General features: G+C 41.2%; 1 long non-coding RNA gene across 1 annotated transcript; it reads left to right on the top strand.

The window, feature by feature from the left end:
* Positions 1-38,168: 38,168 nt before the first annotated feature.
* LOC127576039 (uncharacterized) lies at positions 38,169-54,201 on the top strand. Its single transcript, XR_007957161.1, has 3 exons — positions 38,169-38,259; positions 40,197-40,390; positions 52,560-54,201. It is a non-coding gene; the product is annotated as an uncharacterized LOC127576039 (long non-coding RNA).
* Positions 54,202-72,089: the final 17,888 nt, after the last annotated feature.

Genomic DNA, 72,089 nt, shown 5'->3' with positions numbered 1-72,089 from the left:
GTAACCTCACACCACATTATTGACAAAAATGGAATATTGTGGTAGTAAGAATTACAAACCCTGAAGTAGGAATTAGTTCTAATTTCACAGCTGGAAGATTCTAGTTTAGTAAAACTCCAATAGTCGGGCACATTCAGGACTTTGGTGGTGATGGACGAGCAAATTTTCCAAACAATTACATGTTTTTTACATTTATACTCAACACCTTTTTAATTCACTTTTTTGACGTTACAAAGTATAATACATTTCCCAGTGAACAAGGTAACTTTAAAGAGAGTGTGGGAAACGGGACTCTGGTCAGTTGAAAGAGAGCACAGGAAATGAGGTCCTAGCCAGTTATAAGGGAGCACAGGAACTAAGGCTCCGATGAGTTGGGTGGACGTATGGGAAACTGGCTCCCAGCAAGTCGGAAGGTAATGCGAGAACCAGGGCACTTATTAGTCAGAAGGAAGTATGGGAACCCAGGCACAAGTGAGTAGCAAAGGGGTGGGGAACCAGAGCCTGGTCAATGGAAGGGAGTGTTGGAACTGGGGATCTCATTGAGTGGAAGGGAGTGAGCCAGATAATGAACCATCAGGATTTCTAAATTGCCTGTTTTGTTGTAGATGGATATAATTCAGTTTGCAACTCATTACTAGTAGTTGCTCCCTGGTAATGAGTACTTGGGACTGATATTGTTCATTGTCATTATTAATGATCTGAACAGCAAAATTGGAATTGAGGTCAATAAATCTCCAGATTACACCAAAATATGTGCAAAATTTAGAAGAGTTGTGAAGTTCAATCAAATATAAAAAACTTTCAGATGTGTTGAGGGAGTGAACCACGTGATGGTAAATGGATATTAATGGAATCACAGAATCAAATGGAGAACAGAGAGAAGCCATTCAGTCCATCATGTCCACACCAGCTCTTGACTAAAGCAACTCTCTAGTTCCACCCACTAGTTCTTTCTTCGTGGCCTTATATATTTTTCTCCACCATAGATTTAACTAATTCCCTCTTGAAAGCCACACTGGGACCTACTTTGACCTGAACTGCAGACAGTGCACTTCAGATTCCAAACACATTAACAACTTTTTCCTCCCTTCCCCTTAATTTTCTCCCCTTTTATACCTGTGACCTCTAGTCCTTGACCCCTCCATCAATGGGAACAGCGTCCCCCTCTCCACTCTGTCCATGCCCTTCATCTTTTCATGTACTTTATCAAAATCCCCTCAGTCTTCTCTTCTCGAAAGAAATCAGTCCCAGAATCTCTGATCCATTCCAGTAACTGTTGCCTGTCTTCCCAGGAACAAGTCTCTTAAATCTTTCCTGGACCTTCTTTATGCTTTTATATACTTCTTGTAATGTGGTGACTAAACTAGGACAAAATACTCCATTTAAGGCTGGGCCATTATTTTATAAAGGTTCAGCATTATGTCCATGCTTTCATACTCTTCACCACTCCTTCCTGAGACACTCTGGTTATCATTACTCCTGTCACTGCCCTGAGCTAATGCCTTTTCCTCTTTTTTTGCCTTCCTAAATAGCCCCTCTGCTGAATGCCTATCCTCAATTTACAGCTTTTCTCCATTGTGATTCTAACTTTGGGTTCCCACTCCCCTGCCAAATTACTTTAAAACTCCTCCTAACAACACCAGCGAGCTCCTCTGCAAAGATTGCTCCTGTTCCTGTTGAGGTGCAAACCCTCTGGCTTGCAAAGGTCCCATCTCCGCCAGAAACTGTCCCAATTCCTGAGGAATGTAAGGCTTTCCCTCCTACACTAGTAAATAAATATCTTATCTTTATCTTCTTATTTCTGTATTAACTTACAATAGCGTCATGCACATTGATCATGTCAACAGACAATGGACTTCTTGGAAGGATATTTCACCGCCCGGTGAGTTTAGCTGCTGCCTGCTCTACCTCGCAACAATCCCAGGCGCAGTCTTCTGCTGAGAATCCATCCACTGGATCACCTTGCTAACCAGTGAGGCTGCATCACCAGTTCGAACCATTACTTCAACGGAATGTTTCTGAATGGCAAAACAACCTAAAATACTCGAGCATCTATTAAAATATTTTTAAAATGATTAAAATATTAAATTATTTTAATTAAAATTCTAAGTATCAATTACATACAATTAAAATAATTAACTGAATTTAAATTAACTTAATTAAATCAAATGGGAAAGAAATTAACTTGTGCTTATAGTTCTTTCCACAGCTGTTTCTTCCTTGTGAGACCAATGGGCCTACTGGACCTGCTGGATTAGGCTGGCTCCGAAGGCTAATTTCCCAGCCTGAGAGGGAATTCTGTGGAAAACAGTCCTCCCTCTGCCAGTAGTGCAGTGCAGGTATCGAGGTGACCCTTGGCAGAAGGCTGGGCCAGCCTGTGATTGGAAGTCCTAAGCTTCTGTCCAGTTAATTGGTTAAATGCTGGAAAATCCAAGTGGATATATTGGCTTTAAGCGGAAGATCAGAGGTGATTTGCAGTGAACAATTCTGAAAGAATTTAAGAGGGGAAAAGACCTTTGCCAAGAGGTTCAATGTCACCTGTCAAGTTAATAGGGCAGTGAACGGATATCAAAAGACACCACTGCAAAATTCAGCACAAAGGGGCATTTTTCTAAATTTAACTCTAGAACCTTTATTAGATTGATTCCAGTTTTGGATTGACTGATGAGATTAAACCTAATTATACTATGATTCAAGTGAGCCAAATCTTCACATGAAAGACTGATACAGCACCATGGTCATTAATAAAAAAAAAATCAAAAAAAAGACAAGGTGGGCTAAAGGGCCACCTTGTCTGTGCCAACCACAATGCCAAATTCAAACAATCCTATCTGCCTGTACATGGCCCATATCCCTCTATTTCCCTCCCTGTTCATTTGATAACTAGGTTTATATCTAGGTAATGTTGTGCAGGTGAGCAATCATTTGTAGCCTTCAGAAAAGATTACCATCAGACTATTTAAAATCTCACAAACAATGCAAATTACTCTCATACTAAAGCATCAGCAATTTGTCAATTACGTTCCTCACTAGTGATGGATATATGTACAGATGAGTGATTACAGTGGCAGTCTTACATTAGGGTCTGTGAGCTTGGACAATGTGAACTAAAGAGCGGCATTTGCAAGAAGGTAGATTGCAAGATCACCTGCAATGTTATTGATAATTGTAAGTTCATTAATGTGTTACTCCACTATGTTTCAAAACAAATGGGTTAATTGCTTTCCTATAAAAGACCGTCAAAAAATATCTTACAAGTATACATTCGACTGAATTCGTCCTAAAATAACTCCAAAGCTGGGTAAATAATTCTATGAATATTCTAAACCTCTCTTTGCCATGTTAAAACAGCTTGTATCGAAATTCAGAATTATTTTCAGATGTTGTAAATGTTTTGTTGCTGCTGTCTGTGCAGTACACAATTGGCAGAAGTGTTGTTTGACTCATTTGGACTGAAGTGAGATTTATAATCCAGGAAGAAGAGGTGCCAGGGATAAACATGAGGAGTTATTTTTCTTTAAACAATAAATTATACATTTGGTGAACATACCATTTCTTGTCTTTGGTTTCTGTGCTCCAGATAATATTGAAAACTTCAAACACTTGGAAGCATCAGTGAAATAAATTAACATTCCACTGCATTCAGCTTATATCATATAGTCTGCAAAGTTTGTATGTGTCTAAATCAGAAGGTAATAAATGAAACAATTTATCAGTGACACACAGCTCAATCTGACCCTGTAGCATTGTGCAGAGCAGAAATTTCCTGTAACTCCATCACATTTCTCCTAATACAATAGCACAGAGTAATGTACATACAATTTTTTCATATTATCTTGATGAAGATTTTTGCTTCAAAAACAAACAAGTTGTTCGGAACATTATTGTCATTCAGGCTTTCTTCCAGCACATTTCCTGTTCTTGCAAGGATGTAACTTTCATAAATAGACTGATTCTCCAGTTAACAAAAATCTGCATCTTTTTATGAGCTGAGTGAGATGGTGTCCTGCAGAACTGATATTTATCCCCTAATTACAGTGTAACATGCAATTATGTTCAGGCTAATAATATCACTTGATAATTCAAAACAAAAGCAAAAATGACTCAGCAGATCAGGCAGCACCTGTGGAGAGAAAAATAGGTCACTCCATGTTTCAAATCAAGATCTTTTCCAAAGTCTGCTGTGGAATCCTTAGCAAAGGTTTGAAGATCTGAAATGTAGACTGACTGACTAACTAATTGACTCTTCCTTCTCCACATATACTCCCAGGCTTGCTGAACATTTTCAGTGTTAGTTTTCCAGTTTCAAAACATATGTCAGACTGCTGTTTATCGATTACAGCTCAGTGTTCAAAACCACCATCCCCTCAGTACTGATCACCAAGCTCCAAAACCTGGGCCTCTGTACCTCCCTCTGCAAGTGGATTCTCAACTTCCTTATCAGGAGACCACAGTCAGTGCAGATCGGTGATAACATCTCCTCCTCACTGACAATCAACACAGGTGCACCTCAAGGATGAGTGTTTAGCCCACTGCTCTATTCTCTCTACATTCATGACTGTGTGGCTAAGCACAGCTCAAATGCCTTCTATAAGTTTGCCGATGACACCACTGTTGTTGGCAGAATCTCAGATGGTAACTAGGAGGCATACAGGAGTGAGATAGATCAGCTGGTTGAGTGGTGTTGCAACAACCACCTCACACTCAACGTCAGCAACACCAAGGAATTGTTTGTGGACTTCAGGAAAGGAAAATCTGGAGAACACGCACCAGTCCTCATTGAGGGGTCAGCAGTGGAAAGAGTGAGCAGCTTCAAGTTCCTGAGTGTCAACATCTCAGATGATCTACCCTGGGCCCTGTACATTGATGCGATCACAAAGAAGGCATGCCAGCAGCTCTACTTCATTAGGACTTTGAGGGGATTCAGTATGTCACCAAAGACTCTTACAAATTTCTATAGATGAACAGTAGAGAGCATTCTGACTGGTTGCATCACAGCCTGGTATGGAGGCTCCAATGTGCAGGATCACAAGAGGCTGAGAGGGTTGCAGACTCAGCCAGCTCCATCACAGGCACAATCCTCCCCACCATCAAGGATTTTCAAGAGGTGGTGCCTCAAGAAGGTAGCATCCATCACTAAGGACCCTCACCATCTGGGACATGTCCTCTTCTCATTACTACAGTGGAGAGCATTCTCACTGGTTGCATCACTGCCTGGTATAGAACCTCCAATGCACAGGATTGTAAGAGGCTGCAGGGGGTTGTAGACTCAGCCAGCTCTATCATGGACACAACCCTCCTCACCATCAAGGGCATCTTCAAGAGGCGGTGCCTCAAGAAGGTGGCATCCATCATTAAGGACCCTCACCATCCGGGACATGCCCTCTTCTCATTACCACCATCAGGGAAGAGGTACAGGAGCATGAAGACCCAAACTCAACAATTCAGGAGCAACTTCTTCCCCTCTGCCATCAGATTTCTGAATAATCGATAAACACTACCTCATTATTTCTTCTTTTTTGCACTATTTATTTATTTTTGTAATTTATAGATTTTTATGTCTTTGCATTGTACTGCTGCCACAAAACAACAAATTTCATGTCATTTAAGTCAGTGATAATAAATCTGATGCTGAGTTCCATTTCTGAGTTCAAACATCTGCAGAACATTGCTACTAAATTGATAATCTAGAGCTCTTTTATGTGTTAGTAAATATTCAAATAGTACATAATGAATTAAACAATATAAATAACACAGAAAGATTGAAGTTTAGAGCTAACAAATAAGATTATTTAAATATTTGAATTGCCATTTGGAAAATTAATTTTAGGCCATATTTCTTAACAAGTGGAATGCTCCTGTGATGTAGAGAGATATTAAGCAAAACCAAAATAGAATTGGCCAATGTAAATTCAATTTTGTTTCCTAGAATACATTTCTAATACAGTCCAGTAGTCTGCAGATCTCTTAATAAAACTGGCTTTCAATCCATGCCAATTAATAGGTTTCAGTGGATGGGACTTCTGTTTTTCTTCCCTCGCTGATATGGTTTGATGGTTTCATGTTTGGAGTGGATAATGTTATGAGGGTCTATTTACACTCAACTGTTACCAGACTCCTGAAATAGTCATTTTGTTTTAAGATCCAATACAGCCCAAAGTCACCAGGAGGATGGAGAAGATGCTTCAAGGCTGTTCACAAAGCTTCCTTAAAAGAAAATAACATACTCAGTAATTTGTGATGTTCCAAGGCTGTGACTGCTCAAAATAGAGAAGGAGTATCTGGCATGACACTGAAAACTTCAAGTCTATGTGTCGGGAGCACCCAGAAACCCAGCAAAAATGATGGATGGATCATGCACCTCCCATACTAACCATCCTGCTTCCCCATCAAGCACTTCATCCCTCAACTGTGGATTTCACATCGGCCTCACTGGCCACCTCAGAACCCACAGAACTGACGTGAAGTCAAGCTTGACCCTGAAGGACTGCTTAGGGGAAGAAGAATTAGGTTATTTATTTCACAAAGCAAGCTACAATAAACCTAATAGAATATCTACTGTAAAGCTGTGGACTTAAATCATGGAACTGTTCATCTTGCTTTGAAAATGTAACTGGCCGATAACAATCACATGTACTGACTTCTCACCTGCCATATACTAAAGAAAACTCCATTATTATTATTGATGCCCTATCTCCATCATTTTCCCCAGTATCCAAAAAAAACTATTTGTGCATTTCAGTCATCTCTGTCTATGTTATCCTATTTCATTGAAGGAATGCTAATACTGATTCATCCTTTTACATTCTGAATACATTAAATTGTTAAATCACTCAAGGATATGCACAGAATAAATAATCACAACCAACTCAAGTACATTCAAATTAAACATTCATTTCCAGAGCATTCAGTAAAGAAGATTTACTCCAAGGAAAACTACATACGAGCAATGTTATGAGTTTACAATGAACATTAAACTTAAACCAGATCAGAGCCATCTCACTCAGATCTATCAATAAAACCAATATCTTTTCAATGGCTTTGCCCACAAAGAGGTCCTAGTTTTTTTTTGCTTTTTGCTGCCTATTACAATATTCCTTGAAAAATCTTTATGTCCCTGGCTAAGTAATGGAACAGATATGAGGAAATGAATAATTGGATAATAGAGAGCAGAGGAGCATACAAAAGATAACACCCAAAGGATATTTTATTGTATCTCCAGATTTCAGTAATGGACTTTACTCAGGGATTGCTAAATTTCTTGGTAATACAGATTGTGTGATGGGGAAGGAAACTATACAAAGGTTTTTACAAAGGCAAGTAGGTGGGAACATATATGACAAAATAAGGAGGTATAGTTCTTTCAAGTAAAGAATTCAAATAATCTGGAGTCCTTCAATTCCTTTAAATATCAAAATTGGGACAAAGTAAACCAAAAAGGGTAGCAATAAAAATATAACTAACACCCAGGTGTCAAACATGGATCACATGTCATGGTATGCATGCAGACCCAGAGGCTAAAATACTACTGATGCTTGGAATCCAAAAATGAAAGCAAACACACCGAAAACTTGTTAAATACCATCTATTAAAAGCATCTATTAAATTGATCTCCTGTCTTCCTCAAGATTAGCAGATGCATACCACTTAAAGTTGAAAACAAGGGGGGAGAGAAATAAAAACAAAAGAACTTTTGAAAATAAACAGAATGATCCAGTAATTTCTTTCTCAGAGCCCTCGGGGGCAGAGAATTCCAGAAGCTCGATGCAAACCAAGCAAAGAAATTACTGAATAAAGAAACCCACTGACAGCTTTTTTGTTTCACTTTCAGTTTCCGCACCTCAACATCAATCAGCTTATTTCTTTCCCTAATCAACTTAGATGTTTTGAACACATGGATGAATGCTGAGAAAATGAATACATTCAGTGGCTAAGCCTTCAGAGTCCACTGATTCCTCTCATAATAGTCTTCACAGTCCTGGTGTCCTGATTTCCTCATATTTCCCATCTCAATTATAAATTGCTAACTCTTTATCCTGGGTCAAACTTGATAGTTCTAAGCTCTGTAACCAGAGCAAACAACCTCCCAGCATCAGTCCTGTCAGTTCAGATCTAAACCTCATGTGTTTCTGGAGTTTGAGTTCAGGAGTACAGGTATGTAAGGGTATAGATGGGGTAAAAAATAGGGCACTGAGTTTTTGTGTCACACATGCAATAGCAATGCTGAGAGAACTAGAGACTCTCATTGTGTCAGCTTTATTATGACTTCTAAAATAGCAGCACATCATGAGTGTTGGCCAGATAATTGGGCAATTCTCCCATAAAGCAGGAGATGAACTGCTGTAAGTAACTGGGACTATTTTTCCACACTTAATTTACACTATGTAACTATCTTCCAATCACTGCATTTTGCCAGAGGAATTATTCTGTTTATATCAGGAGATATTGCTGTAGTTACATTCATAAGTTTTACTTGGCGTGATTCATTGTAATTGTTTTAAATAGACAACTGAGTAAATAGATGGCTTTAGTTTACTGTTTAAGTTGACTCTGTTTGTTGTTTGATGAGCAAATTGACTTTATTTTTCTTGAAGTAGCCAAATGCAAGTCATTTTAAATTGCACTCCACTACCATATCATTGACAGAGTGGTGTTAATAATTATTTGCTGCAAAAATGATTGTTACCAGGCAGGACCAATCAGCTCAGCATTTTGAACTGTGTACCTTTGAAAGTGGAAAACAAAGAGCAGTTGTTTGAGAAATTGCAGAGACATGCATAATGATTGGCACTGTGAGGTAGACATTTATGAACTTCATCTGGGGCCACAAGTAATGACTTTTGTTTGCACACAATATGCAAGGCATCATGAATGTAACCAGTATAGCTCCCAGGCTTTTTGAGCAGTTACACTCAGTAACTGAACGTAATTTTGGGATTCAAACACAAAGTAAAACTTGTCTATGCAAAGTCTTTACCATGAAAGAAGTTCTTAGAGCTGCAGTTCTCAGCAGAACCAGTACTAGTAGTGGTCAGGAAGCTTTGACCCAATGTTAAGAATGCCCTGGGATCTGGCACCCTGCTTCTCCAGTGTTCAATTGAATACTCTGATGGTGGAGATGCATTGGAGAAATAGGGCCACCCTCCTCCCCTCCACTACTTACTATGCAACAATAGTCTTGGCAGATCAAAGCCCAGTACCCACAAGGGACAGTGAGCAAATATCTGGAAATGTGCTATGAACACACAGATTTTTTGATTGGATTTTTAATAAAAATTCTTTTGTGCATAATAGGATTTCTAGGCCCCCAACTGCTTCAGAAAAGCACTGTTGTGTCAAAAGTTAGTATTTATTTCTCCAGACTGGGTTTTAACTCCACAATCTTTGCAATCAACCCCAAAAGCTAGAAGAGTAATGTCAATAAATCTGGAACAGGATGGGAATGAGCCAGTGTTGAATCTTACATTAAAGAGCACTTGTTTGGTCCAGCAGCACAGATCATTTGAGTTCCCAAATTAGTCCAGCAGCCTCTTCAAGACCACAGCCACACAAAAGCTGTAGCAGAAAAAGTAATCTTTTGTCTTGCTTTAGCGTTCTCCAGCTTATGTGCCTCACAGTCAAATAAATAGATTAATGAAATATTCAGGTCCCTAGATGAGTTTTTTTTAAATGGAAGTTTGTTTTAACTTCCAAAATGTTGTTACAAAAGAAATAAAAACATTTCAATAAGTATTTTGTCATGAATTCTTCAAAGCATCAACTCTAGGTATTCCTGGCCAATAGTGGTAATAACTGTATTCAGGCAACAAAATATTTCAACTGTAAAATCAAAATTCTTCTCAGACGATTACAGCAAGTTTCATTCTCATAGACATGGTCCTGGACCTCAAAGGAAATACAGATGTGGAAGACTGTTTGCTATATAGACTCATAAATGATCTTCTTCATCTGTGAAATACTAAAGCTTATTTTTAGGTGACTATCATACAAATGAGTTAAAGTGATTATAATATATATTCGAGCAAATCTGCCAAGAGGTTGCTCAGAGAGAGAGGAAAGATTTGCTCTGGTTTTCTGTGCTATTGCTGCAGGAAAGAAATTAAAAATAACCAAAGATCTTATTCTCCCCTTTCAACCATGCCTCATCCTTCTCATTCTAAATCTTCCATTGTTACTCTCTTTTATTGTTTCTTTCTGACTGCTTCTCAGTGACTTAATTTGGGATTTATCGATGAATTGTCTTTGAACGTAAATATTTCTCAATTTGCCCTTTGTTATTTCTTTCATGTTTTCATCCTTATATAGTTATTTATCTCTTACCTTTTTAAAGTCTGGTACATGTAGTCAGATGGTAGGAAACATGGTTGTGGTCACTGGAATTAGGCAAAGAGAAAATGAGATGGTAGAGAAGTAGAAAATGGAATAAAGTGGGATAAATAGGGGGAAAGGTGGGTAAGATAGTAGGGTTCAGGACCTAGCAGAGAGTTCAAAGTAAAGACTACTGGAAGCATAATGTCATAGAGAAATATAGCATAGAGACAGGCTCTTCAGCCCGCCACCTGTTTGAGAATAGAATTGGAACTGAGAGCGTACAGCTCAATAGGTTCAGGAGCTCTGGAAGTCATCAATGATGGCTATAGCACCACTCATGGCCAGGCTTGAAGAAGCCTGGGCTGTGGGGCCTTGTTAGTACTCAAGTCAAAGAATCTTGGGAAACTTGAAAGAATACTGGGCGAAAAGAGGATACTTCATTTCAGAGTTCATGCTACAAACTTTATAGTGCAACCTACTGACAAAGAGTAAACCTTTCTATGGCCAGTATCTAATAATATCCAAGGAACTTCCAAAAGGGAGTTCTGAGGGAATCATGGTTTCCCCACATAATTCACAGAGAAAACAATTTAGATGTTCTGTGATGAATTGCCCACCGAAAACCTGGCAGGCATGATCCCAGTGCAACTCTCAGACACTTCTGCAAATATCATTGCACTCAAGAATCCCACAAAACCTGAAAGTGTTAATCTATGTGGGCAGTTTCATTGTCCAGACTATTGTTTCCTTTAGTCGATAGAAAGTGAAGTGGTTTTGCAATTGGTCAAAAGATTTGCTGGAGTAGATGGAGAGAAATTATTTTCTCTTATGGGAGAATACTGAACAAACAGTTATAACTTTATAATTAGAGCTGGGCCACTCAGAGATGATATTAAGGAATAGATGTTCTTTCAAAGAGTACCCAAAATCTGTAGTTCTTGCCCACAAAATGTTTTTGTGTCTGGATTAATTGATAACTTCGAAACTGGGGTTGACAGACTTCCTTTGAACAAAACTATTAAAGAATGTTTCCAATACACTGTTGTTCTTTCTCATATGTTGTTCCTCATTTTCAACTGTCAGTGAATGTTATATGTAGGGGAGAGACAAATTATCAGTACTATGTTACTTCTGAAAAGCTAGAATGTTTCTGTATTCTCTGTTAAGTTCACATGAGAAGGAACGTGGTTAGTTTCTTCCTTGTTTAAACTGATTAAAATGATTCCATGATTTGGAATTTTGTCAACAGTGAAATATGAATTACTAAAAATGTTGTTTTATTACCAACTGCTGAAAAGAGTATAATGAAATGGACATCTCTGGAACACATTACAGTAAATTCAGTTATATCACACATTAATGACACAAAATCTAATTCTATAGAATGCTACAGAAATCTTTGGAGAACAGGGAATAATTAAATTGCTGTTTGCAATGACCTTCATAAAGATTAAACATTTTCACTTGAATCTTCAAATAATCTTCCTGTTAAAGCTTTGCCCTGTATTTCCCTTTATTCCATAAGTCATTTTATGACTTGCAAGCATACAAATGTGCAGTCTAGACCCTGTAGCAGGGCTTAGCAGAAAATGCACAAGAACAAGAAATACATCCATCATCAAAGGGTCACAGAATGCTCCAAATGTGGATATTTCCAACAACTTTCATAAAATATATGCAGGTGGAAGAACATCACAGAGCCCACACAGTTAGATACATCTCTTTTCCAAAATTAAAACCTAATAGGTGATCCTTTCTTCATTATTATACTTGTTGTTGTTTGTCACTTGTTCCCGAGTAAGACCATGACATCTAATCTAGAGTGTTGCAATGTGTAGAGAGGTGGAACTTCATGTACTTCTCCAACATATTAGACAAGGTTGCACAGGGTGGTATTTTAGGAAGAATAACTACATTACATTGCACTGACCACAATTCTTTCCCAATTAACTCCACTAATTCTCACCACATATAGTAACAATAGTTTGAATGTTTCTTCCTATGCTACTCTGAAATTAATGTGTTAACCCTGCTGAAAATGTAGATTTATTGACATCTAATTCATTACACTATGGTTACTATTCACAGCAACCGCATTCATATTGTGTTACTATAAGGCTGTGTAATACGTGCACACAATGTCATTATTCTGGGTAGAGCTATGGAGACTGTAGTGCTTTTAACATGGAAAGCATTCCAAAATGCCTTGCACAGATAAACAGATATAAAGCCAAAGAAGGAAAGGTTAGGAGAAGAGACTAAAGGTTTATTTACAGAAGGCACTCTTAAGGAGGTCTAAAGGAAGAAGAAAAGATTCAGGAAGCTAAGGGGTTCAAAACAGTGAATAAGAACAAGTTTGCAGATACAGTACCATGAAAATGGTTACTTAGTTGTTATGGTAACATGGTGTATTGAAGCTCTATGCTTCACTACAACATGCGTTTTACGGTGAAGCACAGCAATTCTCTAAAAAAGACATTTTTTTTGTAAAAAGCATTCTTAAAAAAGGATTAATACAAAGTAGCAATATTGCACCATAGAATATGACTACAGAAGGACAGTGGCTTTGTTAATGTATTAGTATTTCTAATGATCCAGAGACATGAGTTCAAATTCCATGCAGCAGGTGGGGAATTAGATTCAGTTCAATAAATAAATCTGAAATAAGAAGCTGCTACCAGCAGTGGTGACTATGTGTACGAGCACTAGAACAGGAAACCACACAGAGAACAGTAATAAGATTACTGATGCTCTTTGATTTATAAATGTTATTTTCAATTGTTTTTCTTATTTAGGCATCTTGTCCAATAGCAATGCACTGATGGCCAGCTGAATGTAGTAACTACATCACTGGACAAGCAGCCAAAGTTCCAAACCATTGATCCAAGGATGTGAATATGAATCCTGCCATGTCATCAGGGAAGTTAAATACAAGTAATGAAGTAAGACAGAGTGATACGGCATGGAAACAGGCCCTTCATCCAATAGAAACCACGCCAACTATCAAGCACCAATTTACACTAATCCTACACTAATCCCATTTTATTCTCCCCACAGTCGAATTAATCCCTTTAGGTTCTACCAGTCACCTAGACTGGGGACAATTTACAGTGACCATTCAACCTACCAACGTGCACATCTTTGGGATTTGGAAGGAAACCAGAAAAGCCAAAGGAAACCTACATGTTCACAGGGAGAACGTGCAAATTCTATGCATACAGTGCAGGAGGTCAGGTTCAAACCTGCTGCCAAATCTGCTCTGTTCTTTAGCTCTGCTAAATCTGGAATTAAAGCTGGATTCACGAACAGTTACCATTAAACTTCTGAACTGACATAAAAACCTATCTGGTTCACCAATGTATTTCAGAGAAAGACATCTCCCATCTTTACCCTGTCTGGCCAATCTGTGACTCCAGATCACCAACGTCTTAACTACCTCCTCAGTTAATGGGCAATTAAGGATGAAATGAACAATAAATGTGGCACTGCTAATGATGCACACATCATGTAAATAAAAAATGGAGGAGAGGCAAGAGGGAATGACTATGATATTCTATTCATTAGTAGCAGAATCAGATGAATTGATCACAGGAAACCCAACCAGTAAAGGGCTATCCTCCTCGCCATCTCCCTCTCCTCCTCTTCCTCCTGCCCCTTTTCTTATTTTCTCCCTCCAATATCCCTCCTCTAGCTGCACTAATGTAAGCAGTCTTTCTTTCTCAGACAATCCCTCAGGGTTGAGGAAGACCAGCTTCAACCTAGTTCAATGGGCTCTGATGTGACTGATGAGGCCAACATAAGATCCACAGACTCTGTCACAGATAGAGCAGATGTTTGATAGGAAGTGGGTAGTTTGGGAGGTGGTTTTGAAGGTCGTTCACTCCTTTCATTATTTTCACTGGGCTTCCAAATAATTCCCGTGAAGAGACTGATTAGTGCCATTCCGGATGTTCCTTCTCCATTTTGACTGGTTTTGGGAAAGGGGATTCCCACAAATTAAGGAAGATGTTAGCTTCAGGACACCCTTTAAGACTTTCCTCTGTTCTAGTAGTCTCTTGCTGCGACGGAGTTCACAGCAGCTCTTTGGCACTGCAAGGAGGCAGTTGAGAAGGTGATGACTTTCTAGTGGCAGACAAGGAGTGAGACCTCTCTGTAGTTACAGCAGACCCCTTCTGGGATAATTCCAGTAGAATTGTCTTCTTTTTTTGGAGATGGTTACAAACATGGTGATTCTGAGGTCTCCTTAAAATTTTTCTCTTCCTCTGTGAGGGAGATGAGGCAGTGAATTTGTGTCAGAAATAGCCCTCTGTCAATCTTTATAACTTCAATAGGGATACCAAATGCCCCAGAGGCCTTGTTGCTTTTCATTCCAGATGTGGCCTTTTCAACCCACTGTCATTCAGGGCTACCAGTGAGACTAGATCAGGCAGTCTGTTGCGGAATGGAGTCAATGACTTACACATCAATGACAGAGTCCTGGTTGGGGGACTTCATTGAAGCGTTCCTTCCAGCAAATGCACAGATGTGAGCAGAAAAGTTGATAATAAGGGCATGATTATGCAACGTTGGGAAGGCTGTTGTGAATCTTGAGACCCACTCTACCAATTACTGCAGAGCTGCTCCATTGTTGGTGTAGAGTCTCCACCATGGCTTTCTGGTGGAATATTGACAAGATCACTAGGCCCAACTTTCTTCAGGCCTGGGCATGTGGTATCGTAACCAGATCTACTGGTCCTGAGTAACGGAATGATCTTGAGCTTCAGTTTCAAGGTCTCCCTGATAGCACCTTCACAGATACTTAGAGGAAGAATTACCGTGACAATATCTCATACTCAACATTCTTCACTGTTGCTTTCTCTTTAAAAGTATTATAACTTAACAATATATACAAAATGTGGCTTTAAACTTGAAAATCTCATCTCCATTATTGAACTTGTCTGCCAGCAAGCTGTCATTGTGATCCTCCTCACTGAATTATTTGTCAGTCACATTAAGCCCTGGAACTTGTGATGCAATTGAACAAGTTCAGGGGAAAGACAATTGAAAAGAATTCAAAAACATTGCAAAAAGAGGCACACACCACCAACATATCACTCTGTAGTTTTCAAAGCGTCTATTAAACATCTACCATGTGAGATCACCCACACCACACATCAGTGCACAATGCCCTGAGATAGTAGTCAGTGAAGCTGAACAATATAAACTATAGAACTGGTGTCTGAATAGGTTTCTGCAGCATGATAGCAAATTTGTGGTTAAATGAATATTTCCTTAGGGAATTTATTGTGTATAGAACTGTTAAAATATAGGCTACTGTAGCGGTTGCTACTGCGGAATGAACACAAGACGCGAGTCATAGAGTTTCAGAACAGAACTGGTTTATTTTCCCACCTTGAGCGGGCCTTTAAAGGGAGACTGTTCTCGCCCAATGGAACCGGCAATGACGTATATGCTACGTCATCAAGTCTTTCCCATGCGCAGGTTCTCCCCGTCGCTCAGGGAAGACGAAGGCCCGCCGCCATCTTGGGCCTCGCCACTCCGACACCGTGTGACCCGACTGCCGAGCCGGTTCATTTATCCAGATGGTGAGTTGCTACACAACCCCACCCCCAGAACCAGCGATACAGTCCCCAAGGTCCGCGGGCTGTGCCAGCCGCCGCTTAGGGGGTCGGCCTCTGCGTCGCAGTGTTGAAACCTCAACCGGTTGTTGCAGATCTAAATAGGCCGGTTTGAGGCAGTCCGTCGTGAAAACCTGTTCCCTGCCCCCAACGTCCAAAATAAAGGTGGAGCCGTTATTCCTGATGACTCGGAACGGTCCCTCATATGGTCGTTCCAACGGCGCCCGAGGTGTGCCCCTGTGAACGAAAACAAGCTTACAGTCTCGTAGTTCTTTGGGCTGACAAGATGGGGCTTGACTGTGCCGCGAGGTGGAGATCGGGGCCAAGTTGCCGAGCTTCTCGCGCAGTCTTTGTAGGACTGCTGGGGGTTGTTCCCCTTGGTCTCGAAGGGCAGGTATGAAATCCCCAGGACAACTAGGGGCGCCCTGTACACAAGCTCAGCTGACGAAGCGTGGAGGTCTTCTCTGGGGGCAGTGCATATGCCGAGCAGGACCCAAGGCAGTTCGTCAACCCAGTTAGGACCCCTCAGGCGGGCCATCAAGGCTGATTTCAGATGGCGGTGAAAACGTTCCACTAACCCGTTTGATTGAGGGTGGTAGGCTGTGGTGGTGTGTAGCTGTGTCCCCAGCATGTTCGCTAATGCAGACCAGAGGCTGGAGGTAAATTGTGTGCCTCTGTCTGAAGTGATGTGAGCTGGAACACCAAAACGTGAGATCCAAGTTGTGAGCAGCACCCGGGCACAGGAATCAGTCATGATGTCAGATAGAGGGGTTGCCTCTGGCCACCTCGTGAACCGGTCCACAATGGTAAGGAGGTACCGAGCCCCTCTTGAAACAGGCAGAGGGCCTACGAGGTCGACGTGGATGTGGTCGAACCTTCTACGGGTAGGCTCGAATTGCTGTGGCTGCACCTTGGTGTATCGTTGGATTTTCGATGTCTGGCAGTGCTGACGATTCCTGGCCCACTCTCTGACCTGTTTGCGCAGGCCATGCCAGATGAACTTGCTGGTGACCAGCCGGACAGTGGATCTGATGGACAGGTGCGCCAACCCATGTATCGAATCGAAAACGCGTTTCCGCCAGGCTGCAGGAATTATAGGGCGGGGTTGACCTGCTAGGATGTCGCAAAGGAGGGTCTGCTGACCAGGACCAACCAAGAAATCTTGGAGCTGCAGGCCCGAGATTGCGGTTTTGTAGCTGGGCAGTTCATCGTCGGCTTGCAGTGCGGCAGCCAGGGCCTTGTAGTCGATACCCAGGGACAAGCTGTGGATGGTCGGTCTGGAAAGTGCGTCAGCAACGACATTGTCCTTCCCAGAGACATGTTGCACATCCGTTGTGAATTCGGAAATATAGGACAAATGTCTCTGCTGACGAGCTGACCAGGGATCAGAGGCTTTGGAGCAGCCGAAGGACAAAGGCTTATGGTCGGTGAAGGTGGTGAAAGGCCTGCCTTCCAAAACGTACCGGAAATGCCGGACCGCCAGGTACAGCACTAAAAGTTCCCAATCAAAAGCGCTGTATTTCAGCTCGGGTGGTCTAAGGTGCCTGCTGAAAAATGCTAAGGGTTGCCAACTGCCTTCGATTAGTTGTTCCAGTACCCCACCAACCGCGGCGTTGGATGCGTCCACCGTGAGGGCGGTTGGGACGTCTGTCCTAGGGTGTACAAGCATTGTGGCATTTGCTAGGGTGTCCTTGGCCTTAACGAAGGCAGCCGCAGCCTCGTTGTTCCAGGCGATGTCCTTGCCCTTACCAGCCATCAGCGCGAACAAAGGGCGCAGGATACGGGCTGCTGCAAGGATGAACCGATGGTAAAAGTTGACCATCCCAAGGAATTCCTGTAGGCCTTTGACCGTGCTGGGGCGGGCAAAATGGTGGATAGCGTCCACCTTGGCAGGTAGGGGTGTTGTTCCGTCGCTGGTGATTCTGTGGCCGAGGAAATCGATAGAGTCAAGCCCGAATTGGCACTTGGCCGGGTTGATTGTGAGGCTGAAATCACGGAGACGGGAATACAGCTGGCGGAGGTGGGAAAGGTGTTCTTGGCGGTCACGGCTGGTGATTAGTATGTCATCTAAGTAAATGAACACGAAGTCCAGGTCTCGGCCTACTGCGTCCATCAGCCGCTGGAAGGTCTGCGTGGCGTTCTTAATGCCGAACGGCATTCGAAGGAATTCGAAAAGGCCGAATGGGGTGATAATTGCAGTTTTGGGGACGTCATCCGGATGGACCGGGATTTGGTGGTATCCCCGAACGAGGTCCACTTTGGAAAAGATGCTGGCCCCATGTAGGTTCACTGTGAAGTCCTGGATGTGAGGGATGGGATAGCGGTCCGGGGCGGTGGCGTCATTCAGCCTGCGGTAGTCGCCGCAGGGCCTCCACCCGCCGGTGGCTTTGGGGACCATGTGCAGGGGGGAGGCCCAGGGGCTGTCTGACCTGCAAACAATCCCCAGCTCCTCCATGTGACGGAACTCTTCCTTTGCCATGCGGAGCTTGTCTGGAGGTAGGCGTCGAGCTCGGGCATGAAGTGGTGGCCCTATGGTAATGATGTGGTGTTGGACCCCGTGTTGGGGCATAGAATTCATAAACTGAGGTGTCAAAACTGATGGGAATTCGGCTAGGAGCTTGGTGAACTCGTTGCCGGACAGGAAAATGGAGTCCAAGCGCGGGGCTGGTAGGCTGGTTTCTCCCGGGGGTAGGTCTGGAAGGTTGTGGAGTGGACTAGCCATTTCCCTCATAGGTCGACTAACAGGTTGTGGGCCCGAAGGAAATCGGCTCCTAGGAGTGGTCGGGCGACGGTGGCAAGGGTGAAGGTCCAGGTGAAATGGCTGCCGCCGAATTGTAACTGAAGTGTACAGGTACCGAAAGTCCGTATCGTTGTGCCATTTGCAGCATTGAGTACCGGACCTTGTTGCCTGTTACGAGTGTCGTGGCTGGTCGGGGGCAAAATACTGACCTCTGCTCCAGTATCGACGAGGAAACGCCGCCCGGACTGCTTGTCCCAAACAAATAGGAGGCTTTGTCGGTGGCCAGCCACCGTAGCTGTTAGCGGTGGCTGGCGCTGGCGTTTTCCTGACTTGCAGGGTGGGCGGCATCGACGGTCCTCCGCGCCCCACCTCTGATGGTAGAAACACAGTTGGTTGGCAGTGTCGTCGTCTGTGTTTCTGGGGTGTGGTCGCCCGGTTGCTGAGACTGGTTCAGGCGGGCGTTGGGCTCGCGGCCTGGCGATTTGGCCGACGGACAAACCGCACTCGCGTTTGACCTTCCACAGGACGTCTGCCCGGGCAGCCACCTCACGCGGGTTGCTGAAATCAGCGTCGGCCAACAGCAGGTGAATGTCATCGGGTAGTTGTTCGAGGAAGGCCTGTTCGAAAATTAGGCAGGGCTTGTGCCCCTCGGCCAATGCCAGCATCTCATTCATTAGCGCGGATGGGGATCTGTCCCCCAGGCCATCGAGATGAAGCAGGCGGGTGGCGCGCTCACGACGGGAGAGGCCGAAGGTCTGAATCAGAAGGTCTTTGAAAGCCGGGTACTTACGTTCCTCCGGAGGGGACTGGATGAAATCACTGACCTGGGTGGCTGTCTCCTGGTCCAGAGAGCTGACCACATGGTAGTACTTTGTGGAGTTGGAGGTGATCCGCTGAAGGTGGAATTGCGCTTCGGCCTGGTGAAACCAGGCGCTGGGACAAAGCGTCCAAAAGGTGGGCAGCTTGAGTGCCACTGCATTGGATGCTGCATTGCCGTCCATTGTGCAGGTCCAAAATCCGTTTGGACCGTCGGGGTCACCAATGTAGCGGTCGCTACCGCAGAATGAACACAAGACGTGAGTCGTAGAGTTTCAGAACAGAACTGGTTTATTTTCCCGCCTTACGCGGGCCTTTTAGGGGAGACTGTTCCCACCCAATGCAACCGGCAATGACATATATGCTACGTCATCAAGTCTTTCCCGCGCATGGGTTCTCCCCGTCGCTCGGGGAAGACGAAGGCCCACCGCCATCTTGGGCCTCGTCGCTCCAACGCCGTGCGACCCGACTGCTGAGCTGGTTTGCTTACCCAGACGGTCAGTCGCTACACTACTAATAATTTTAGCTGTACTATGTTGAATATCCTATATATTCTGCCCTGGCTACTTTACAGTACACCCCCAACAACTCCCCATGTGCGTACAGACACACACACACACACACACACACACACACACACACACACACACACACACACACACACACACACACACACAAACACACACACTGTACCTTTGCCTCATATTTGAAAGTATGGTTACTTTAAGCCTAAACAAAATTTCACCAACCAGCTACTCTGATTCCGTGCAGGACTTTACCATTCATTTGCATGTAATGGCAAAATACCACATAGTTTTGACACTCATTTAACCATTTTCCAGTTGCAGACTGAGTTGACCTTGCACCTTTTTTTTATACATTCATTAAGTGTTTATTATTATGAAATAGTCAAGTAGCAAAGGTTTTAGTGTGTGTTAGTAGAGCATGTAGTGAGGGCTCATTGTTAAAAAGAACGGGCACATCAGTTTATATTTACTTCTTCTTAAGTTCCTACCAAAGCATTATCAGAATGACCATATTTTGGATCAAAGCATGTGTGCTTGGTTTTGCAATTGATCTTTAGATGATGCACCAATACTCTGCGTTTCAATGCTTTCTTCATATTTCTCCATAGCTCAGTAAATCTGAATATACTCCTGAGTAGAGAAACTCGTGAGGCCAGATATAGTCAGTGTGTGTCCATAGTTCCCAGATCTAATTCCAGGATATCCTCTGAACATCTCCATTTTCCTATGTAAGAAGAATTACTAAGCTGAACTTTTTTACTAATATTTCCACACTGAAAATTGTGTGGTAATGCAAATTATAATAAACATATTTTCAGATTTCCCCTGTTGCAATTGTTGCAATGATCTCATTCCTACTTTCAAGTTAAAATTGCATTCATGTCTGAATCTTATCATCAGAACAAACTTATGTTAAAGAAAGGAGTCCATTATCTTTGTTGTAAATTATGTAAATCCATTTGATAAATTTGTAAAATCCATTGCTGTTAATAAAGCAAATACTCTAGAAATCAGACTGCATCTACAGAAACAGAAACAGAGTTAGTGTTTCAGGTGAATGACTTTCCATCAGAACTGGAAAAAGAGAGGTGAAACAAGTTTGCAGAGAAAGTGGGGAGGAATAGAAAGAACAAAAGGAAATTTCTGTGATAATGTGGAGGGCAGGAAGGATTGAATGAGAAAAAGGATGGTGGAGCTAACTGAAAGAGAATGGTAAAGGCTGGCGAACAATGGAAGGTATGATTGGGGGAGGTGTAAATAGCAGGTGACCAACTAGATCTGAAATCACCAGAAGAGAGAAAAACTGTTGCTGAGAAACAAAGCTAAAAAGGGAATTATATGAAATTGCAGAATTCAGTGTTAAGGCTGAGGATTGCACTATATTGATGCACGTACCAAGTTGGAAGATGAGATAAAGTCCTTCTAGTTTGTGTCGGGCTTCATTGAAACAGTGTAAAGGTCAAAGATCAGAGTAGGAGTGGAATAGAGAGATAAAGTAAAAGGCAACTGGAAACAAAGGCCACCCTGTGGATTGAATGGAGGGGTTCTGCAAAGTAGTCACCCAATGTGTGTTTGATACCCTCAAGTAGAAATCATATTGTGAATACTCATTGCGATATACCAAAATGGAAGACATAGAAGTAAATCTCTGCTCCATATGGTTCAGGGTGCTGAATGTTGGGAATGGGGGAAACAAAAGGACAGGCGTTGGGTAGGTGCCAGGTGAAGAGCAGTGGGTATTGCTGGAGAGGGTGTGGATCAGCACATCCCAGTGAGAACAGTCTCTTCAGAGAAGAGCTGAGGAGGGAAGATGTGTCTGAAGGAAACAACACATTGGCAAAACTGGAGATTACGGAGGATGATCCACTGGATGTGAATGCTGGAGAACTCTATCCTGGTTCTGGGGAGGGCGAAAGTGGAGAGTGTATGTGAGCAGATGTGCAAGAATAGAACAGGTAACCTTGAGAGACCTGTCAACTTTTGTGGAGGGACTGGTGTAGAAAGTGACATTGTAAGCAAAGTGGATGGAGAAACTGAGAGATTGGGAGAATTACCATCCGTTCACTCCTTCCTGTCAACTTTTGTGGAGGGACTGGTGTAGAAAGTGACATTGTAAGCAAAGTGGATGGAGAAACTGAGAGATTGGGAGAATTACCATCCGTTCACTCCTTCCCATCATCCAAAGACATGTGGTTTGGCCCTTTCTCAGGAGGACAGCAATATAACTGCAAATCTGGAGAACATCTGAACATAGATGATGGAAAATAAAAAAGAGGAAAGGGAAGATGTAAGGAACAGGCAAATGTTTAAAATCTTGTCCTAAAGATGGCATCTCCAACAGTGCAGCACTCTCTCTTTATTGCACTGCAGCGTCAATTTGATGCCCATCTCTTGGGATGGAACTTGAACCCAAGATTTTGAGGCTCCAAAATAAAACTGGTACCATTGAGCCAAGCTGGTTATTAACCAGCCCACAGTTCAAAGCAGCATCACGTGAGTTGTTGCTGCCTTTTTTGCCAAGGCAGATTATTCCATCAATATCCCAGGAAAAAGGCCAGGAACTGGAAAAAAGCCACAATGCCTGCCAACTAACATACTTCCCAAAAATCATTAATGGCAGAAATATAGCCCTTCAACTTCTCACTGTACCCAAAACCTACGCAGGCAGGATAGGTTCCCGTTCCATCAGTCTGGAACTTCTTTCAAGCTGCAAGTTTAATTTGCATGTTAATACACAATGCCTTGGAAGTGTTTGCAATTTAATCACTTAATTTAACTCCACATTCGCTATAATGTTTGAAGTTAGTTATAGGGGTGAATTAAAATAACCCCAATGGGATTATCATATAAATATTGTATGAAAAGGAAATATTTTAGCCACACAATTGTGTGACTAGGATAGTCCTAATTATTCAATTAACATTTGACAGCAATTTTGACATTTAAATCCTCAGTAATATTAAATGCCTTTATTCTGATTAATGCTAAATGATACACACAAATTTGACTGCAGTGACCTTAACTGTTGTATGTATACTGTTTACCCGCAAGCAATAACTGGTGTTAATCTGTCAGGTCTAAAGACAATTTATGAGCAAGCTCAGTCTTTAAATAACAACCTTAGAATTATCCGTAGGTTACTTCAAAATTGCAAGAGAGGAAGGAGAAGATGGATCCACTACACAATAGAAAAGATTAATTGGCTTTGCACATACAGTCACCATCTAATTCTTTTTGGTAGCAGTACAGCTGGTACTTTAGATTCAACACACAGGATATTATAGTAATCTGCGGCAAATTGCAGAGGATTAGACATGGAGTCTGTCATTACCATAACTTTACTTTTAACTATGAAGGTAACCACTAATATCACATTCTATGATACTAGCATCACATAAGCTCCAGCTGGTGATTACATCAGTTCATTAAGTTCACACTCTGTCAATGTATCGAGTGGATCACATCTGCTCTGGCGAAGAAAGCAGTGGGACAGCTGCTCATCTGAAATACAGCAGAAGTAAAAAGAACAATTCTGTCGTGTTATTCTCCTAACTTTAGTGTACATGTTCCCAGAGGTTGTATGTCATAATTAACATAGCAATGGCAAATGAACTTGTAGGTAATGTTTAATGAAAAAAATCTTCTTTGAATCTTTATTTTCTTTTATAAAATTTCTTTTTAAGAGCAAGGTAATGGTGACTGGTGAGATCTACAGGAACAGGAGAAGTGTGTTGCTCTCCCCAACCCTGCACTACTGTTCAATTAAATTTTGCTGATCTGTAAATTAAATACATTTGCACATCCTTGCTCCTCCTTTGATACTGTTTCCTAAGGAAAACAGTCTTGAAAAGTTCAGTAGATCCAGTCTCCATGGCCTTTTGGGGGATAATGTTACAAGATTAACATAACTACATAACTGTTCAAAAATGTGCTTCTTAATTTGATTTGAAAATTAATTATTTAAAGAATATATTCTTATGTTCCAAAAATTACCAGGGAAAACATATTCTTTATTGCTTCTATCTAAATTATTTATTAGTTGAATTACCTCAGTCCACTTGGAGACACAAGGGGTTTCAAATGCTGTAATTTGCAGCAAAAAACTGCTGGAGAACTTACCAGGTCCAGCAGTATCCATGGAGGCAAAGGGATGGTCAGCGTTTCGGGCCGTGATCCTGCATCAAGACTGAGAGTGTAGAGGGAAGATAGCCAGTATAATGAGATGAGAGGGAGTTGCCCACCATCCCCCACCTCACCTAGTTCCCCCTGTCACCTACCAGCCCCTGTTTCACTTAGTTCCCTGTCACCTGAAAAGTCGACCATCCTTTTGCCTCCACAGATACTGCTTGATCCACTGAGTTCCTCCAGCAGTTTGTTTCTTGATGCAGACCACCGCTTGCATTTTTAAACTCAGAAGAATGGGTCAGAATAGCTGACTAGCCTCCCCATCTCCCAGCCCACACTACCCCTAGAATCTCTCTCCCAGTCTTCCCATGATCATGCTTACCAGGGCTGGATATGGAGGGACTATCACATTCACCTTAGACTCCACCAGTGGCAGAGCATCCAGCAGATGGTGAAGTTAATGAAAGCTGGCAAAGCCCTTATTTTATCTTTGCTAGCTGTCAATATAATAGCTTCCAGGGGTCTTCAATGATCAGAGTCACCTAAAAACCACTAACATTGAAGTTAATAAACAACATATTTCATCTATTTTCAAAATATAAATCTAGCCAAAAACACCTCAAATACATACTGTAAGTAATTAAACATTAAACTGAAGAAAAATAATTTTAAAAAGCGAACTTACCTGCCAAATTGCTTCTAAATCATCAGATCTACAATCCCCATTGCTCTGGATCTAAGAAGCAATTCCTTAATGCAAATGTGTGTATAACTTGGTTGTATAACAGAGGATTCAGCATTTCTGTCTTCCCAGAGAAAAATGGTATGAATGACCTAGATAATTTGAAACTGAAAGATGGGCTGAGGATAAGTATATGCCATCTAATCGATTTAGGCATTTCATTATGACTTAAGGGAAAGAGAAGTAGGTGTTATAAGAAATGGAGACAACTCTTTTCAAACTCAGAGAGATAAATTCATCTGCTAGCCACTCATTCAGTGCTCACAAAATGAATATTCCATCACCAAATTTTGTATTCTGTCAGCTTGTTCTATACCAAAGCAGGGTTGTATCATCTTAAGGTACTTTCAGGCACCTGTCCAAAAATTGCAAATTATATTCCTAAACCAGTTACAGCCAAGTACCCTTGTTTTAATGGATGGAGCTTATGATCTATATGTTTTCATCAAATTGTTTCAGGTTTTGAGAAGCCTAACTATGCTCAGGAGATTGCACAAAAAATGGATCTTTTTCTTTTGAGAATTAGGAATGCTCCCCTAGATCCACAAAAATCCAGCTCACTGGATACATATTCAAGCACTTAACCCAAACCTACGCTCATCTCCATCCCATGGATTTTGATTTAAAACATGTGAACCATTGTTTTAAGGTCAATAGGCTGTTTTTCCATAATTCTTCTTTGAAACTGATTGACTTTGATATCCTCTGTATATTTCAAAGTTCTGGGTATTTACAATGCAGAAGGAGGCCAAATGATACAATACATTCAGACTGGTGCTTGGTGCCCTGTCAGCCTCCTTCCAACACAATTCACCAAATCCCATCAATGTACCCATCGAATCCTTTATTCCTCCTGTACTTAACTATCTTCCACATGAACACATCTATGGGATTTGCCTCAACCATTAATTGTAATAAAGAGTTTTAAGTTGCAAGTACTTTAGGTAAAGAAGTCTCTTAATTCCTTTTGGAGTTATTAGTGACTATGGTTTGCCCCTAGATCTTGTCGTGCCCACAACTGGAAATGACTTTGCCGCATCTACCTCACCAAACTCTTACAAGATTTCTATAAGTTCACCCCTCAGACTTTTCTTTCCTGGAGAAAAAGAGTTCCAGCCTGTGCAGTCTGCTCTTTATGTTCATTATGTCTTTATAACAGTAATTCTCATTTCATTATAATTATTCAGCACCTGGCTTAATCACCTTAACCACACAAGTGATTTAATTAAATTTATAATGACATTGTATTTTATATATTTTAGGTTTTACTTCTGGCATCACCCTTGATTGTGACCATTTTCCACTGCCACTTATTGATGTGCCTGGGGTGTTACCTGGGTCCCTGCAACCAGAGGACATTCCTCCTTTTTCCCACCTTGCCTGCATGGCATCCAGGGCTATATCTGAAAACAAGATTGCCTGCTTTTATGTGTGATCTGCCTTGGCTTACCTCAACCTCCCAAAACCCGTGGAATAACTTCTATCACCTGCAGCTGTTAATAAGCATCTTCCCTTTAAGAAACATAGGCATGACTTTAATCAGTAGTAGCTAACTTTTATGTTTGCAAGCCAGTCACAGAATTGAACGTTGTTGATACAAGCTGAGGCAATAGATAGTGTGGTTCATACTGTCTGAGTACTAGAAACGTGATAATGAGATTAAAGCACAAAATTTGTGTGCATCCTCCACTGGGTCAAATTTGTGGATTAATCATATATCATGATCGCCACATCCATTTTCAAGTGCAATCCAGTTTATTCCACAGAAAGACTAAAATTGATATTGCAGCATTCTCCTTAATTGTCATGCCAGCAAAATTAAGTGCAGAGGAAAATGTAAAATTTGTGAAGAATTTTACATTTCTGTGACTTGACATTATTAATATACATTACCCTTCTTCAAGATTGGTTGTACATAGAGATTATGTTTTATTAAAATAGGAATATTATTCTGCACATCTACTGTGTAAAATGTCATTAAAGTCAGTGGGTGAAATCTACATAATAAAAATCTGGAGCAGAAAGACAAAATATCCCACGGTATTTGATGCCTTCCGCATCCAAGTTTCCATTATACTTGCTTGTTCTTTGTACCTCTGATCCTCAACTTAAGGTGCATAATGTGCAATGTTACCTCAGATGTTAAGACCTGTTTCTTTGCGTCAGAGGATAAGGTGTAAAAATAGTAAGTATTTTATCATACTAGAGTTATATTTCTGCCTGCAAATGCACAGATTTTCATTTGGAGATTTGTCTTGAGTTCTGCAGCCATTTTTCATTATAACCATAACGTGATGGGTAATTTGTGAAATAGAAGGCCATTCCGCCCATCCAGTCTGTGCCAGCTCTCAGAGCAATCTCATCAGTCCCTTTCTCCCATTCATTTCTCATAACCTATTCCCACTCAAATGCCAATCAACTCTGCCTTGATTCTCCAACCACTCACCTCTCAGGAGTAATTTACAGTAGCCAGTTAAGCACATCTTTGGAATGTGGGAGGAAATGAGAGTATCCAGGGGAAACCCACACAGTCACAGGCAAAACGCGCAGACTCCACACAGACGTCAACCCCCGACGTCAGGATTGAACCCGGTTCACTGGAGCTGTGAGGCTACAGCACTACCTGATGCACCACTGTACCACCCTTCATTTAGGGTTACAGGGATACCAAGCCCGTCCTTTCAGTGTGCATTGAATAATAGAGAACCTTTGCTTGAAGATTACATTACAATGTAGCAAATGGGTGGACAACCATCCTTCTTGAACGACAGAAGCCTCCATCTTCAGTCAATTAGACCAAGGAAGCGCTCCTGGGGCATTAAAAAAAAATATTATTTTATCTCTAGTTTCATTGTACACCAACATTTGTTTCCACCCATCCAATGAGATGTAAAGCCAAGACCCTGTCTTGCCATCAGGGGAATACCATAGTACTATTTTCAAGAAAATCAAAGGAATTATGCCTATGTTTCTTAAAGGGCTGTGTGAAAATTAGCCACATCCTTGCTTACATTATAGCATTTACCACCATTCAAAATATACCCCATTAGCTGTGAAGCACTTTGGATGTCCAGAGATCGTCCAAACATCATACATCAACGCTTTAATAGTAAATGTAATAAATTCCTTAATTCAGGTAACACTAATACCATCGATAGTTACAAATGGGGAGAAAATTACTTGACATCAATGTGATTTGAGTGGTGTTTCATGCCTGCTTCTCATAGTAGGGGTGTGTAAATCCAGAGGGCATAGGTTTAAGGTTGGGGGGGGGAGTTTAAAAGGGATCTGACGGTACGTTTTTCACACAGAGCAATTGGTATCTGGAATGAGCTATGAGGGGAGGTGTTGGTGGCATGAACAGCAACAACATTTAAGAGGCATCTGGATAGCAAGTTGAATGAGTAGAGCATGGACTGATATGGAATTAATGCAGGCAAATGGGATTAGTACATTAGGTTTGATGGTCAGCATAGATATTGTGGGCTAAAGGGCCTGCTTCTATGCTGTACAGCTCTATGACTCTATTAAATAGCATTTCATTTCAGTATTACATAAGTTTACAACAAAAGGTATACGTCTTGTATTGTTACAAAAATTTCCGAAATTATCTCTCAAATTCTACTGTATTCCTCCTCTATACTGCAGTGTTATACCAGTTAGACTGTGCACAAGTTACTACAAAAATATTAAAATGATCAGAAATCTATTCTTGGTTTTATTAGTTGAGAAATATATTTTATCTTAACCACGTTACGGTAGTGCTAGTTGTTTTTTACATAGTGCCAAAGGATCTTTTCCCTCTGTCTGATTGACAGATTAATTTAGTATCTCATCCAAAACTCCTACAGCATCTCCAATTGCTCAATATTTCCTCAGTACTACAGAGAGTCTGTCTAGCCTGCATGCTCAAGTCTCGGTAATGTAGTCTTCCATTACATGAATATATTTAACAATATACCAGCTCAGTGGTCACCAGTCCTTTCAAAATTTGTCCTTTTCTCCATTTCACAGGAAGTAGAAAAATACAGAGAAACAATCCATGCCTTCACACAGCAACCTTAAAGACCTCCCAACATGATGCATGATAGAAACATAGAAAACCTACAGCACAATACAGGCCTTTCGGCCCACAAAGCTGTGCCGAACATGTCCCTACCTTAGAAATTACTAGGCTTACCCATAGCCCTCTATTTTTCTAAGCTCCATGTACCTATCCAAAAGTCTCTTAAAAGACCCTATCGTCGCCAGCAGCCCATTCCATGCACTCACCACTCTCTGAGTAAAATACTTACCCCTAACATCTCCTCTGTACCTACTCCCCAGCACCTTAAACCTGTGTCCTCTTGTGGCAACCATTTCAGCCCTAGGAAAAAGCCTTTGACTAGCCACATGATCAATGCCTCTTATCATCTTATACAAAGGCCGAGTTCACTCAAACTGTTTTCACAAGGCATGCTCCCCAATCCAGGCAACATCCTTGTAAATCTCTTCTGCACCCTTTCTATGGTTTCCACATCCTTCCTGTAGTGAGGTGACCAGAACTGAGCACAGTACTCCAAGTGGGGTCTGACCAGGGTCCTTTATAGCTGCAACATTACCTCTCGGCTCCAAAATTCAATTCCACGATTGATGAAGGATAATACACCGAATGCCTTCTTAACCACAGAGTCAACCTCTGTGTTTATGTCCAGAAGGGTTTTGATCAACCAAAACCCTTCTGGACATAAACACAGCACCTCCCAATCACACCACTGAAGAATCCTGGAGGAAAGGTTGAGCAGAAAAACAATTTTACAAGTGAACGGTTTTATCAGAGCTGACAATTCAAAGACCAGGTTTAGCTTGCTGTGAAGCATGTGGACAACACCTAAACAGATAAGGGATAGATCATGCAAATGTCACCACCTTAAAATTTCACCTGGCTGTGGCTGACGACATCTTGATCTAACCATGGGGCACATAATAACAACCTCACCCAACAAGTTTTAGGTCGACACTTCGGAGTTACATATTCTCTCCAGTAGGTTACTGGACTGGTTAGGCAAAATAAAATTATAACAGTGATAACAACTTCTGTTCCTAGTTTTATACAAAAGAAGAAAATTTAACAGTAGTCAACTTAGACTTCAATAGTAACATGGTTCCAATTACCACGTTTTATTATTAACCAACATTGTAGAAAGTTCTTCCGAAAAAAGGCACTCAATTCACTCATCAAAAAATCATCAAGATACAAGCTAGGTGAGTTTCCAACAGAGCAAAACTTTAGCTTCTTTTGTCCTCTCGATGGTTCAGTTGACATCCAATTGGACAGTTAGGAAAAGAATATCCAGGTATCTACATTTTAATACAATCAATGAAAAGGAAATGTTATTTAGCTCTTTAATTGCTCTCCTGATTTCACTTTGATCAGGAAAAGAAAAGATGATAGCTCACATTACTGTTGCAAGTTTAGTATTTAATGCATTTGTATAACAGGGAAATGTTATCTAAATGTAAGGCACATATTATCAACTTGAATTTGCCAGTTACCTCTCCTTGCACCCCTCTTGTCTAAAGCAAGTCTCTGGGTACAGTCTCCTGCTGGGATCCCAGCACACAGCCTTTCCAAGCAAATTGACCAGTCCCTCCCCAAGGTTGTTTTGAGGGCCAGTTCAGCTTGGACTTCATGTTTACTGCCCATCAAAGGTCACTGGCCCTTTGCACCCTTGAGTTGGGCAGTGAGGCCCAGAAAATGAATAGGCTCTGAGTAGCATAATATAGAGGCACTTGGTCCTGAACACTGTGGATGTTATCTTGGGAAAGGATGCTGCTATTGGTGTGCTTATCCTTCCAGTGAATTTGGGGGATTCTGCAAAGACAGTGTTGGTGGCATTTTCCCAGTGCCTTGAAATCCCAGTTGATGGTAGTCCAGGTTTCAAAAGCTTATAGAAGTGCCTCCAAAACACCCTTGACAACCTTTGATAGAAGGCAAAGCTGGGAGTATGACATTGCCTTCTGGCAAAGCCGCACTGTCCATTGAGTCCAATGATAGGGGCCAGTCTCTCTGTGATTTGCCCAACAATATGTTGGTGTTAGATATGAAATCCGAGTGACCTCACTAGAATCTCCAGATCTGAAGATCAGTGGGCAAAGGGAGGATAAGTTTTCTTTTCATTAATTTACATTAATTTAAAGATTTTAATTTTTTCACAATGTTTTCATGCATTTTAAATGTTTATTTTTTTATTTTATAGTTGTTTTATAACGTACTTCAGTTGTTAGAGTTTCTAAATGTTCCTGAATGCCTGAAACCATTAAATTCAATGATAGCTTTGACAGAAGACTAAATCCACCCCCAGCTTTGCTAACTGTCAAAGCTTGACAGGGTTTGGGGGTGAAGCCTCTGTGCAGCATCACTGGTAGCCCAGTTATCATCCATATCTTACCGCCCGCTGGGAGGGTGCAGACTGGCAGCAAATTGGCATAACATTGTAGGCCGAAGGGCCTGTACTGTGCTGCAGTGTTCGATGTAAGATTGACGTGCCGTCCCAGGTAAATGCAGGTATACAGGCACTGCAGCTGGAATTTCCACATGATGAGCCAAATTCAGGACCATCCAGCCCCATATCACCATCAGGACTGAGAAGACCACCATCTTTTACTTTCTGTGGACCACTAACAATTTGGAGAACAGTCACAATCAAATATCATGTTGAATATTTAATTCAGCACTGTATTATGCTTTTTGTCCTCCGTATTACTTCTTGCCAATTTATCATTTTGAATAAGTGGGATTTCTTGCAATGTGATTTTAATTGTTAAAAGATTAAATTTTGTTGTCTTGGTAAAAGGGATCCAAAGAAATTAGCAGAGGTAGACAGGAATGTGAATTCAATTGAAATCAGATCAGCCATGATCTTATTAAGGTGCGGAACAGGCATAAGGGGATGAATGACCTACTCCTCCTCCCAATTCACGTGTTATATGAGAACTAAAACAAGTAGTATATATCCTTTGAACACCAACATCAAGGCCAGTCCTCTTGCTCATTCTGATGCACGGCACACTCCCTGCTCTCTTATCAGGAGGATGATTTTTTCATGTTGAAATCACAATTTATGCCACGTGTTGACACACAGCTCCAACGCCCACTGAATAAAACCTGCAGAACCTGGGGCAACTCAGCATCAGGAAACATTCTGTTGCTCTGACTCAGCTTTCTAGCTGACATTATCAGGCACTGTTTCATCCCTGCAGAAATGAACACCCCCATAATTGTCAGAGCCATTCATTTTAATTGTCAAAAATGATTATTCTTAACGGCAGCTGGATGGGTATAAGCATTTTTTGGAATGACAGTTTCAGCTCTCAGCAGTCATGGGTTTATGCACTCAAGTAACACTGAGTATTTTTGACTCTCAATAGCCCGGTGCTGCATAGCTTCATTTAATTTAGTTGTGTCTATGTGTGAGGCATGAGTCAGTTTCCTCGAGGTTTGTTTTTAATAAAATTTATTGTTGTTTGTTAAATGTATAAGCCAATGTGATAATAAATAACAATACCCTGACTTTTGAATGCACAGAATGCTTCACTGTGTGAATGTCACTGTGCAAGGAACCAGTAATGATTATTGATGTGTTGGAATCAAGAGTCCTCTGTTTTCTTAATCAAATGAAACATTTTATTTAGAATATTGATATCTGGTGGTTCTGTGCACCAAAGATCTACAGTTTGACCCAAGCAAGTGGCTTAAAGAATGGAATGAGTGACAATTTCTGAAAGAAATAACAGACCTCAGCAGCATACACTAACCATTTCCAATGCTACAATTGGATGATCAACTCAGTCCATTAACTTATCTAACTTACTTTTCATTGCATAACAACATGGGTGAATAAACCACAGGATCCAAGGTAAGCATCTAACCTTGGATCTATAGCCAGAAGCCTCCACAATTTATTGCATTGTGTGAAGAGATTCTTCCCCTACAGAAACATAAATTTGTATTTAGTACATTCATCTGTCAAAGTGTAACAAGTTTACAGTTTCAGAATTTTAGAAACATCATTTCTCACTGATTTACTTCTAAAAGCCCAGTAAGGCAGTCTTTTATTGATCGATGGTAATGCACAATAATCAATCATCACAATCTGATTGTATGTGTCACAGAAACCAGAATTCAAGTTGCCACATTTGAACCAGAAATTCCCTCCATTTTAAATCATGTACTACAGCCGAATATCTAAATTAAAAGATATGTTGCAGCTGCTTCCGTCAGCTTTCCACGCTCTACAGACTCCAGCCATAAGCAGCATTAAAGGGAGAACATCTCATGTCATTACAAACAAGCAGCCAGTGATTTTCTATCCAAGTTAATGGTCCGGAACTTCTGGCCCACAAGCTTGTGATTTCCTGAGATGCTAAAAGTGTCACATTGCAGAATCATTCCTACAGCCTGTTCTAAATGTCATTGCCATCAAACAGTTCAAACAGGAAATGACTACAAGCAATACTTATGTCCCGGTGTTCATAATTTTAGAATGATGGAATGATACTATACAGAAGGAGCTCATTAGACTCATTGTGACTGTGCTGGCATTTTGTAATAGCGGCCCCATTCTCCTGCTTTTTCCTCATAACTCTGTTTCCCCTTCATATTTAAGATAAGATAAGATCTTTATTAGTCACATGTACATCGAAACATACAGTGAAATACATCTTTTGTGTAGTGATTTTGGGGGGCAGGCCGCAAGTGTCGCCACGCTTCCGGCGCCAACATAGCATGCCCATAACTTTCTAACCTGTACGTCTTTGGAATGTGGGAGGAAACTGGAGCACCCAGAGGAAACCCACACAGACACGGGGAGAACGTACAAACTCCTTACAGACAGTGCCTGGATTTGAACCCAGGTCGCTGGCGCTGTAAAACATTATGCTAACCACTATGCTACCGTGGCTATTTATTTGAAAGGGTATTAACTACATAATACCCTTTCAAAAGTTACCATTAAATCTGCTTCTAACCCCACTTCAGGCAGTGCATTCCGATCATAGCATCTCACTGCAGAAAGATATCATAGGTACCCTTTGATTACCAACCCTTCTGCCACTGGAAACAGCTTCATGTTATTAATTTTATCAAGATGCTTCATAAATTTGGACATCACGATCAGATATTCCCATAACCTGTGCTGTCTCCAAAGTCCTCGTGAAGCATAGCACCCATAATTAAACACAGTGTTCCAGACTGAGCCCATTCTCATTGATAATTCTTCAGCATAACATGCTCTCTTTTGAAATCTATAACTGTGTGGAGGGCTTCTGATGGATATTCACTATCCAGAATCAAGAGGCTTTTTGCGAACCTTAGCTTTTTAGCACGGCAGAAGAAACTGTCTAAGGTTCAAAATGTTATTGTTAATCTTTAACTAGTGCTATTTACCCGTCCTCTTGAGAAACAATACTATCCAGGCTCAGGAAGCTTATTGTTGACTTCACTGAGACTACAACCTAATCAGAAGAAACGAGTTCCAGCCATCTGACCTGATCAATGCAGTTGTGAAAACATCACGTGCAGATGAGATTGTCACTGGCAAAAACAAAACAAACGATATTGAAAGGCAGTAAAGGGTGGCGAGGAGTTACAGAGATATGGAGCCCACTCCTCAGACTCGACCTGAGAAAGATCACTTCCCAGAGCCTTCTTTCTGTGATGAATGACTTGTTTGTCTTGTTCATACTCATTGGTATGTTTTTCTAGTTTGTAAGTATTGTACTTTTGTTTGGAAATCCTCTGTGGAATTATAACCTCTGTTAGAATTTACTCCTGGAATAAATGTGCCACCTTTAAATAAAATAACTCTGTTTAATCTGTTTCGTCAGCTGGAAGCATCTACTTCTTGGTTGGGATGGGGGACCCACTGTGAGAAATAGTAATTATTGACAGGTAAACCCCATCTGAAAAGAGACCAAAGTACTTAAGTAAATTAGTCTTTGCACTATTGGTTAATATAGTATAATCTCCCTAAAGTGAGGATGTTGATAGATACCTACAACTATAAGACTTAAGGTCTTGGCTTAAGTTTAAGACTCTAGAATGGGTGCACTCAATATCATCACATGGTACATTTATTAAAAAATCCAGTATATATTATTAGTATTAATTAGTAGTTGTCCAATTCAGAGTGCACTCGATAAGTGCTGTGGCACACCACCTAGTACTATAAATGGCTGATATCCTGGTTCCAGTAACTGCTCAGGCAAATCCCGGTCCATATTATGAATGTGTTAATAGTATAACAGAGATATGGAATAGTAGATTTGATGCTCCTCAAATTGAGCATGATGGATGGAAAACACATAGAGGAAATCCACTTCCACACTTGTCCACGTGAAAGACTATCTATGAATTATTATTGACTCGACCATTAGCACAGGTGTTACACATCCCAGGACATACTGCAGGCCACTTACTCAGCTGTGGTCATAAGTTAGCCAACGAACAAGGAAAACAAGCTGTCAGGATGGACTTTGCTAGGGTTATGGTAGTAACTAAGCAACAAATAAAAGATAACTAGGGTGCTGTTTTAAGTATACTCCTAGATACTAGTAAACCCAATCCCAAAGGATTTCCAACACAGTGCAAATACGAGGCTGTTGGTGAAGGTAAGATTTGAGTATGACACTCTAAAAAAGATAAGAAGGAAATACCTCCTGCTAATAAGCAGGAAGAACTGATTTGAGAAGCCCATCAAGGATCTGGACACAATCATGGTGGCAGACAAGCCACTCATGCAAAATTAGCCGTGTTATACTGGTGGCCCTAAATGATGATTGATTGCAAGTGATTTGTTGCAAATTGTAAAGAATTGTTGGCCTATCATAAAGGAACAGTCGGAAGACCACCTCCTGAAAGACAAATAAAGCCAAAGGCACTGATGCAGGTGTGGCAAATTGATTACATCAGCCCATTTCCAGCATCCCAAGGCAACCCACCTTCTCGTAAACCAAATAAGTATATTCTTGTAATAGTTGATCCTTGTATGGGATATATGTGGTTAGTCCCCACCACTTCTTGTAGTGAGATCGCTACTGCTGCAGCACTCCAGAACTCGATATTCCCACATGCTGACATTCCCACTTGTTTATATGCAGACCAAGGGTCTTCCTTTATTGGTAAAGGCTTACAAGCCACGTGTGAACAAGAAGGAATACAAGTGAAGTACAGAACTCCATTCCACCTGCAACTGAGATGGGCATTGGAGAGAAGGAATCAAGAGGTTAAAAGAGGCCTGGATAAACTGGTCTACTCCAGAGATTGAAGGTGGGCTACACTTGTCCCTGAAGTACAGCTATCTGTAAACAATACGCCATTAGCAAAAATAGGGGTATGTCAGAATGTTACACCTTATCTCTTAATGTATAATGTCCAGTTGCATACTCCCCTGATTACTAAATCAGCCCAACCATCACCTACCCCAGATTCAACTCTACTCAAGGTGTTGAGAGAGTTTATAGGGATTCCAGACATGATAAAAGAACCTGACCAGCAAGTTTGGATATCGACAATAGGTGGTTGGATTCAAGAAATGATGTTCCATAAGAATAATTCTGATCCTAGTTTCCATCCTAAATGGAAACCTCCTTGTCTCGTTACCAAGGTTAGCAACGCTAGGACTGTGATAATCGGGGTCAGTAGGGGAAACAGGACTGTAAGTAGATCCATCTCCACAGGCAACATTAAACCTGCCCCAGCAGCATTTATACCCACAGAATGAGTTGGAACCCCGATATGAAATCGATATATGCATCCACTATGGAACCCTCACATCCTGACGGGGCATGGGTAAAGTGGACTGAGAAGATAAGACATGTGCTTAAGTCTAAAAAGAAACGTGGAAATTCCCTTTTACTTGAGGGAAATCTCCTAGATACATTGCCTAGGTATGATAGAACCAAGAAGGGTTGTTGTTTTAGGTATAAGGAAGGTTCATCTTCAACCCTGGAAGAGTGAAGAGCAGGGACCACCCTTATCACATCATTCTTCCTCCTCTTCTTTTCCTGATTCTCATCACAATTATTACCGACAGATATGTATGTTTCTTGACTCATGTTGAGGAGCATCTTGATGTATCTATCGCTGAAAATTGATCTAACAACACAATCTTGAGAAAAGATGAGTCGACAAACATTTTCTACTCACTCATTTGGGTATTGCAGATATACTTTTAACATGAGTAACCTATATAATATGGTTTTTAAGACTTTACATATTGTACTTTGTTAATATACTGTATTATTCGCCACTAATAGTGGCACTATACCCTCTTGGTTTACCCTTTTGACATTTATATTCAAACCAGTATGTCTTACTATATCATGTGTTTTATCCTTTACTATTGTAAAAGACTTATCAGGAGAAGAAGATAACAACACACAGCCTAACGCAACAAGAATCTGTGGTTCTGCTTAAGGAAATATGAAGACTCCTGTGAAAAGCAATGGTAACCTTTTTAACGTACGACGTCACCAGCTGATGAGAAGAAGCAACGATACACAAAGACGCTGACCAAAGCTTGAACTATTTCAAAGTTGGAATAAGCAAGATCTGCTTATGAAGAAGAAGAAGAAACGTTCAAGATGGACTAAAATGGACCTATTATATGAGAATGCTTTGTATTGCTGTCACGTGTTTAGAGAATGTGTGATGATTAAAACTCCGCCAAAAGTTTAGGGATATGTACAGCTGAGTTCAAGGAAGTGAACACTTAAACAATTTATGATCACATAGAAACCCTTCTATCAGGAAGTACTCAATGAGTCCCTTGGGCACCCAATCAAGAAAAGCTCCTCTAGTACCAGTAGCCTACTAGAACAGTTGGTGGAGTGAACGTCTGCTCGCAGGAGGAATCCTGGCAGGAGACTGATCTCAAAACTAGTTTCAGCAAGGACTACCTGGTCTAGAAACCAGGGTCAGGAGGCTTTTTGTGAACCTCAGCTTTTTAGAACAGCAGAAGAAACCGTCTAAGGTTCAAGATGTTTATTGTTAATCTTCAACCAGTGCTATTTACCCATCCTCCTGAGTAACAATACTGAGGAGGCTCAGGAAGGAAATTGTTGACTTAACTGAGACTGCAACCTAATTGGAAGAAACAACATTGTCTTTGTTAACCTAAGTCTCCTGCCATCTGACCAGATCAATGCAGTTGTGAAAACATCACATGCAGATGAGATCATCACTAGATGACTGGCAAGAAAAGATATAAATATTAGAAGGCAGTAGGGGTGGGGAGGAGTTACAGAGATGAAGACATAGAGTCCACTCCTCAGCCAAGAAGGATCGCTTCCCAGCGACTTCTTTCTGCAATGGATGACTTGTTTATCTGCAGCTCATTGGTATGCTTTTCTAGTTTTTAAGAATTGTACTTGTGTTTGGAAATCCTTTGTAGAATTATAATCTCTGTTAGAAATTACTCCTCAAAATAAATGTGCTCCATGAAAATAAAATAACTGTGTTTAATCTGCTTCGTTAGCTGGAAGTACCCTCCTTTGTTAGGAGAGGGAGACTCACCGATCAAAATAGTGATTATTGACAACTAAATCCCTTCAGAAAAGAGACTTAAGTAGTTAAATAAATTAGTCTTTGACTTCTCAGTTGATATATTTAATCTCCCTAAAGTGAGGATACTGAGAGACACTTATAACTAATAAGGCAAGGTCTTGGCTTAAGTTTAAGACTCTAGAAAAGGTACACTCAATATCATCACACTAAACAGCAGAATATTTTTTCTCTCTCTCTCCTATAAATTCCCCTCAATATCTTCAATCATGTCCCCCTTCAACTTTCCAGTTCCAGTGAATAGAACCCCCATTTGTGCAAATTGTTTGCTTCAATTAAAACCTTTATGTCCTGTCCTAACCTGGGCAATTCTAGCTACACATTTTCTAAAGCCATTATATCCTTCCCAACATGTGATACCAAGAACTTCTCTCAATATTCGATGAATGCTCTAACCAGGGCTTTGTAATCAAGTTAATCTTTTGCTGTTACAACGTTACTGTAGTTACATATCAAATTTAGCTTCTAAAAAGATTGATTATATTTCATTAGAAGCACTTGGAGCTAGTACTCCAATAAGTGTAAAGGGGAGTAAATAAAAGCAGAAGGAAATTAGTGGAAGTCCCAAGGCATGTTTACAAATAAAACAAAAAAAAATGAAAAGTATAAATCAACAGGACATGTTTTGCACTCCAGAGCTAGGTAACTTGAGGCTATTATAACTAATAGTGGAATAATGAAACTGATGAACATAATATATAAGGCATTATAAATATATAAATCACAGAAAACAATTAAAGCTAGAAATGCAATTCAGCATAAATCCAAATTAAATATTACTTCCTGGAGTTTAAAGTTGTTCAATTACTTATTTGTTACCCAAATTAAAACATGGAAAATATATTATTTAATTTGTTTAATTTAAGCTTCTTGAACTACTTTTTCTTTGAAGAATAGCATTAGTGATCATTTCTGGGTGAAGTCATACCAGCTGTGAAATGATATCGGGCACATCTATGCTAGGTCGTCAGATGTTTTCCCAGTGTACCTCGTGCCATCAATCATTGCACAGTAATATATATTGGAGCTCAAAGCTCCATTGTGCAACGGTTACAGGAAAATCAGGAGCACAAAATGCTAAGCTCTTGCTTCATTCCTATTTTAAAGGAATCTTGTCATTATCAGGAGCTTCCAGGCAGATTCAGAATTGACCGTTGACTGCTCTAAAAACTCCCAAAGTCCACTTCTGTATGAACTTCTTTCTATGAAGAGGTGAAGATCATGATAACTTCCAGTTTTCTCGCCACTGAATCATTCCAAGCAGTAACTGTTGATCTCTGCTGTCTTTCTCAGTCTGCAACTCAGTGTAGAGTAAAAGAGGTTACGAAAGCTCTATACAAATGGGGAAACAATGGGTATCAAAATCAAGAGATCGTAGGTTTAAGGTGAGTGGGAGTAATTTTAAAGGGGAACTGAGAGCTAAGATTTTTATACAGACAGTGGTTGGTATCTGGAACACACTGCCAATGTAGGTAGTGGAATCAGATGCAGTTACAACATTTAAGATTGGCATTTAGGCAGACACTTAAATAGGCAAGGCTTAAAAAGATATGGTCCTAATGCAGGAAATGGGATTCCTGTAGATGGGCAAAAAGGTCGGCATGGACGTGATAGGCTGAAGGGCCTGTTTCTGTGCTGTATGTCTCTATGATTCTATATTTTTATTTCAGTGAGGTTTCATATTCATGAACAACTTTGATCTTTTCATTCATAGAAAGTATTTCCTCTAACATCCATGTCATTCTGGATGATGAAAAGAATTTCAGGTGATGGACGCCATGTTTTCTGGCAGCTTCCACATCCTTCAAGAGTTTGCCTTTCCTGACATCTTCAGCAGTCAGCACTGATCTAAGGGGCTCTTCTCTATTAGGTGGCATCTCACATATGTTCACACTCCAACAACTGCAGGTGAGTGACAATACATGCCAGCAACATAAGTATTAAAGATAGTAGAGAGAAATGATATTGCCTTTCTGAAGATGAGAGCAGCAATGGATGGCATCTGACTACTCAATATCAAGCTGTTTCTAAAGAGGTTCAGGAATTTCTCAAATGCTCTTGCTGGACCAGGGTAAGAGAAGAAAGATGTCGTAAAGCTTCCATCAGTACTTCTACAGCAACTGTCCTCTGAGCCCGTAGGTGCTGTGTGATGGGGTTGTTGCTAACTCCATCCAAAGAAATGCACATCACCTCAGGATTCCTTCAAGTTCCTCATTATCTTCTACATATGGTGTGGCAGGCCTGACAGCTTGCAGACTATCTCACTGTGCAACGGCATCATTCCAGTTATGAAATAATCCCCGTTGTGATCCTCATCCAATGATTGTGTGAGGGCATGGAAGTGGTAGAATGCCAACAGTGGTGGTGAGGGTGGTAGGCAAGGGGTGGTTAATGTACCAGAATGTAGGGCATGTGCGGTAGCAGCTGCTATGCGTGGATGAGTGTTTCTGTAGCTGAGAGCATCTTCAGTGGTGTTTAGCTCATCTTGTGAGAACTTGAAACTTCTTGTGACATTGCTGTATTGTGTGAGGATTCTCACTCCTAGAGGAGACAACTTGAGCCACCTGCAAGCACATGTATCTTCTGGTGGGTCTCCTGGCACCCTCTGGCACACAAGACCTTTCCCTTGGTATATGTGCCATTAATGAATTCTTCCATGCTGTCTCTTCTCCCTCTCCTCTCCAAGCCTCTGTGCTCCTTGGGCATTTTAATGTGTGTGGCTGCTGCCTAACAATCACGGGGAGTGTACCTTTAGACAGGTCCTCCTAAAAAAAACCTGAGACCTCAACTTCCTAGAAGAACAAGGAAAGCTGACTCATGTACTTCCCTGACTTTGAGATATGCTCCAGGGTCTAATTCCTGGAACTGCGACCCAACAGTAATGTGGGTGTACCATTGTTGGGAAGGATGCAATGGTTCAAGAAGTTGGCTCACCACCATCCTCTCAAGGGCAATTAGGGGTTGGCAATAAAGGTTAGCCTTGCCAGTGACGCCAATATCACTGAAATAAAAAAGAGATCACTTTTCAAATGATTGCCATAGTTTATCTGTCATACATAAAATTCCAATTCTACCTCAGCTAATCTGACTGATATTTAATGGCATCATTTATCTTTATGATTCTAGTTTAACATTACTCTCAGGTTCGGTATGATAACCTGTTTTATCAAGATTACTCTTTTCTAGAGGAATCCTAACCATAAGATGATTTAGTATCTCTTTGCAGTGTCAGATCTTTCATTGTTGACTTCCTGACATTATTCTAGAAAACTATTTCGACTAAATTCCATGAGCTCATCCTCCAAATAATTTTGCCATTTTGGTTTGTCTTATCCACATGAAGGTTACCATCCCTCAGAATTACTGTATTACACTGGTGCTCCTCAAATTTCCTAATTTATATACAGCCCAAAACCATGATTTCTGTCTGGAGCCCTGTAAAGTACTCCCAACAGTATTTTCTGCTCTTTGTTATTTCTTAGCTCAACCATTCTGATTTAACATTCTGATCTCCCTGTCGTCTTATCTCAGCCTTCATTGTCAGGGCAACCACAGTCTTCTCCATTTCCTCACTTCTTTTTTTAAACTGTTACACCACCTTGAAATTTTTTAGATCCCAATCACTGGCTAAAATAAAAAGCAAATAGGGAGTTGAAGTGAGCTGTTGTACTTCAGACTGGAGGAAAGCATACAATTGTGTCCCTCACTAGACAGTGTTATAACCACTGTTATTTTTGATATAGATTAGGAACCTGGGCTTTGGTATTCAAAGCACAACTACAAGCCTTGCAGATCTTATGAAAGTGTAGTTTACATTGAGGTGAATTTTGAATGAGGGGAGACATAGTTACACGATAAGGAGGGAAATCATATAAACCTGAGGTGTAGAGGCATTTCTTCTTGCAGAGGCTGGTGAATCTCTGGAATTCTCTACTCTGCAGGGTGTGGAGGCTAGATTGTTGGAGGTATTTAAAGAGGAGGTAAATTTTTGAAACATCAGGTAATTGAGGGGTATTGGGAACTGACACAGAAGAGGAGTTGAGTGTGGATCATCCATGACTATATATTGAATAGTGGGACAGGCTTGAGGAGCCAAGTGGCCTACTTCTGCTCCTATTTTCTTGTGTTCTTGTGAGAATAGAAATAGCTATTAGAATGCCATAGACAAACAGGTGAATTTGCCAGGCACATAGCAGATGCAATTTATACAGAGAATTGTGAAGTATACATTTTGCTAGAAGCAATAAGAAGAGGCAATGTGAACTAAATAATAAAATGTTGAAAGGAATGCAGGAACAGAGACTTTGGAATGTACGCACACAAAGCGGAAACACATGCAATGGCCATATGAAAAGAAATAGGAACAATTTTAAGCCTGTGATGATATTGAGTATACCATTCTAGAGTCTTAAACTTATGCCAAGACGTTAAGTCTTATAGTTATAGGTGTCTCTTGTTACGGACTCAGTGAAAGTCCCTTTAAGATAGAGAGTGTGTGTGTATGTGTGTGTGGGGCGTGCTTACGTCAATAGAAGATTAAGGACATAATGACGTTGTTGAAGAAGAAGAAGAGAGAGAGAGAGAAGGGAGAGAGACACCAGCCTGCTTGTTTTCTCTATCGTTGGATGAGAAACAATAACTGTGTTTGCCACAGAAATCCATGTATGGAAGTTGGAAGTAATCCAGTGGAGTTCACTTTGTTGCTGACCTGTAGAAGGAAACAGGTATTTGTATGTGGACGACCACGATTTGGATGCTTTTCAGGGTGAGGAAGTCACTACCGGGTAAACACTGGAGTGTCGTTTGGGTTCCATCGTGGAACATTTGGATTTCGTATTTACTCTCCCTATGTTCTCTACGTCTACGTCTTATCTTCTGACAACGGTAGTTGTTGAAGAAGCCCTTGCTCATGTTTCACCTTATAGCTTGCGGAACTGAACTTTAAGAACCATTCCGGAACTGGGAGTTTTGGACTTTGCCACACACACACACAAAGAGTTTAGTTTTGGGGTTAACGTTCAAGGTTTAACATTTTTGAATTCTAACATACTAACATTTTTACTTTTATTTTACATATTATCATAAGTAGTAATTAATAAAATAGTTTTTAACACTGAATCATGCTCAGTGTGTTTCTTTTGTTGCTGGTTCGTGACACTCTCAGTATCCTCACTTTAGGGAGATTATACTCTATCAACCTATAATGCAAAGACTCACTTACTTAACTACTTTAGTCTCTTTTCTGAAGGGGTGCTTAGTTGTCAATAATCACTATTTCGAGCAGTGGGTCTCCCTTCCTAACCAAGGAGGAGATGCTTCCAACTAACAAAACAGATTAAACACAGTTATTTTATTTAAATGGGGCACATTTAAATAAGGAATAAGTTCTAACAGAGATTATAATTCTACAAAGGATTTCCAAACACAAGTACAATTCTTACAAACTAGAAAAGCATACCAATGAGCTGCAGATGAGCAAGTTGTCCATTGCAGAAAGAAGGCTCTGGGAAGCGATCCTTCTCAGGTCAAGGCTGAGGCGTTGACTCTATGTCTTCATCTCTGTAACTCCTCCCCACCCTTACTGCCTTCTAAAATTTATATCGCTTTTGTTTGTTTTTGCCAGTCATCTAGTGATAACCTCATCTGCATGTGATGTTTTCACAACTGCATTGATCGGGTCAGATGGCTGGAGCTTGTTTCTTCTGATTAGGTTGCAGTCTCAGTTAAGTCAACAATAGGCTTCCTGAGCTAGTATTGTTTCTCAGGAGGATGGGTAAATAGTACTAGCTAAAGATTAACAGTAAACATCTTGAACCTTGGACAGTTTCTTCTACCGTTCTAAAAAGCTGAGGTTCACAAAAAGCCTCCCGACCCTGGAGAGTGAATATCCATCACACCTCTTCTTGCTAAGCGAAGGTTTCTAGCCCAGCTAATCCTTGCTGAAACTAGTTTTGAGATCAGTCTCCTGCCAGGATTCCTCCTGCGAGCAGACGTTCACTCCACCAACTGTTCCAGAAGGCTACTGGTACTAGAGGAGCTTTTCTTGATTGGGTGCCCAAGGGACTCATTGAGTACCTTCTGATAGAAGGGTTTCTGTGTGTTCATAAATTGTTTAAGTGTTCACTTCCTTGATCTCAGCTGTACTTATCCCTAAACTTTTGGCGAAGTTTTAATTATCATTCATTCTATAAACACGTGACAACACAAAATATTTTCATATAATAAGTCAATTTTAGTGCATCTTGAATGCTTACACTATATCAGCCAATAATGCAAAGACTAATTTACTTAACTAGTTTGTCTCTTTTCTGAAGGGGTTTAGCTGTCAATAATCACTACTTCGAGTGATAGCTCCCCCCTCCTAACCGAGGAGGAGGTACTTCCAGCTAAAGAAGCAGATTCAACACAGTTATTTTAGTTTAATGGAGCACATTTATTTTGTGTAGTAATTTCTAACAGAGATTATCAGTATTGGTATTGGTTTATTATTGTCACATACCAAGGTACAGTGAAAAACTTGTCTTGCATACCAATCGTACAGATCAATTCATTACATAGTGCAGTTACATTGAGTTAGTACAGAGTGCATTTGAGGTAGTACAGGTAAAAACAATAACAGTACAGAGTAAAGTGTCACAGCTACAGAGGAAATGCATTGCAGGTAGACAATATGGTGCAAGGTCACAACAAGGTAGATTGTGAGGTCAAGAGTCCATCTCAACATATAAGGGAACCGTTCAATAGTCTTATCACAGTGGGATAGAAGCTGTCGTTGAGCCTGGTGGTATGTGCCCTCAGGCTCTTGCATCGTCTGCCTGATGGGAGAGGAGAAAAAAGAGAATGTCCCGGGTGGGTGGGGTCTTTGATTATGCTGGCTGCTTCACCAAGGCAGCGAGAGGTAAAGACAAGAGTCCATGGAGGGGAGGCTGGTTTGCGTGACGCGCAGGGCTGTGTCCACAACTCTCTGCAGTTTCTTGCAGTCCTGGGCAGAGCAGTTGCCATTCCAAGCTGTGATGCATCCAGATTGGATGCTTTCTATGGTGCATCGATAAAAGTTGGTGAATGTCAAAGAGGACATACGGAATTTCTTTAGCCTCCTGAAGAAGTAGAGGCACTAGTGAGTTTTCTTGGCCATGGTGTCTAAGTGATTTGACCAGGACAGGCTATTGGTGATGTTCCCTCCTAGGAACCTGAAGCTCTCAACACTTTCAACCTCAGCACTGTTGATGTAGACAGGTGCATGTACACTGCCCCCTTTCCTGAAGTCAATGAACAGCTCTTTTGTTTTGTTGACATTGAGGGAAAGGTTGTTGTCAATTCTACAAAGGATTTCCAAACACAAGTAAAATTCTTACAAACTAGAAAAACATACCAATGAGTTGCAGACAAACAAGTCATCTATTCCAGAAAGAAGGCTCTGGGAAGCGATGCTTCTCGGGTCAAGGCTGAGGAGTGGACTCGATGCCTTCATCTCTGTAACTCCTCCCCACCCCTACTACCTTCTAATATTTCCCTCTTCAGAATCAAAATCAGTATCAGGTTTATTATCACTGTCTTATCTAATGTGAAATTAGTTGTTTTGCAGCAGCAGTACACTACAAAGTCATAAAAAACAATAAATTACAAAGTAAATAAATAGTGCAAAAAAAAGGAACAATGAGATAGTGTTCATGGGTTTATGGACCATTCAGAAATCTGATGATGGAGGGGAAGAAGCTGCTCCTTAATCATCGAGTGTGGGTCTTCAGGCTCCTGTACCTCCACCCCAATGTTAGTAACAAGAAAAGAGCATGTCCTGGATGGTGTGAATCCTTAATGATGGATGCCGCCTTCTTGAGGCACCACCTCTTGAAGATGTCCTTGATAGTGAAGAGGGTTGTGTTTGCGATGGAGCTGACTGAGTTTACAACCCTCTGCAGCCTCTTGCGATCCTGTGCATTGGAGCCTCCATACCAGGCGGTGATGTAACCAGTCAGAATGTACATCTATAGAAATTTGCAAGAGTCATTGGTAATATACCAAATCTCCTCAAACTTCTAATGAAGTAGAGCTGCTGGTGTGCCTTCTTTGTGATTGCATCAATGTGTTGGGCCAAGGATAGATCCTCCAAGATGTTGACGCCCAGGAACTTGAAGCTGCTCACCCTTTTCATCGCTGACCCCTCAATGAGGACTGGTGTGTTCTCCTGACTTCCCCTTCCTGAAGTTAACAATCAATTCCTTGGTCTTGCTGACGTTGAGTGCAAGGTTGTTGTTGTGACACCAATCAACCAGCCAATCTACCTCACTCATATATGGCTCCTTGTCACCATCTGAGATTCTACCAACAACAGTGGTGTCATCTGTGAATTTATAGATAGCGTTTGAGGTGTGCTTAGCCACACAGTCATGAGTGTAAAGAGAGTAGAGCAATGGGCTAAGCACACATCTTTGAGGTGTGCCTGTGTTGATTATCAGCGGGGAAGAGATGTTATTACCAATCTGCACTGACTGGTCTCCCGATAAGGAAGTTGAGGATCCAGAGGCCCAGGTTTTCAGGCTTGGTGATTAATACTGAAGGGACTTTGGTGTTGAACACTGAGCTGTAATTGATGAACAGCAGCCTGATGTATGTTCTACTGTTGTCTGGGTGCTCCAAAGCAGAGTGGAGAGCCGGTGAGATTGCGTCCACTGTAGACTTATTGCAGTGGTAGGCAAAATGCAGTGGATCCAGGTCTTTTCTCAGGCAGGAGTTAATTCTAGCCATGACCAACCTCTCAAAGCACTTCATCCCAGTAGATGTGAGTGCTACTGGTCAGTAGTTGTTCAGGCAGCTCACCCTGCTCTTCTTGGGCACCGGTATGATTGCTGCCCTTTTGAAGCAGGTGGGAACCTCAGACTGCAGCAGTGAGAGGTTGAAGATGTCCTTGAACACACCAGCCAGTTGGTTGGCACAGGTTTTCAGTACCCAGCCAGGTACACCGTCAGGGCCTGACACCTTGCAAGGGTTCACCCTCTTGAAGGATGCTCTGACATTGGCTTCCGAGACAGAGATCACAGGGTCATTGGATGCTGTGGGGATTTGCATAAGTGTAGTGTTATTCTTGTTTTCAAAGTGTGTGTAAAAGGTGTTGAGCTCATCAGGGAGTGAAGCATCTCTGCAATTTATGCTGTTAGGTTTCATCTTGTAGGAAGTAATGGCATGCAAACCCTGCCACAGCTGTTGTGCATCCGATTATGTCTCTAATTTCACACAGAATTGCCTTTTCTCTCTCATAATGGTTTTCCATAGGTCATACCTGGATTCTTATAGGATATTTGATCGCCGGTCTTGAATGCCACAGATCTAGCCCTCAGCAGACTGTAAATCTCCTGGTTCATCCAGTGCTTCTGATTTGGGAAAACTCGGTATGTTCTCAAAGGCACACACTCATCCACACAGGTCTTTTTCTGCCTGTCATCTAGTGACGACATCATCTGCATGTGATGTTTTCACAACTGCATTGATCAGGTCAGATGGCTGGAGCCTTAGGTTAACACAGACAATGTTGTTTCTTCTGATTAGGTTGCAGTCTCAGTTAAGTCAACAATAGGCTTCCAGAGCCAGGACAGTCTTGCTTCTCAGGTGGATGGGTAAATAATACGAATTAAAGATTAACAATAAACATCTTGAACCTTAGGCAGTTTCTTCTGTTGTGCTAAAAACCTGAGTTTAGCAAAAAGCCTCCTGACCCTGAATAATGAATGTCCATCACATTAGGGGGTCAAGGACCTGAGGAGCATTGTCTAAGAATTAGACCCAGGCCTTTCAGGCTGAAGTTCGGAAATATTCTACATGCTGGCTTTGGTCAGAAAGGTGAAAAAGCAAATTGGTTCCAAAATTGACTCAGCAGCAGGAAGCCAAGGATAATAGGTGATGTTTTTGTAATTGGGAGGCTGTTATCAATAGGATTTCACACAACTTAATACTCAATCAGTTGTTTTTAATAAGTATTGATGACCTAGGCTGCAAGGAACATGACAAAGAAGTTTATAGATGACACAAAAATTGGTGATGTGGTTGGCAGTGAGGAAGAAAGCTTTAAACTGAAGAAAGGTCTGGTTAGTTGGGCTGAAAAGAGGCAAATGGAACTTAATACACAGAAGAGTGAGTTAATGCATTTAGGGGAGATGAGACAAGGCAAGGGAACAAACAATAGATGGCAAGATATTGAGTGGTGTGGCGAAACAGAAAGGCCTAGGATTTTCTGTCATCAGATCCTTAAAGTAGCAAGACTAATCTATAAAATGCACCTGAGATGATTTACTTTATTAGCAAGACATAGAATATAACAGCAGGGAGTTTATGCTGGAATTGTATATAACATTGGTTAGACCAAAGCTTCAGAACTCGGTACAGTTTTAGTCATCACACTACAAGAACCATGTGACTGCACTGGAAATGGTGCAGAGGAGATTTATGAGGGAGTTGTCGGGACCAGAACATTGTTTTCTTTGGAGCAGAGGAGGCTGAGGGAAAACTAAATTATGATGTGTAAATTTATGAGCAATAGAGTTATCACAGGGGTCGTTAATGCACACATTAATTGGACAAGTCAAATTTGTGGTAATAAGGAGGGGGGTGAATTCTTGTAATATTTACAAGGTGGTTTTCTGGATCAAAGTATTGAGAAAACAATTAGGGAAAAGATGTAATTTCTTAGAGTTAATGAATAATCTTACTTTAAAAGATCCTTATGATAGAATTTTTTCATTGAGTTTGAAAATAATGTAATTCGATCCAAAATAAAGATTTTAAATCTAAACAAAGAAAATATTAAGCTATGAGAGAAAAATTGGCTGTAGCTAATTTGCAAACCATATCAACAGGCCTGATGGTAGACAGGCAACAGTAGCACATAAAGAAATAATGCTTGATTTGCAAAACAAAAATACCCTCAAGGCATAAAAACCCAACAGGAAAAGTGGTCTATCCGTAGCTTACAGAGGAAATTAAAAATGGTATTAAATAAAGAAAGAGACTTTTAAAGTCAGGAGAAGCAGCCATAGGCCTTAGATTTGGAACCTTTTCCGAATTCCAAGAAGGATCAAGACACTGATAAGGGAAAGATAGAACCTGACAGTAAACTGGTGAGCAAGGTAAAAGCAGACTGTAAGGGCTTCTATACGTCTATAAAAAGGAAAACTCCAGCAAGGGCAAATGTGTGTCAGATACCGACAGACAGGGGAAATTATAACAGGGAATAAGAAAATGCAGAGATATTAAATAACTACTTGGTCCCTCTCCACATGGAAGAAGACACAAAAAAACACTAGAAATACCAGAGAACTACACATGTAGTGAGAATGAGGAACCGAAGGAAATAAGCATTAGTAAAAAGAAGTGCTGGAGAAATTGGTGAGATTAAAATTCATTAAATCCCAAGAGCATTTATATCCTTCAGTCGCAAAAATCTAATAATCTCCGATTTAACATTATTAATTAACCTAGCACCCTGTGAGAGAGATTTTCATACTTCTCCCACTCTTTGAGTAAAGGAGTCTTTCCTAATTTCTTCTCTCAATGCTCTGACCCAGATTTTAAAGATTATGTCCTTGTGTCCTTGACTACTCGAATAGCAAAATTTTCTCTCTGTTTATTAGTTAACGTTACAAATCCAAACAACTCCTTGCAAAGTCATAAAACCTTCAACCAAATCACTCATTAGCCTTCCATGTTTCAGGGAATACCAGACTAGTTTATGTGATCTATCCTCACCACTTAACTCTTGAAGGTGTGACAACTACCTATGCTGCACTCTGTCCAAGGTCAATATATCATTTCCAAGGTGCAGTGCCCAGAACTGCGCATAATATTTCTAATGAGGTCTAACTGGGTCTTCCTGCAACTACAGGAAGGTTTATTTTCTATTTCAGGTTTAAATACAATGTTTTCCCTACATTTGTGGTAGTTCAGGTAATGGAAGTTCACCATTACAGAATTCACAAGTCATTACCAAAGATTTGAGATAGAGAATAAAAATTTGCTCTGATGGAATTTATGTAAAAACAATAAAAGAGTGGATATAATGTATCAAAATTCCTTCAATAATTAAAATAAATAAATAAATTTGATTGAAAACATGTTAATAGACCAAGGACTAATTAAATACTAAAATACAAACTGTTTAGCTCACCTCAACATACAGGTCTGACTGGTGTAGGATCAGAGAAATGAATTCCCAGTGTAACGCAGGGAAATCCTAGCCAATGGATCTGCCGTTCGACCCTAACGCGGACCAGCAATGGAACAAATGTAAAAAATGCACTGACATCCATCACTCAGCTAATTCCAGGCTTACAGTCATTCTGTAATTCACTCTGTGTCACTCAGAATCTTACAGTAGTTCCATACTTACCGGAAAGCTGCTGAATACCTGCTGTATGCGATGTTGTGACGTCACCATGCAGGTTTCCAGCACTTGTGTCATTTGGCTAACAATTTAGACAATGTAACAGACACTTGCACTTGAAAGTAACTTATTAAAACAGAAACATAGAGAGAAGGGTTAAGGTGCCACATTAAGTGCAAGTCTTCATGTTAAACTTAAAAAAAAGGACTAATTGGCATCAAAGCACAAAACAATCATCCATGAATAGGCATTAGCAACACTTTGAATGGTTAAGTTTAGAAACCATATTCCAATGTTAGAAGTAGTGCAAGATATTTGCCGTCCTAGGGTTTCCTGAATCAAAGTGACTGTGGTAGCAACAAAGTTCAGGAACACATCTTCAGTTATAACATGGTAGTCAATGGGGAAGAAAGAGTTCATGTTATGGAAAATCACAGAGCAGATGGTTTTCTCAGAACGCAACCCCTCCATAACGTAGGATACTCTGTATTATGAGTAGTCAGTGTCCAGCGCAGATTCTTGTGGAACATCATGGAACACTATTTTTAGCTTTAGGACATGATGACAAGAGTAGGGATAATCTTCTCCTCGCTAACAATATCCTAACGAGACAAGTTATTGTCTCCAGCTTTTTAGGTTAGTATTGTTCTTTTGGACTGAATGTTAAGCAGCTTAATTCTATAATTTAGGTTTAGCAAGGTGTTCATCAGTTTTACTTTTCTTAGTGACTCAACTGAACCATGACAGATTTTATAGCAGGAAGAAGAACATTGCATGTATTGTGGTTGTTTCAAATCTAAATAGAGATTGAATTTGTAATCCCAAGGGTTCAAAGGTAACTATTTAGATTTTATAAATGTATGTGTAAATTTTTCTAAATTCACAATATTTTAGGTATAGATTATTTTGTGCATTTAAAAATGAATGCAACCATGAACGCCTGCAGAGTTCTGTGGAGAAATTCTCAGAGACCAGAGTAGTGGTAGTTTACACCATTTATGGAATTTACATCAGGGTGTGTTAGAGTGGATTTCATCAGCTCCTCACTATTGTGATAGTCAAGCGATGATTTCTGTTCCTTTTACTTGTGAACACAAACATGCCTTTAATAACCTAGTGTTCTTTTTGAATTACACAAGTTGAATTGTCTGGTGACATTGTGGGGTGTATGTGGTACGGATTGCAGGAATTTGTTGGGGAGGGATGGGTCTACTAGTTCCTGATATTCTGAGAACTATCTTATTCCCAAAATAAAATAATTGGATGTGTTTACTGTTTCTTGTTGGTCTGCTAGTGAATATGAACATTTTTGTTTTCTTCAATGTATAAGAAATATGTCTGCCATTGAATATCAATATATTATTTACATAAGAGAACTTATAACCATACAAACACATTGTGAAATAGGGAGCTGAGATTGCCAAGTACTAATTTCACTATTTTTTTTCCATTTATTCTGTATTTTAATATGAAATTGCTAAGCTGCTTTTCCATCAGCATTTCTTTCCTCAGTAGATTCATGAGAATCACAAGTACTTTCTGTGTGGAAGTACATGGTAATTAGTGAGGGAGCAAACAATTGTTTTGAGTATTTTGAATGAAATGGGAGTAAAACATTAATGGTTGTAAGAAAATGCCATGAAATCTGTATGCTGAGAAACGTGTTTTGTCACTTTTCCTGCAATCTGCCATTTTCTTTCCCATTAGGATGCATGTACTTTGGACCCAACAGACATTCTTTCAGTATCACCTGAAGACCTCATCCCTTGAATTGGTGCTTTGATGTCCTAAAGAGACCAGCTGTCCACCATCATGTAGCAACACCTCCAATGCTGCATCTGTCGAACTTGGACTATGTTCCTGAATTTGCAACTGCACTGTGGTTCCACTTGACTCCTGTTGATTTAGCGAAGCAAAACTTTAGATCATTGCTCATTCTCAAGCACTTACAGCAGTAGAGAAAGTTGCCTGTCTGTTGTGCAGGAATGCACTATGAGAATGGCAAAGTCTGTTAAGACATTCTGTAAGGAAAACACATCTGCTGTAAATTGGCTGTACTTGTCACAGAAAACTGCATCAGCACACAACATTTGTTTTGTGCTGCCTTATAGTGAAGATGATGTCCAGATTCTATAATGATTATAAATTCTTGGCATGCTTGTGGGATGCAATCAATGTGAAAAACATGTTCACAGGTCAATTCCTTTAATTGGCTTTTCAATTTCAGTTTCACATTTGCTTTTATCATCAATTCCAACAGCAATTATTTCTGTGTGAACAACTGCCCATTTCCTGCTCCCTTTAGGTGTTTAATAGTCATTGCTATTGTTCAAACTTGAACAGATAAATGACTACAATTTTCACTTTGAAGAGGGAATTTCCCTATTGTTACATGTTGCTATTTCATAAGGATGATATAAAATGGGAAGGAACATTTCCATTTGGCTTGTGCCGGTAGTTTTACAGAGCCATGAGTGGTGGGTATCATCCCATTTGTACTGTACGCCGCAAATACACATTCCCACACCGCTGCAAGAGTTCTTCACATAAAATACTTACGTAATTTCCAATTATTTGAAAGCACTAGCAGGAACAACCACCTCTTCATTTTTGAAAATTTTCAGATAAGACCTTTTAAACGCATCTTGACACAACATTGGAGCTATAAGGTTAAGGAGGAAACACAAATTGTACGCAAGCATGCAGATTCTCAAAATGCAATTCTGGGAGCTCTGCCTGCTTTTAGAAGCTCACAGATACTTCCACCTTTACATCACAATGAAATGGAAACTGATTTGCAGTGATGTAAAATCACCCTAAGGTGGCTTATGCTCTATATGGCCAGTCAAAATACTGTACATTCAAATAATTTAATTACATTTACATAAACTGGGATATGTTATTTTGAATTGAATATAAACAATTCTACATTCAAACAATACACAAGTGTAAGTAGAGGATACCTCAACAGTGAGTGATCACAATATATCTATGTTAACAGATGTTTTGTTGAAATTGTGTTTTACATTGCTAAGGATTTCTGCAAAGTGCAAATTAAATGTGGTTGTAAAATACGGACAGTTTTAGTTACATAGTTGTTCAATTTAAATGGAAAGCAAAACTATGTTTTACAAAAAGGTGAATGGACATCCAGTTATACCTAAGATGGATTAAAGTGGTGAAAAAACCCATGGAAGTAGAATTTATGTTATTTCCCCCATGGTATCAGCTCTGAAATATTAACAAGGTAATGATTGATTTTTCCCACTCCTGTATCAGCCTGAGGAGGGAGAGTATTGATTTTCATTTTAAGCAATTGAGTGTGCTACTTGTTTAAGAACAGGATGTGTTGTTGTCAGCAGAGCTTCAGTGCAATAAACTTATCCTAACTCAAGGTCCTAAAGAGACACATTGGTTCATATTGGCTTACTTTCAAACTGTATGGCTGAAGAGTATTGCTTTAAATTTTATTATCATATTGCTTGAATACTCACGAGCCGAAATGAAGCCAGCAATTCTGAAGGAACAGCCAGCATTCAGTTGCCTCCAGGTAATTAACTGGACTTGCGAGAGGGAGGGTGAGAGAAAGTAGGAAACTTTTCAGCAAGTTATCCTAACATTTGTCATTATTCAGAAAGCAGCAAGTACTCACTTCTTACATTTCTTTATGATGGCATGTAAGCCATTATCCTAACAAATGAGTCTACAACAGAGCCAATCTCAGTGAAGACTGGTGTCAAACAAGGCATCATTGCACAGCAATTTTACCTTTTATGAAGAATGTCAAAGATCTAGAGGGAAAATCCCAGGAATGTGGTATTTCAGTTGCATGGGTGACTAAGGAAACTCCATAAGTATTCCTGCCCTCAATTATGATGGTGCTCTGTGTGTGGGCATGAAATGTAAAGCTGACACATTTGCAGTCACCTTCCTGCAGAAGTGAGGGGAAAATACAATTCAGCCTCATTCTAATACTCAACCATCAACCAACCACCTAACCAATTCTCCGGTCTTTAGTAAATACAATTCACTCCACATGCTATCAAGTAATGGCTGAGTCCACTTGAAGCAGTAAATTTTATAGGTCTGGAACACATCCCTGCTGTTTTGCTCCAAAACTAGTTATTCCTCAAACCAAGCTGTTTCAATACGTCTACAATACGGGCAACAATACCACAAATATCCTAAACAAAAGTAAAAGGATAAAATCAATCAGCTCATCATCAGTTAAGATCAAGTGTGCAAAATGTCATCAATATTTTTTAATTTGAAAAATAAACTTTATTCATAAAAAATATATAGAAGAAATATAATAAAAACAGTGCATGGCTTTCTTTACATTCATAGTGCTGTCCCGTTTTTCTGTTCATTGTGTTTTTGGATCAATACATTTATAGTATTAGCATGTTCTATGTACAAGGCATCATTGCCACTCCTGTGTTTGAGAGGTTTTTACGCAGGGCTTAGCCCCTAAATGTCTAGCAGGGCCTTAGACTGCAGTCCTTCCCCATAGAGCCTTTGCAATGGCTGCACCAAGCTTCAGTGCCTCCCTTAGCACATACTTCTGCAGCCTGGAATGAGCCAGTCAGCAGCATTCCCTTATGAACATTTCATTGTGCTGGAAGACCAACAAGCTTCTGGCAGATCAACATACATCTTTCACCTAGTTGATGATCTTCCAGCAGCACTTGATGTTTGTCTCTGTATGCATCCCTGGGAACAGCCCATGGATCAGAGAGTCCGCTGTTATGCAGCTGCTCAGGATGAACCTCGACAAGGACCCTTCCATCCTTATCCAGACCTTCTTTGTAAATGTTTTTCATATTTCAAAAATTAACCTTATTCATAATAAGAAAGAAGAAACAGTTCAATGCTTTTACGTTTATGGTTATTACATTCAGTAATATAAACTTTTTAAAAGAAAAAAACCCTAGCACCATACCACTCATGTGGCCCCCTGGGGTGATACACCCTTTTCATTGTTCAAGAGGCTTCCCCATCCAACTCAGCCTCTCCACGTGTGGTAGCAGAAGGATCCTAACACTGTGCTCCTTCCCCACAGAGCCTTAGCATTGGCTGTACCGAGCTTCAGTGCATCCCTCAGCACGTACTCCTGCAGTCTGGAATATGCCAGTCGGCAGCATTCCCCTACGGACATCTCATTGTGCTGGAAGACCAACAAGTTTCGGGCAGACCAAAGGATGTCTTTCATGAAGTTGAAAACCTTCCAGCTGTTCTTGATGTCAGTCTCAGTGTGTGCCCCTGGGAACAGCCAGTGGATCAGAGAGTCCTCCATTACACAACTGCTGGGGATGAACTGAAATGCAGACCCTTGCGTCCGTCTCCATGCCCCCTTAGCAAATCCACAGTCTGCAAAGAGGTGGGTGATTGTCTCTTCCCCATCACAGCCGTCTCAAGGGCAGCATGGGTTGGGGATGATATGACATCTGTAGAGGAAAGATCTGATTGTGAGGCCCCCTCTCACCACCAGCCAATCGAGGCTTCGGTGCTTGTTGGTGAGATCTGATGATGAGCCATTTTGCCAGATGGTTTGGACAGTTTGTTCAGGAAGCCACCCACAGTATCCATAGTGTCTCTGTCCTGCAGTGTCTGCAGTACATTCCGTGCTGACCACTACCTGATAGACTTGTGGTCAAAGGTGCTTCCTTGGAAGAACTCTTCCACAAAGGACAGGTAGTGTAGCAACATCCAGCTGACTGGGATGTTGCGTGGTAAGTGTTCCAGGCCTCTCTTCTGCAACACCAGGGACAGGTAGAACCTCAGCACAGAGGCACTTGGTGCCCACATACCTTGGATCCACGCACTACCTGATACAGCCACACATGAAGGTGGTCATCAGGATGTGGGCAACATTGGGTACACTTTTGTCCCGTTCTCAGAAAACTTGTGCATCTTGACCCATTAGACTTGCTCCATTCTGGACCCCCAGATAAACTGGAAGATGTCCCAGGTGATTGCCTAGATTGAGGAGTGGGGAATGGGCCATACCTGCACCAAGTACAGCAGCCCTCAGAGCATATTGCACCTGATGACCAAGTTCTTCCCAGTTATTGACAGAGAATGCCATTTCTACAGACCCAGTTTTCGTTTGACCTTCCCGATCTGCTCCAGCCAATTTTTATTACATGCCTCAGCCCCTCCAGACCAGATCCCCAGCACCTTCAGGTAGTCAGACCTGACGGTAAAGGGGACGCTGGATCGGTTGGGCAAGTTGCCAAAGAGCATGGCCTCACTCTTCCTGTTGTTGACTCTGGCCCCTGATGCTAACTCAGATTGGTCACAGATGCTAATCAATCTATAAACGGACTGTAGATCTGAGCAGAAGATGGTGACATCATCCATTACAGGAAGCTTTTGACTTGTGTGTGCCTCCACTGCCTGGCAACGTTGCCCCTCTTATACTCTCGGTCCTTCCTGATGGATTCGGCAAAGGGTTTGATGCAACACAAAAATAAGGCAGAAGAGTAGACAAACTGCCTGACTCCAGACTTGATGGGGAAACTATCTGTCTCCCACCCGTTGATTTGAACTGCACTGTGGATATCTTGTGTAGAGCAGTTGGATCCAATTTCTGATTCTTCTCCCCAAGACCCATTTTGGAGAACACGTCTATCATGTACATGTGGGATATCCTGTCAAAGGCCTTCTCCTGGTCCAAACTGACCAGGCAGGTACCCACCCCTCTGTCCTGCACATAGACAATGGTCTCCTTGAGTAGTGCAAGGCTGTCAGAGATTTTCCTGTCTGGTACAGCACAGGTTTGGTCTGGGTGGATCACTTGTCCCAGAGCAAGACTTGATCCAGTTGGCAATGGCCCTAGACAGGATCTTATAGTCCACATTCAACAGCAAAATGGTCTCCAATTCCTGATGTCCTCCCTCTCCCCCTTCTGCTTGTTGATGAGGTAATGATGCCCTTCCTCATGGATTCTGACATGCTGCCAGACTGAAGCATAGCATTGTACGCTTCCAGCAGGTCCGGCCCATCCAGTCCCACGAGCCAAGTACAATTCCACCAGTAAGCCGTCGCTTCTGGGAGTTTTATTCGAATCAAAGGAACGGACGGAGCCAGTCAGCTCCTCCAGGGTCAGTGGTTGGTCCAGACTCTCCTGCTCGCTGTCATCTAAGATCTCCGTGATAGAGGACAGGAAATTCTGGGAAGCAGTGCTGTCTGTGGCCTTTTTGTCATACAGACTGGTATAGAAGGATCTGCAGATCCTTAATATGTCCGTCTGCGATGATGTTACTGAGCCGTCCTCTTCCTTAAGGCTGTGGATCACAGAGCTCCCACTGAGAACCTTTTGCAAAAAGAAGTGTGGGCACATCTCATCCAGCTCCACAAATCGGACTCTGGATCTGAAGATGATCTTGGAGGATTCAGAGGCAAAGAGCGCAGCTTGCTGGCTCTTCACCTCTCGGAGTTCCCCTCTCATATCCATCCCCCTTGCAGAAGGAGAAGTTGCTGCAAGTCTGTCTGACTCTGCCTTGTTTTCTGAACACCTTTGAGGATGAAGAACCTCTTGATGTTCTCCTTGGTTGCCTCTCACCAGTGAATTGGGGAGTCAAAGAGGGGCTTCAGTTCGATGATGCTGAAGAAAGTGTCCCAGCTTCTCCTGGTCCTAAAAAAGCACATTTCAGCTATTCTCAGCACCATTTCATAGCCAAGCAATACAACCCTTAGAAAGCCAGCCAACGGCTTTGAAATTTAAATTGGATTTCCATTGTGCAGTGGAAGCCTGACTTAGACGTTACAATAAAGGTTAAGACAAAGCACACACACACACACACACACTTACTCCAAAGCATCTGATATTAGCTTCAAGCATGAAAAATTGGGAATATGTCTCAGAACTTTTAACTTGACACCCTCCCAACCCTATGACTCTCTCCCATCATCATGGGAGCTGTACTTGGGCTGTAGATTGATCCTCATTGTATGCTGAATATTGGGCTCTGCTTTCCTTTTGCGCACTTTAACAACCAAAGAACGCTTTTTGCAATCCTGGCATTGAGACAACCTTTGAAGAACGGGTTAGGTGTCTTGACAATACTTTGTGTGTTACACTTCTGAATGGGAATTGATGTGAGAATTTAATTCAGAAAAAAATGCTAAGAATACTACGTACACTCTAGGAGCAAGGTTAGACAGCAAAATCTATAAATTCTTGTGATGTTTCCATGATACAAACCAAGAATCTGAGCAAAAACAAAATACTGGGGATGCTGAAAATATGAAATAGAAGCTGAGGATATAGAGCAGGTAAAGCAATGGCTGTGGAGAAAGAAATGGTTCACATTGCAGGTCAATGACCCCCTGTCAAAACAGAGTTTCTTTCACTCTATTCACATTCATTGCTTTCAGTTTTGCTTCTGCTTTCAAACTATCACAGAACTTATGTTTTATGACTTCCTTCTCGTTATCATCCATTCATTCTTCTATATTGCTGTTCAGTAAGGCAGGTAACAAAGACCAAGTTTTCAGTAAACCTCTTTTACTGAAGACAAACAATAACAACAATGGCTGATTCAACAAAGTATCAACAATATTAAGCAGTCAAATGGTTAAACTAGTATCAAGCAGTCACTCCCATTAGATTAACTACACCAAATTCGGTCTGTGGTCAGGGACAAGAGGGTGTGATTGTGAATGATGCAGGTAGGGGGATCCAACAGATAGTGCTGGAGGAGCCTCAGCCCTTGAGCTTGTCCAACAGGTCTGAGATTCTTGCTCCCTGTGCGGATGAGAGTAGGGGCTGTAGGAAGGATGAGCAACCAAACCATGGCACCGTGGTTCAGAGAGCCATTCATGAGGGGGGAGAGAAGAGAAATGTAGTTGTAATTGGGATAGTATAGTCATGGGAATAGACACAATTCCCTGTTGCAAGGATAGAGAGACCGAAAGGCTGTGTTGCCTGCCTGGTGCCCGGGTTCAGGACATCTCATCTGACCTACAGAGGAATTTGGAATGGGGGGGAAAGGATCCAGTTGTTGTGGTCCATGTGGGTACCAACGACGTAAGTAAAAGAAGGAAAGAGATTCTGCTGAGGGAATTTGAGCAGCTAGGGACTAAATTAAAAAGTGGAATCAAAAAGGTAATAATCTCTGGATTGCTACCTGAGCCATGTGCAAATAGGCACAGGGTCAATAAGATCAGAGAGTTAAATGTGTGGCTCAAAGATTGGTGGGGAGAAGTGGGTTTGAGTTTGTCGGACATTGGCACCAGTATTGGGGAAGGAGGGAGCTGTTCCAATGGGATGGGCTCCACATGAACCATGCTTGGACCAGGGTCCTGGTGAATCACATTACTAGGGCTGTGGGTTCAACAGATTGGCAAAGTATGGAAAAAGTAAAAGGGAAGGAGAGTGCAGGAGAGGTTACTGAAGTCTCCAGAATAAAGAATAAGACAGAAAGTTTAGAAGGGAATAAGAATTTAACTTCAGGCAACATTGAGACAAATTTGAGAAGAAAGGTGGTGAACACAGGACAGAAGGAGTTCACAGTATACGAAATAAGGTAGCTGAGCTTATGGCACTGTTAGAAATTGGCAGGTATGACGTTGTGGGCATCACAGTCGCGGTTGAAAGAAGATCACAGCTGGAAGCTAAACATCCAAGGATACACATCCTATCGAAAAGACAGGCAGGTGGGCAGAGAGGGTGGGGTGGCTCTGTTGGTAAAAAATGAAATCAAATCCTCAGCAAGAAGTGACATAGAATCAGAAGATGTAGAATCCTTGTAGGTAGAACTAAGAAACTGTAAGGATAAAAAGACCCTGATGGGAGTTATATACAGGCCTCCGAATAGTAGACAGGATGTGGGGTACAAATTACAACAGGAGATAGAAAAGGCATGTAAAAAGGGCAATGTTACAGTGGTCATGGAGGATTTCAATATGTAGGTAGATTAGGAAAATCAGGTTGGTACTGGATCCCAAGAGAAGGAATTTGTAGAATGCCTACAAGATGGCTTTTTAGAGCAGCTTGTGGCTGAGCCCACTAGGGAAAAGGCAATTCCGGATGTGATGTTGTGCAATGAACCAGATTTGATTAAGGAGCTTAAGGTAAAGGAACCCTTAGGAGGCAGTGATCATAATATGATAGAATTCACCCTGCAGTTTGAGACAGAGAAGCTAAAATTCAGATGTATTGGTATTACAGCTGAGTAAAGGTAACCTACAGAGGCATGAGAGAGGACTGGCCAAAGTTAATTGGAAGGGGACCCAAGCGGGGATGATGGTAGAGCAGCAGTGGCAGGAGGTTTCTGGGAGTAATTCGGAAGACACAGGATCAGATCATCCCGAAGAAGAAGCAGCATTCTAAAGGGAGGATGAGGCAACCCGTGGCTGACAAGGGGAAGTCAAAGACAGCATAAAAGCAAAAGAGAGGGCATAACAATATTGCAAAAATTAGTGGGAAGCTAGAGGATTGGGAGGCTTTTAAAAACCAATAGAAGGTGACCAAAAAAGTAATAAGAGGAGAAAAGATGAAATATGAAGGTAAGCTAGCCAATAATATAAAAAAGGAATGAACTGAATAAGTATTTTGTGTCAGTCTTCACTGTGGAAGACACCAGCAACATGCCAGAAATTCGGGAGAGTCAGGGGGCAGAAGTGAGTGTAGTTGCAGGAGAAGGTGCTTGGGAAACTGAAAGGTCTGAAGGTAGATAATTCACCTGGACTGGATGGACTACACCCCAGGGTTCTGAAAGAGGTAGCTGAAGAGATAGTGGAGGCATTAGTAGTGATCTTTCAAGAATCACTACATTCAGGAATAGTTCCAGACGAATGGAAAATTGCAAATGTCACTCCACTCTTTAAGAAGGGAGGGAGGAAATTACAAGCCAGTTAGCCTGACTTCAGTGGTTGGTAAGATGCTAGAGTCCATTATTAAGGCTAAGGTTTTGGGGTACTTGGAAGCACATGATACGATAGGCTGAAGTCAACATGATTTCCTTTAGGGGAAATCTTGCCTGACAAATCTGTTGGAATTCTTTGAGGAAGTAACAGTTGATGTTGTTTACTTAGATTTTCAGAAGGCCTTTGACAAGGTGCTGCGTGTGAGGCTGCTAAACAAGATAGGAGCCTATGGTATTACAGGAAAGGTACTAGTATGGATCGAAGATTGGCTGACTGTCAGAAGGTAGAGTAGGAAAATAGGGGGCCTTTTTGGTTGGCTGCCAGTGACTAGTGGTGTTTTGCAGGGGTCGGTGTTGGGTCTGCTACTTTTCAATGTTATATGCTAATGATCTGGATGACAGAATTGATGGCTTTGTGGCCAAGTCTGTGGATGCTACAAAGATAGGTGGAGGGTCAGATGGCTTTGAGGAAGCAAGGAGTCTGCAGAAGGACTTGGACAGTTTGGAACAATGGGCAAAGAAGTGGCAGATGGAATACAGTGTAGGGAAGTGTACGGTCATGCACTTTGGTAGAAGGAATAAAGGCGTAGACTATTTTCTATACGGGGAGTGAATTCAGAAATCGGAGGTGCAAAGGGACTTGGGACTCCTAGTGCAGGATTCCCTAAAGGTTAACTTGCAGGTTGAGTCAGTAATAAGGAAGTCAAATGCAATGTTAGCATTCATTTTGAGAGGACTAGAATATAAAAGCAAGGATGTAATGCTGAGGCTTTATAAGGCGTTGGTCAGACCACATTTGGAGTATTGTGAGCAGTTTTGGGCCTCATATCTAAGGAAGGATGTACTGGCATTGGAGAGGGTCCAAAGGAGGTTTACAGGAATGATCCTGGAAGTGAAAGGGTTAACATGAGGAGCGTTTGATGGTTCTGGGCCTGTACTCGCTGGAGTTTAGAAGGTTGAGAGGGCATCTCATTGAAACCTTCTGAATATTGAAAGGCTTGGATAGAGTGGACGTGGAGAAGATGTTTCCAGTAGTGGGAGAGTCTAGGACCAGAGGGCACAGTCTCAGAATAGAAGGACATCCCTTTAGAACAGAGATGAGGAGAAATTTCGTTAGCCAGAGGGTGGTGAATCTGTGGAATTCATTGCCACAGATGGCTGAGGAGACCAAGTCATTGGGTGTATTTAAAGCGGAGGTTGATAGGTTCTTGATTAGTAAGGGTGTCAAAGGTTACAGGGAGAAGGCAAGAGAATGGGGTTGCGAAAGAAGAATGAATCAGCCATGACTGAATGGCGGAGCAGACTCAATGGGCCGAATGGCCTGATTCTGCTCCTATGTCCAATGTCTAATATAATAGTTCACAAAGGTATATACACACTGAACAAAAACAATGTTGCTTGGCCATAAAAAAATCTAATATTAATAACAACTATCTACAAATATTAAATCAAATATCAATTAGCTATTTACATACAATGTGAAATTATACCATTAACTAAATATAAATCTGTTCTTGACTTCTTAACTACAAATTTACCACTATGAACTAAACTAAACACCTGAAATCTCCTGGTACTATAAATCCAAATGGATTAGTCCTACAATAGATTTCATATATAACAACATATCCCATAAATTGCCCACATTGCCACACATAATCATAATACATTGTATTAAAGATATTTTCTCAATGTCACTTGCAATACCAAACTTAATACATGCCAGCACACCCATTCGCTATAAAAAAATTATGATTATACATTGTTTCCAAAATATTCCCAAGTTTCACAAATCCAGTAATAACAATTTTTAAATTTACCATTCACACATACTGCATGCTATTTAACTATGACTAGCACATCACCCATAAACGTAACACAACATGCACTGTTGCACATCCTCCTCTCTTGTTGGACAAGGTGGCTCACAATCAGACACAAAGGGAACTAGGCAGTGAGAGACAATCAGGCTTGTATGTGATGAGACAATGTTGGCTATTATTGGAAGAGACATTATTGAGGCCAAAGCTAGCAGTAGGGATGAAGCCATTGATGATGATGATATTGTCACGTCTTATCCTTCACACATTTCCATAATCCCTCTGGATTATGAGCTGCAGATGGAGAAAACGTGCATTTCTTGCATCCTCCCTCATGTCCCCACAGCCTCACTCTTGGTCCTCTTCACCTTCAGACATCCAAGAACCACAACCCAGCCAGCTGGTGATGAAGAAGACCCACCATCACCTGATTCGCAGTCACACCCCACCAGGCCTGGGCATATCTGTGAGAATGGATTAAAAGCAGGACCTTCATGTGGAGAGACATCAGGCACAAGTGCTCTGCAACTAGGAGAGAGGGTGCGGATAGCGTCCTGAGTACAAGGTCACACGTGGGTTACAATGCAAACACTCAGATGAAGACTTTAGCAGGGTAACCTATTGATATGCACAGAAAAATGGCTAATGCACTGGGAGGCCAAGCTAAAACACAAGAGTATCAAGGAACATGTCCAAGGCTTTGTGAAGTGGCGGGAGCCCATTCTTTCCAATAGGGAAGTGGTGGTCCAATCCATTCATATACTTTTGAACCCAACCATAATGCACCAGCTGATAGCCAATGTAGCAACTGCTCCAGCAGCCACAAGTAGAGAGCCAACCCAATAGCTCAGTGCTGCAATGAATACTGATCTTACTGCCTTCATTCAAAATGACTTACAACTCTCTTACACAGACCTGGTCCTTAGAGACGGCTGTAGATACATCATAAGAAAATAGGAGAAGGAGCAGGGCACATGCCCCCCCCCCCCCCAAGCCTGCCCCTCCATTCCAGTTGATCATGACTAATCTGTCCCAGGCTCAATGGGCATCCTTCTCTAGGCCCTTTTTAAGCAACTTGTCCTGCCCTGCATGACTTCTGTTCATTTTGGTGTGGCCATTGTGAGGTTGAAGTGCTGTGTTTGAGGTATAAGTGCTGAGGCTTTGTCTCAAGAGGCTTCAGCAAGGAGTCTGAGCAGTGGTAAGTTAAGGTAAGGTAAGATCTTTTACTTTCCCCTGTAGTCTTGGTGATTAAGAGATGGCAATCAGGGCAGTTGCATGTTCCTCCTGCAGGATGTGGGAGATCAGGGAAACTGCCGAAGTCCCTGATGACTATACCCCTGGGAAGTGTGTCCAGCTGCAGCTCCTGACTGGCCACATTGAATGGCTGGCGCTGCAGACGGACTAACTCAGGAGTATCAATGATACTGAGAGGGGGTAGGCAGGGAGTGCAGGATTCCCCTGAGGCCATTCCCCTCAGTGATAAGTATATCATTTTGTATACTGTGGGGGGGGGGCGGTGGTGGGGGTGGAAGATGGCCTTTCAGAGGAGAGCAGCAGCAGCCAGGTCTATGGCACAGTGACAGTAGCAGAGGGCGGCGACTTCGGATATTCAATAGGTCCGATAGCAAGTGACAGGAGATTCTGCGGCTGTGAACAAGGCTCCATGGATGGTATGTTTGCCTCCTGGGTGCCAGGGTCAAGGATATCTCCAGGCGGTCACAAAACATTCTCAAAGGGGAAGGTGAGCAGCCAGAGGTTGTTGTACACAATTGGTACCAATTAACATCAGTAGAAGAAGGGATTAAATCCTGCAGAGAGGAATATAGAGAGTTAGGCAGAAGGTTAAAAAGCCGGACCCCTTGGGTTGTAATCTCTGGATTACTGCCAGTGTCACGGGCTGGTGAGGATAGGGCAGATGAATGCATGGCTGTGGAGCTGGTACAGGAGAGAGGGATTCAGATTCTTGGGATCTCTTCAGGGAAAGAGGTGACCTGTACAAGAGAGATGAGTTGCACCTGAACTGGAGGGGGATCAATATTCTGACAGGGAGATTGCTGGAGTTACTCAAAGGATTTAAATTAGTCTGGAAGCAGAGTGGGTCCCAAAGCAGTAGTGTGGTCAGTGAGAAAGTTGAGGCAAATAATGACGTTATAGGCAGGGGCAGAACAGAAGGTCTGATAGATGAAGCTTCATTATTTTAATGCAAGGTCTATCAGGTAAAGCAGATAAACTCAGGGCATAGATAAACACATAGGACTAGGATATTATAGCTATTACAGAAACATGGTTGAGGAACAAGCAGGACTAGCAGTTCAATGCTCCGGGATACAGATGCTACAGGCATGATAGAGGTGAAGGTAAGAGAGGAGGGGAAGTTGCGTTTTTGATTAGGGAGGATACTCCTGGGGGATAATCTAGTGAGGCAATATGGTTAGAACTTAGAAATAAGAAGGGGGTGATCACTTTGATGGAATGGTACCATAGGCCCCCAATTCAGCAGGAATTAGACGAGCAAATATGCAGGGAGATTGCAGATTGCTGTAGGAATAGTACGGTTGCAGGTGATTTTAACTTCCCGGATATTGACTGGGACTGCCATAGTGCTAAGGGTTTGGTTGGGGAATAAGTGTATCCAAGGAAGTTTTCTCAATCAAAATGTACATTACCCTACTAGAGAGGGGGCAACACTAAACCTCCTACAGGGAAATAAGGCTGAACAAGTGGCTGAAGTAACAGTAGGGGAGCACTTTGGGACCAATGACCATAATTCGATTAATTTTAAAATAGATTTGGAAAGAGGTAGGACTGGTGCACAAGTTAAAGTCCAGAACTGGCACTAGGTTAACCTTGATGGGATTAGACAGGATTTTGCAAAGGTTGACTGGGAGAGGTTATTTGCAGGTAAAGGGACATCTGGCAAGTGAGAGGCTTTTAAAAGCGATGTAGGGAGAGCTCAGGGCCAACATGTTAGAGTGAAGGCAAGGCTGGCAGGATTGGGGAGCCCTGGTTGACGAAAGATATTGAGGCTTTGGTCAGGAAAAAGAAGGATGCATATGTCAAGCAGCTGGGATCAAGCAAATCCCTTGGGGAGTATAAGGGATGTAGCAGTACATTTAAAAGGAAATCAGGAGGGCAAAAAGGGGACATGAGGATATCCTCGGCCATTAAGGTAAAGGAGAATCCTGGGAGATTCTATAAGCATATTAAGGAGGGAGACAATAGGCCCCCTTAAGGATCAGTGTGGTCGTCTATGTGTGGAACCATGGGAGATGGGCAAGGTCTTAAATGAATAGTTCTCATCTGTATTTACCATGGAGGAGTCATGGAAGCTAGGGAATTCAGGAAAGAATGATGTGTTGAAACATATTGACAATATGGAAGAGGATTGTTTTTCAGATTGGAGGCCTCTGACCAGTGGTATGCCACAGGGATTGGTGCTGTTGATAGTCATATATTAACAATTTCAGTGAGAACGTAGGTGAATGATTAGTAAGTTTGCAGATGACAACAAAGTTGGTGGTATGGTGAACAGCGAAGGTTGTCTAAAGCTACAACAGGATCTAAATCAATTGGGGAAGTAGGCCAAGGAATGGCAGATGGAATTTAACTCGGTCAAGTGCGAGGTGTTGTATTTTGGGAAGTTAAACAAGGACAGGACTTACACAGTAAATGGTAAGGTCCTGGAGAGTGTTGTCGAACAGAGAGACCGAGGGATGCAGGTACATAGTTCCCTGAAAGTGGCGGCACTGTTAGACAAGATGGTGAGGGAGGCGGATGGCGCAATTGCCTTCATTGGACAGGGAATTGAGTACAAGAGTGGGCGTCATGTTACAGCTATATAAGACATTGGTTGAGATTGCACCTGGAATACTGCGTGCAGTTCTGGTCGCCGAGTTATAGGAAGGATGTGATTAAGCTGAAAGGGTGCAGTAAAGATTCACAAGGAGTTGCCAGGACTGAAGGGCTTGAGCTATAAGGAGAGACTAGGTAGGCTGGGGCTTCTTTTCCTGAGCATAGGAGGCTGAGGGGTGACTTTCTAGAGTTTATAAAATTATTAAGGGCATAGTAAGATGGATGATCACGGTCTTTTTCCAGGGTAGGGCACCTAAAACTGTAGGCATAGGCTTATAGTGAAGAGAAAGTTTTAAAAGGGACTGAGGTGCAAGTTTTTCCACACAGAGGGTAGTGAGTATATGAAACAAGCTGCCAAAGAAAGTGGTAGAAGTGAGTAAAGCACAACTTTATAAAGACATTTGGACAGGTACATGGATAGGAAAGGTTGAGGAGGACATGGGCCAAATGTAGGGAAATGGGACTAGCTCAGGTAGGCACCTTGGTTGGCATGGAGGAGTTAGGCTGAAGGGCCTATTTCTGTTCTGTTTATCTCTATGACTCTACAACTCTATTATTTTAGCTCCATGCATTTCCGAGGGGAGTGAGTATTATTGAGTATGATTGACTGACATGTACATAAACCTTTGATGAAAAACCATGCAGGTCCTGAGACCTGTCCATAGGACCGATAAACTTGTGCAACTTGAAAATCTGGAAATCAACCAGCAACCAAGACATAAGTAGGTAATTATGCCTTTAAAAAGTGCTTCCGGGTATGTTGCTATTTCACACATATTAAACTCTATGAGGTTCATAGAGGATGAAGATGGAACATTGAATTCAAAGATAACAGCACTGGCATCATGTCAGATTTATTGGCTTCTGATCTGTCATTTCATGTACTTCCAGTCTACATTTTCTGTATGCCCTGTCACTTTCATTAAGGTTGGCATCTGGCATGATTTGTAGAGAGGTTAGGCATTCATGTGCAGGTGCTGCCATTTTGTTTCACAATGGGACTTTAGAAAAAAATCATGTGATCAAAAAAAGTCACTAGATTCAGGTGATGGTGAAGAAGTTAGCACCAGTGCTGTGAATAATGAAACAACCTGTGCCATTATAGAAAGGAATGTATTCTTCTGCGTGTTTAAAGGAGTATAAGGGAAGAGAAATGAACCCATTAATACTATTCTTCTTTTATTCCAACTAAATTTTGTCTGTGTACAATGTATTTACTTGATTTCAAATAATAGGTGCCAGCAATATGAAATAAAATCTAAAATTATTCTTCCTTCAAATGGAACCTTTCATGGTACAGATTACTTAATAACCCTCACTCATCTGGTATAAGTAGTACTATAAGGAGATATTTGTTAAGAGAACTTACCACAAAAACTTCTCTTATCAACTGCTGATTTTTGAAGAATAATGTTTAAGACATGTTTTACTTATGCATTGTGTGTGCGTGAATGTGTGTGCATGCAGGTATGCATACACACAGCAGCATTCGATTCTAAAGACACTGCAGCTGATTATATAGCAAAATTAAAACAAGGAAGACTGTGTTAGTCTGCAATTAGAGTAATAATTAGTAGTAAAAGTATAAACACATGGCAAGCTTAAGTGTCATAATACTGATTTGGTGGGAAAAGCAAAAAGTGGAATCTCAAACACAAGCAGACTTCATAGGCAGCCAGGGAGTGTGTAACAGGGAATTATTCGCATCCCATGATGAGAGGATGGAGAGGTCTCTCATGTTCAACGATCTTGTTGATCTGGAAGACAGTGCTGAAAACGTGAGGCCAATAGATGCTGCAATGAAGAAATGAAAGAAAGCAAGATCACTTCACAAAACTGACAGTGTAGTGTATCGCACACTCACTACCTTAATAGTTCAACAGAAAGCCACAGCCATCTTATTTGCAGGAATTGGAAGAATACTTCAATCCACATCCATTTGAAATGGTGGAGAGCAATAAGATTGGCAAATGCAGTCAAATGTTGTGAGAAATCTTGAATCACATTCATGATCGTATTCAAAGACCAATCAAGGTATTGTAACTTTACAAAGTATCTGGATCGTGAACTTGGAGACAGATTCATGAATGGGTTAAGAGACAAAGGACCCAGTCAAACCTGTTAGACACAAAAAGTATCATTTGGTGTGTAGGTTTCAACTTCCGCGGAGAAGGCAACCAAGATGGTCAGGGAATTCAATCCTGTTCCAGTCATGATGTAACTGTAGTGCAGAAAGGACAACTCCCAGAGCTTTGGGCCAAAAATACAGACACCATAATGTGATAGCAAGGGACGCAAGTAATTATTTTAGATGTACTGGCAGTCTTTCCCCAAGCAACTGTTCTTTTAAAGAGTCTAAGTGCCACTTGTTTAAGAAAAAAGGACACAAAGCAGTAGCTTGTAAAATGAAACACAAGAAATCAGGCAGGAGTGTAACTTCAAAGGCAACATTGGCACAAAGAGAACAAGTTTCTCAGGAGAAATCACAAAAAGGGAATCTGCACAACATCACTGTTGTGCCAGATGACAGATTTCCTTTGTTTAGTATCTATGTCCTTACCCTAATATCTATTGAAACTTTTCAAAATTACAATAATCTGATAGGCCTTTGATTGTGATGAGCGTCCAGAACAAGAGCCATATTAGAAGAACCTGAAGTAATGTATGATGATAAATCTGTTCCTCACTTTGACAGAAAGTCAGTGACTTTTGAACAGTTGTAGAATAGCAGTGGGTCAAAGCCAAGAGTTGCAAGTTTCTCACTTCCAGGAATAAGTACAACATCAGGGACAAGTACACAATTAAAGAGACCAACTAAAGAAAGCAGTCAATAGAATGAATCTGAAATGACAGTATATAACTGTGATAAGTATTAACATACATTTTCTTCAACTAGGAAAAGCACACTGGCACATTTACGTATAGTTATAAAAGTAGGTCGTGTGGTCAGAGGAAATAATATCATCATATAGGTTGTAGGCACCATAGTAATGAGAAGCTTTAGTAATTAGAATGCAGTGATCATCCTTATTTAAAGCCCACATGTCCAATAACTGTGATTGTAAGTAGTACTTACTTGCATTCCAGCAATATCCAAGGTCCTTCTCAGAATACTTTACTCTGTCCAGTTTTAAAGTGAGTTGGCAAATATTGCAGACAATTGCTCGACTTTTGATCCTACAAATGAGAAATAAGGCAAATTGCAATAGAAATGAACAATAATGCCTTGCTATTCAGCATTTGATGGCATTGTTTTCAATCTAACTGTTAGCCAATACACATACCTGTTCTTCAGTTAATACCATAAGATATTTGATGTCTATCTCAACATAAGGACAAGTGCCCTGGGATAATTTTTCATCCAAGGGATGACATCTCTGATAATGCAGCACTATCTGAGATATGCACAAAAATGTCAGTCTAGATTATGTACTCTAATCCTGGAATGGACCCATGACCAACTGATTCAGAGGCAATGAAGCATGCCTACTGGGCCAAGGGCAACACCTTCAGTTTAGGTCATGAAGGATGCTTTTATTATTTTGTAATCTATTTTGGCAACCCTGGGTTTTTTTTTAAGTATTATTTAACAATTTAGCTCAGTGGCTCAATTCTTTGCAACTTGCCTCAATGTTGTTTGTGAGAAAGAAAAAAGAATTATGACTAATTTTTATTCAGGCTAGTTTTACCATTTTTGTAGTGTATTGTGAAATGATGTAAAGCACTGCAGAGCAGTAGAGCAGGAAATTTCCTTAGTAAAGAAACTTGCAATTTCAAAAAGTTTTTTTTGAGATTTAGAAAACAGATGTTCAAAAAATTGATCAAGCCAGAGGTGCACTTTGCCAGAAAATACTAAAGACACAACACAAAATTTTTAGTTGCTTTTGTTTCCTTTCTACTGAACCTACCTGCAGAAGAATTATTGAATTTAGCACCTCCTCTAGAGAATGAAGGTTAAACTTGGATTATGAATTAATCCACAAGGTCTTGCCAAACCCATTAATGTTTACAATGCAATTTCAGGAATGCCATAAAGGACTGTGATAGTCCTGTCAACTAAAGCATTCACTAACTGACATTCACAAGGCAAAGGAGAAAGGAAGTAGTGCCAAGATTAATTGCATAAGGACACTGACAAAGGCCAAATTGCCAGGTGCAACTCAGTAATTAGATGCTGTTGGAAAAATGATTGCAAGGGTTAGTTTTCTTTTAAACAAACAGAAGTAAATATATTAGGATGAATTTTTCAACTTGCAAATCAGATGTAAAATCTCACTCAGATCAGTTACCCTTTGTAGAATCTGCCTGATTTTCATTTCCGTTCAATCAGTTAATAATGAGTACTGATGCATATTGCCAGTTGTATGCCCATGTGGCAAATTAAAACTTCTACCTCATTAATTCCAGATTTTTCCAGTAGTGGGGTGGCTGGATGATGGTGGAACAAGATTTCTCCTTGTGCAGTTCAAAACCATTGGTAGTATCTTCAAGAGACGCTGCCTCAAGAAGGCAAAATCCATCATCAAAGATCCCCACCATCCACGCTCTGCCATCTCCTCGCAGCTGTCATTGGGCATGAGGTACAGAAGCCTGAAGTCCCACACCACCAGGTTCAAGAACAGTTATTTCCCTTCAACCATTCAGTTCTTGAACCAACCAGCACAATCCTAACCAGAATCAGATTTATTATC

This window comes from Pristis pectinata, chromosome 11, assembly GCF_009764475.1.
Source record: "Pristis pectinata isolate sPriPec2 chromosome 11, sPriPec2.1.pri, whole genome shotgun sequence".
In the NCBI taxonomy this organism is placed as follows: Eukaryota; Metazoa; Chordata; class Chondrichthyes; order Rhinopristiformes; family Pristidae; genus Pristis; species Pristis pectinata.
The sequence above is the reverse complement of the archived record's forward strand: the minus strand, read 5'-3'. Positions and strand labels throughout refer to the sequence as shown.